Source organism: Hevea brasiliensis, chromosome 6, assembly GCF_030052815.1.
Source record: "Hevea brasiliensis isolate MT/VB/25A 57/8 chromosome 6, ASM3005281v1, whole genome shotgun sequence".
NCBI classification, from domain to species: Eukaryota; Viridiplantae; Streptophyta; class Magnoliopsida; order Malpighiales; family Euphorbiaceae; genus Hevea; species Hevea brasiliensis.
The window spans coordinates 104,372,702-104,443,337 of NC_079498.1; the positions used below are offsets into that span (position 1 = coordinate 104,372,702).

Sequence of the window (70,636 nt, forward strand, 5' to 3'; positions counted from 1 at the left end):
TTGGTCCGAAGGAAACTTGACTGTTAAACTTGACTTTATTTTTGGCCTCACCATCTTTATCCTCTGCCTCTTTATCCTCAATGACTGTGACACGAGTAAGAGAGAGAGAGATTGTTACTTTTCTTTTGGTAAGGTAAAATCATGAGAAGGGTCCTTAATATGACGAGGGAAAATGACAGGAGTTGGATTATGTGCCAACGCAATACTGTATTCCAGTGACTCCTTTACAATTGGAAAAGAGAGAGAAAGTGGTTTGGCAACTTGGGTTGTTCCTATTAGGCCTTGTGTTTCTAGCACATTGGTTCTTGCACATTGGAAAACTGAAAACAGTGAGATACCAAAGATTCTTTTCTTCTGGGGTTCTTGCTACTTTCTTTTTCAGATAAGAGAAACAGATAGGCTTGATTGTGCATATCTATCTCAACTTGGTTTTCATTTTTCTTTGAGAGAGAGAGAGAGAGAGAGAGAGCAGTGGTAAGGATGTTGGAAGGAAAAGCTATAATAGAGGACACAGACATGCCTGTGAAGATGCAATTCCAAGCTATGGCTTCTGCTTCTCAGGCTTTGGATCTCTATGATGTCTTGGACTGCAAATCCATTGCTGCCCACATAAAAAAGGTAACTTTTTTTTTCTCAGAAATACTCAGAAAGCAAAAGTATTATTTTTGTTTAAACATTTTAATCTCTTTATTGGCCATAGTTAAGATAATTCTTATTCCTTGTATGCAGAAGATTTATTAAATGGCTAGTCTAATTTTCTTATTTGATTCAAATATAGTAAATAGGTAAAATAACAGATAAAAGAAAATGGAAAATGGAAAACCTTATGCAGTTTTTTTATTCATTTTCCTGTTGTACAATTTGGCAGGAGTTTGATATGAAATATGGAGGAGGGTGGCAATGTGTGGTAGGTTCCAATTTTGGTTGTTTCTTCACTCATTCTAAAGGGACTTTCATCTATTTCACATTGGAGACTCTCAATTTCCTTATCTTCAAAGGGGCTTCTTCTGCTTCGGCTGCCTGAGGAGAAATTACTTGTTCTATTAACTAATTACTACTTCTCAAGAGACTGAGGTTATGTTTGGTTGCTAAGAAAGTCCAGAGAAAGGCAAGCATAGTGGGAAAAAGTAATTTGACGTGGAGAAGGAGGAGGAGAACTAGAAGCAGAAAAGAACACAAGAACAAACATGGCCACATGGAGGGTCGTTTGGATTTTCCTATGTGATAGGAACCTTGTGAATGTAGTGCTTTTCAAGCAATGCCCCTTCTTGTATAAAAATACTTACGAAGCAGCTTCTGATATGAAAGTAATTACATTTTAATCTTACTAGAAGAATTTGGTTTAACCCAAAATTTTTAATTCTGCAATCAAGTTATTTTTTTCAAATTCACCTTTTCAACTAAAATTATACTAATATTTCTTAAAAAAATATAAAAAATTAAATTTAGGCGACTTTGCTTCTTGAGCGTAGTTCAGATTCAATCGACATTGATTGGGCCTTAAAAACTCTCTTAGACCAAAGAAAGGCCCAAACAGTACAAAACTGAAATGGCCTAATATAGGCCCAATCTCAGCTTCCTTAACAGTTCACGGGAAGTAAGTATAAAAAAACCCTAGCAGAGAGAGACGGGTGACGTTTGGATATTTTACGACCGAATGTGCCATCGTAAATTCGCATATCTCATTTCTCATATAAATATCTTTCTCTAAAGTGCACTTTATTTGTTTGGGGGACAACAGGGCCTGCCTCTTCTTATCTCACTCTCTCGAGTCTCCTTTGTCTTTTTCTTCCTTCAGGTCTGTTCTTCATTTCATTGGATTCTAGTTGCTAAGCTTTACACTGCTTTATTATCCTTGTTTCGTTTTCAGATCTGAATCGATACAGATGATTGTTTTGATTGTGCTTTTGCGTTTGTTGATCGTTATTTATTTTGTAGATCCGATATTTTAAGAATTTGCACAAGTATCGGTTTTTTATTATTATTATTTTTTTAATATGAATTCGAGTTGTTTTTACAAAGATTCGTGTTTAAGCTCTTCTAAAGAATATGAATCAGTTGATAAATCTGATTCAAATCGGATCAGCTGATGAGTATTAGAAATATATGTGTTGCTTTTGCTGGTTTTAACTTGTACTATCCGTTAATTATTATTATTATTTTTTTTATTATCGTGCCTAGTTACTGGTATTTTAGATGTTTTTTTAGTATGTTGATTAACTTAGGGACCTGTGCCTCTCTGAGTATGCCTTTGATTTTGTAGTATTACTTGTGGATTTGGCACGTAGATTTGAGCTTGACTTGAATTTCATGTGGTGTACAGGTTTTATTTTGATTGTTCTGGTGACATTTAAGGACTAGCAAAAATGGTAAGTTTGTTTTGTATCCATTAGTTACTCTTTTTTTTTTTTTGGTTGGGTGGGGGGGGGCGCGGCTCAGTTAACGAACCTGTTCTTTGGTTTACTTGATGGTTTATTTGGAATTGTTCTTGTTTGTAGGTGAAGTTTACAGCTGAGGAGCTTCGTCGTATTATGGACTTCAAGCACAACATTCGAAACATGTCTGTCATTGCCCATGTCGATCATGGTATAAGTTCTTTTTGTTGTCTTTGTCTTTTATAAGTTGCCCTAATAATAATAATGACAATAATAATTTTAGTTGGTCAAATTTCATGCATTCCCACCATTTTTCTGCTCAGGGTTTGGTTTTAGAATCATAATAGTGGTTTACTTTTATATGGTTTTGTGAATTTTAATATTGATGATGTGGATTTCAAGCCTAATGTTTGTCTCCATGTGCCAGGTGTATTTACCAGGCTTCTTTAGCTTTTTAAAACTGTTTAATGTTTATTTTGTGGTATTGAACATGTTTTGTGGTGCAGATGCAATTCCTTTTTCAGATTTTTTAATCTCTTTACTGATTTATACTTTGCAGGGAAGTCAACACTTACAGACTCTCTTGTGGCTGCTGCTGGTATCATAGCACAAGAAGTTGCTGGTGATGTCCGAATGACTGATACTCGTCAGGATGAAGCAGAGCGTGGTATTACAATTAAATCTACTGGTATCTCACTCTACTATGAAATGAGTGATGAAGCCCTTAAAAGTTACAAGGGAGAGAGGAATGGAAATGAGTATCTTATCAATCTCATTGATTCCCCTGGACATGTTGACTTTTCATCTGAAGTCACAGCTGCTCTTCGCATTACTGATGGTGCACTCGTGGTGGTTGATTGTGTAGAAGGTGTCTGTGTCCAAACTGAAACTGTTCTCCGTCAGGCCTTGGGTGAAAGGATCAGGCCTGTCTTGACTGTCAACAAGATGGACAGGTGCTTCCTTGAGCTCCAGGTTGATGGAGAGGAGGCTTATCAAACATTCCAGAGGGTCATTGAAAATGCTAATGTCATCATGGCAACTTATGAAGATCCTTTACTTGGTGATTGTCAGGTCTACCCTGAGAAAGGAACTGTTGCTTTTTCTGCTGGTTTGCATGGTTGGGCTTTCACCTTGACAAACTTTGCAAAGATGTATGCCTCAAAATTTGGGGTGGATGAGGCTAAGATGATGGAAAGGCTATGGGGTGAGAACTTTTTTGACCCAGCTACCAAGAAGTGGACTACCAAGAACACTGGCTCTCCAACTTGCAAGCGTGGTTTTGTGCAATTCTGTTATGAGCCCATCAAGCAGATTATCAGTACTTGCATGAATGACCAGAAGGATAAATTGTGGCCAATGTTGCAAAAGCTTGGTGTCACCATGAAGTCTGAGGAGAAGGATTTGATGGGCAAGGCTCTGATGAAGCGTGTTATGCAGACCTGGCTTCCTGCAAGTAATGCTCTCTTGGAAATGATGATCTTCCATCTTCCTTCTCCTGCCAAGGCACAGAAATATCGTGTTGAGAACTTGTATGAGGGTCCTCTTGATGATACTTATGCCACAGCTATCAGGAACTGTGATCCTGAGGGCCCTCTTATGCTTTATGTTTCTAAGATGATTCCAGCTTCCGACAAGGGTAGGTTCTTTGCTTTTGGTCGTGTATTCTCTGGAAAGGTCTCAACTGGTCTAAAGGTCAGGATCATGGGTCCAAACTATGTACCTGGTGAGAAGAAAGACTTGTATGTTAAGAGTGTTCAGAGAACTGTTATTTGGATGGGAAAGAAGCAGGAAACTGTTGAGGATGTCCCTTGTGGTAACACTGTTGCACTGGTTGGTTTGGATCAATATATCACTAAGAATGCAACTTTGACCAATGAGAAGGAAGTTGATGCCCATCCCATTCGTGCTATGAAGTTCTCTGTCTCACCAGTCGTGCGTGTGGCTGTTCAATGTAAGGTTGCATCTGACCTCCCCAAGCTTGTTGAAGGTCTAAAGCGTTTGGCCAAGTCAGATCCTATGGTTGTCTGTACCATTGAGGAGTCTGGGGAGCACATCATTGCTGGTGCAGGAGAACTTCACCTGGAGATATGCTTGAAGGATTTGCAGGAAGATTTCATGGGTGGGGCTGAGATCATCAAGTCGGACCCTGTTGTGTCCTTCCGTGAGACCGTCCTTGAGAAATCTTGCCGTGTGGTGATGAGCAAGTCTCCGAATAAGCACAACCGTCTTTATATGGAGGCAAGGCCTATGGAGGATGGGCTTGCTGAGGCCATTGATGAGGGTCGTATTGGTCCGAGGGATGATCCCAAGGCACGGGCAAAGATATTGTCTGAAGAATTTGGTTGGGATAAGGATCTTGCCAAGAAAATTTGGTGTTTTGGTCCTGAGACTACTGGTCCTAACATGGTTGTTGATATGTGCAAGGGAGTACAGTACCTAAATGAAATAAAGGACTCTGTTGTTGCTGGCTTCCAGTGGGCTTCAAAAGAAGGTGCACTGGCTGAAGAAAACATGAGGGGTATCTGTTTTGAAGTCTGTGATGTGGTTCTTCATGCTGATGCTATTCACAGAGGTGGTGGTCAGGTCATTCCGACTGCTAGGAGGGTTATCTATGCATCACAACTCACAGCCAAGCCTAGGCTTCTTGAGCCAGTTTACTTGGTTGAGATCCAAGCCCCAGAGCAGGCTCTTGGTGGTATTTACAGTGTTCTTAATCAGAAACGTGGCCACGTCTTTGAGGAATTGCAGAGGCCTGGTACCCCCTTGTACAACATCAAGGCATATCTCCCTGTTGTCGAGTCTTTTGGATTCTCTAGTACTTTGAGAGCTGCAACGTCTGGACAGGCTTTCCCACAATGTGTGTTTGATCACTGGGACATGATGTCTTCTGACCCACTTGAAGCAGGGTCTCAGGCAGCACAGCTTGTATCAGACATCCGCAAGAGGAAGGGCTTGAAGGAGCAGATGACTCCTTTATCAGAGTACGAGGACAAACTGTAAGCAATTCATCAAGTTGACAAACTACAGGATTTTGAGCTGCAAAATTTGTTTTTGCCTTTTAGTTTTGCTTTCTGTTTCTTATATGGTCAGTTAGTAGATATTGTGGCATGGGATTAGTCGCCCATTTTTGATATTAACGTTTAATTTTTGAAGCTTATGATGCGGACCATTGATTATTGTTATGTGGTTTTCTCAATTGTCATGATTTGAGAAACTTTGATCGAGTTACACTATTTTTGCTTTTCGCATGGTTTGTTTCTCTGCTAAGAATTATTTTTATGAGTAATGTTCTAATTGCTCAATTGTCATGATTTGAGAAACTTTGATGGTTATACTATTTTTGATTTTCACATGGTTTGTTTCTCTGCTAAGAATTATTTTTACGAGTAATGTTCTAATCGGAAGTAATTTCAAGATTAAACTGTAATAGGATGGATGGATTAAGCTACGAATAAATCTCGTTAATGATTATTGTTTTCATCCCGTTTAAATAAAGATTAATGGGTTGTTCAAAACAAAGTACCCCGTTTTAACATCGTACTGACCTTGCTTAGATATTGTGATCCTCTGCGTTAGTGTGGTGCAGAGGCATTGGTAGAATCATGTTGGCATCCTCCTTGGGGAAGGCAGCCCGGGGCAGAAGTAGCATGAAATCACCTAAGCATGCATGCAATGGTAGAAGCATGAAATATGTATACTTCCACTGATTAATCGAACGTGTGAATTTGTATTGATAGTAAATTAAGATGTGCACACCTTTTTCACCTAAGAAAATACAAAAAATTGAGTGTAAAATTCTGCAGATCAAATTCCACAGCCCATTTAATAGGTTCCCTGACCTCTAATACTGAAGGAAACATATTAACAAATTGTTCACAGAAGCTTACGTCAAGCTTGGGATACAAGTAGCGAAATACTAGTTCTAAATAACTACCAAGTTCTTCATCAAAGTAATCATATTCCAAATTTTTTTCATTAAATTAGACATGGTCCTGAAGTTTCAACCTTTTACAACTTCGTGTTTATTTCACTTCATATAACCCTAACTATATTCAGTTCTCCATTTCACATCCATTGGCATGACCCACTGGTATTGAAGCAGTTCTCAAGCACATTGACCATTTCACTTCATAGTTTACAACCATCATTAAAACCCTTCACCACAATCCATCAAAATCCAACTGAACTCAAACACAACGCCACTAATTTCACTGTTTATATACAGAACTAGTTCATATCATACCCATTGCAAAACACTTCAATCCAGTGTTGATTAAAATCAAGTTGCCACTATCACAAATGAGCAACAAGAGATTTACATTGTGTTTAGATCTTGGTTTTGTAATGGTTTCAATTTGTATGGTATGGATAGTCTACATGTTTAAAAAGATTATTCTAAAAAGTGATGATTTTAGGTTGTAAAATGATTTTACCAAAGTTTTTCATACTACTAAATTAGTGGTTCAAGATGGTTTAAAATTTTTGTAATCCCATTTTATTTTTACACAATTTATTCTCTCGTGAAAATGTTATCTATTTATAAGGTATATTTAGTGATTTATTAAAAAAATAAAATAGCCTTTAATTATTATTATAGTAATATTTTTATAAATTGATATTTTATTTAAATAATTTATATATTCAAAATAATAATAAATAATAATTTAATGATCTTTATATTATTTTATCATATAATGTCATCTCTCCAATCATACTAGTTATAAAATCCATAGCATGATGCACTCAATTCAAACGGGTTAATCCACTTTCTGAAATTATAATATTACACATCAAAGTACATCCTAAAAATTTACAAAGATATACGACTACATAACCATATACATCACATTGAGCTTGCTGTTCCTGTTGAAACTCCCAGTGGAATCCCCAGCTCCTAAGATGCCACTCCCTCTTCATTCTGTCTTTTCCTTCTTCTTCCTAGGTGGTACTGGCACAGCAATAATCTGCTCTTTCCAAGCTGGACAAAGTCACCAAACTTGAACTGGTTTTCCGGGTCATCAGCCTGGAACTTCTTCTTCTTCCTGACCCTTCTCTTGTACTCCGGATTACCTCAACTGGTGTTGAATTTTGAGCAGAAAATGAATTCTCAAGAACAAAGAAATAAAAACCAAAGCAAAACAGAAGAAGAGAAAAGAAATCTTCTTCAGCAGAACATCACTCTTACTCTGAGAGCTAAAATTTCATTCATGATATAGGCATGGGAGAGTTGTTTACACTGATTGCAAAAAACTAACTTCTCCAGCAACTAAAAATAAGCAAAACACGGCTGGAAGTATGGTAAAAGTTACCTAACACAGCTGCAAAATTACATCAGTAAAAAAAAAATGCATTTTAAGAACAAGTTTCAGCATAAAATTAAGCAACTAAGTATCTAGGAAAAATCACATTTCAGTCAACACTCCTCCTTGAGATTTTTCCTTGATACTCCAAGCTTTTTCCTCAGCTCTTCAAACCTGTTCTTTGTCAAAGCTTTAGTAAGTATATCAGCAAGTTGTTCTTCAGACCTACAATGCAGCAGCTTAATCTCTGAATTCTTTTCAGCCTCCCTTAGGAAATGAAACTTCACCTTGATGTGCTTAGTTCTTCCATGCTGAACAGGATTATTTGTAATGGCAATTGCAAATTTGTTATCACACCAAATAACCGTAGGCTCACATTGCTCTATTCCCAAATCTTTCAATAGCTTCCTAAGCCAAATTGATTGGTTTGCAGCAGCAGCAGCAGTTGAAATATATTCAACTTCTGCAGTAGATTGAGCCTCCACCTCTTGTTTCTTAGAATTCCAAGAGAAAGGACCTGAACCCAGAAAAAAAACATAGCCTGATGTGCTCTTTGAATCATCAACATACCCAGCCCAATCACTATCCACATAGCCTTCAAGTTTGACAGATCTTCCTTTTAGAAACCATATACCATAATCAGCAGTACCTTTCAAGTATCTCAACACTCTCTTAGCAGCAGCTAAATGCACTTGACTTGGTGAATGCATAAATCTGGATAATAAGCTAGTTGAATACATTAAATCAGGCCTTGATGTAGTCAAGTATAGCAGACTACCAACTAAACTTCTATATATTGAAGCATCTGCTTTCTCAGCTCCATCTTCCCTGCTAAGTTTCTCATTCACAACTAGAGGAATTGCAACAGATTTGCATTTATCCATATTGAACCTTTTCAATATTTCAAGAGCATATTTTCTTTGAGAGACAAAGATTCCTTTAGTACCTTTCTCAATTTCTAGACCAAGAAAGTAACTCATACTCCTCAAATCAGACATTTCAAACTCAGTTTGCATTTTCAGTTTAAAATCATTCAATAACTAAAAATTTCCACTTGTCACTAACATATCATCAACATATAGTGACACTATCAGCTGAAAGTCATCTCCATCACCACTCACATACAAGGTTGGTTCATTCTCACTCCTCCTGAATCCATTTAGATCAGATGTGAGTCAATCCTTGCGTACCAAGCTTTAGGAGCTTGCTTCAGGCCATAAGAGCCTTTTTCAGCTTATACACTTTGTCTTCTTGACCTTGCGCCTCAAATCCTTCAGGTTGCTGCACATAAATTTCTTCAGTTAACAAACCATTCAAAAATGCAAATTTGACATCCAAGTGAAACACTTGCCATTCTTTTTGAGCTGCCAAAGACAACAATAATTTAATGGTATCATGCCTAGCAACTGGAGCAAATGTATCTCCATAATCCACCCCTGGTTGTTGAGCATAACTCTTAACAACAAGTCTAGCTTTATATCTAAAAATAGAACCATCAAGATTAACTTTAGTTCTGTAAACCCATTTTACACCAATTACATTTTTCCCTTTTGGTTTGGAAGTCAATTCCCAAGTTCCATTCTTCTCAATTGCTGCAATTTCTTCCTTCATAGCATGTTGCCATTCTTCAACTTTGTGAAGCTTCTTCATAGCTGCTAGGTTTTGACACAACTAAATTACAACTTTAATAAATCTCTGAAAGAGACTTAAACTTAGGATCATGTGCTTCACCATCAGAGTTGTACTCTTTTTCAGACTCAACACATTCATTGCTAGAACTTTCTAAATCAACTCTTTGCTGAACTGAATTTGTTACTCTAACAACCTGCTCTTTTTCAAAGTCCCAGTAGGCTCCTTCATCAAATTTAACATCTCTACTAACAACCACCTTCTTTGTTTTCACATTGTAAATTCTGTAACCCTTGGATGTGGCTGCATAACCCAGAAAGATGCCCAATTTTGCTTTATCATCCAGCTTGATTCTCTTGATATCAGGAACAAGCATGTAGCATATTGATCCAAAGACCTTTAAGTGACTTGCAGAAGGCTTTGATCCAAGCCATACTTTAACTGGAGTTTTTCTTTCCACTGCTCTAGTAGGAAGTCTATTCAACAAGTACACGGATGTGTAAACAGCCTCAGCCCAAAACATCTTTGGTAGCTCTTTCTCTTTCAGCATACACCTAGCCATCTCAATAACTGTTCTGTTCTTCCTCTCAGAAACTCTATTCTGTTGAGGTGAGTAAGGCACTGATAATTGATGTTGTAGTCCAGCTTCCTCACAAAATTTATCAAATTCATTTGAGGCATACTCCTTCCCATTATCAGACCTCAAATTTTTAATAACATAGCCACATTGATTCTCAACCAAAGCTTTAAATTTCTTAAAAACACTGAAAACTTAGCCCTTGCTACTTAGAAAATACTCCCAAGTCATTCTAGTCAAGTCATCTATAAACAACACAAAGTACTTATTTTGGCTCAAAGAAAGCACACTCATAAAGCCACATACATCAGTGTGTACAATTTCTAATTTCTCAGTAGCTCTCCTAACTTGATTATTAGGAAATGATTATTTATGCAATTTTCCAAATTGACAACTAGAACATACCTCATCACAATTAGAAATAATAGGCATGTCATTAATCATATCATGAGATTGCATAAACTTCAAAGAATTCAAGTTATAATGCCCATATCTTTTGTGCCATAGCCAAGAATCATCAAATGCAGCCGTAAATACATGATCAGTACCATTGCCAGACATTAGAGGAAAGCTATTATCAACCATTTTAACCTCCATTACTTTAGAATTATTGGAATCATAAATATGACACCAACAATCTTTGAAAGACAAAGAATAACCTTTTTTCATCATCTGAGCAACACTCAATAAATTTTGATCTAAGTTAGGAATGTAGAGAACAACAGAAATATGCTTAGTACCTTTCTTTGTTTGCATAGCAACAGTACCCTTGCCCATAGCCTGAACTATCTCTCCATTTCCCATCTTCACACTTGCCTTCACTAATCTGTCTAAGGAGGTAAATAAGCTTTCATCTCTAGCCATGTGACTTGTATAGCCACTGTCAATGAACCAAATAAACTTGTCAATAGCTCTACATGATTGAGAAACCATGAACAAATGATCTTCTTGCTGCTTTGGTTGATCATCAGTAAAATTTGCTTGCTGGCCCTGTTGTTGTTTTTGAGCTTTACTTTGCTTGATTCTGCAATCTCTTGAAATGTGGTAATATTTTTTGCAATAGTGACATTGTATGGGTTTTACACCATTCTTCTGCCAACAATCCTTCTCCAGATGATTTGTTTTTTTACAAGTTGGACAAGGTGGAAATCTGCTCTTCTTGATAGCCTCACTTCTACTTTCAAGTTGCTTCCCTTTCTTATCTCTCTCTTTTGACAACCTTACTTCTACTTTCAGGTTGCTTCCCTTTCTTATCTCTCTCTTTTGAACCTTTCTTAACCTCCATCGCTTGCTTCCCTTTCTGTTTGGCAACAAATGCCTCCTCATAAGCATCTTCTTGTCTGATAATTCTTCTTTGCTCAATGGCTTGCAAGGAATTTATAAGTTCAGGTAAGGTGATCTTACTCAAATCCTTTGAATTAGGCTCAAATCTATCAGGTTGACTTACAAGAACCTTCTCCACAACCCTTTTATCTGGTAAATCTTCACCCAATAATATGATTTTATTGACCACAGACATTAATCTATCTGTGTACTCCTTAAGAGTTTCAGATTCTTTCATCTTTAAAACCTCAAATTCCCTCCTTAAATTCAGCACTGACATTTGCTTTGAGCTTTCACTTCCATGGAACTCCTCGTTAAGTCTGTCCCAAGCTTGCTTTGCAGTTTCACAAGCCATAATTCTTGTAAAAATGACATCAGAGACAGCAGAATGTATGCAATACAAAGCCTTAAACCCTTTAGCACACTCCTCACTACGTGCTTTCAACTGAGCAAGAGTGGGATCTTCCCTTAAGGGACCTGGTTGCCTTCCAGTTTCAGTGACTTCCCACAGGTCAAAGGCTTTGAGATAAGCCTTCATCTTCACAGACCAAATAGAGTAACCTTCTCCAAAAAATATAGGAGGAGGTGGAGCAGAGTATCCACTTGAAGCCATCTCTCTCAACTTTCTAGTGTTTAGGTTCTTTTGTAAATGGGATTCTCACTTGTTTTCTGTCAATCACAGGCCCTCAAAGATCATGAGAAGCTCTGATACCACTGTTGAATTTTGAGCAAAAAATGAATTCTTAAGAACAGAGAAATAAAAACCAAAGCAAAACAGAAGAAGAGAAAATAAATCTTCTTCAGCAGAACATCACTCTTACTCTAAGAGCTATAATTTTATTCATAATATAGGCATGGAAGAGTTGTTTACATTAATTACAAAAAACTAACTTATCCAGCAACTAAAAATAAGCAAAACATAAGTATGGTAAAAGTTACCTAACACAGCTGCAAAATTACAACAATAAAAAAAAATGCATTTTCAATATAAGTTCCAGCATAAAATTAAGCAACTAAGTATCTAAGAAAAATCACATTTCAGTCAACAACTGGCACCGTCTTGTCATTTGTTGCACAACACAAACCACTCTCCCTTGCATTGACCTCATGGCCCTGACCAGAGGGACAAAAGTGAAGGGTTTAGGGGGTTAGAGGGATAGAGAAGATGTGGGTTTCGAGAAGTTAGAGAGTGGGGTTGTGCCATGGAGGAAACGGGTGGAGACAGCGAGAGAGTTTAGTGAGGATTTGAGGGACATTGTTAGTGACATTGTTTACTGAATGTTTGGGAGTTGGGGGTGGGGATAAGAGGGTAAGAGAGTTTTGTTGGTTGGAATTGGCGTAAGAAGCAACGCATCACGCAAGGCTTTTAAAAAACAGACATATTTGCTTTGGGTTTAGCCTACAAAATAATCATTGTCTTGGACTGTAGAAGCTTGAGCATGGAGATTGGCATTTTGGACTGTAAATGATCATTGTCTTTTCAGTTCCAACGTAGCCCATCTAGATCTAGTATTATGGATCTTGGGGGATCATTTTTCCTGGATCTAAGCTTCAAAATTTGTTTGATGCTATAATTCAGTTGAAGATCATAAAATGGATAGGCTAATCCAGCTAAAATCCACATGGCACCACGTAAATGACAATCCAAATCTGTCTCAAGAAAACCATTGTGCCACGTGTCCAACTGAGATCCATGCAAAAGATAAAAAGAAAAAACTCCCGAGTCTCAACTTCTTTTTCTACTGTATGTTGCCTGCTGAAACACAGAGAAAGACTTCAGCTAGCTGCGAACCAAAACCAGGGCAATGGCATCTCTAGCAACCTTTGCGTCCGTGCAAACTGCCACCGTCAAGGGCCTTGGTGGTAGCTCCCTCACTGGAACAAAGCTCTGCATCAAGCCATCTCGCCAGAGCTTGAGACCCAAAAACATGAGGTACCAAGTGCCAGTATATTTCATTTTATTCTATTTTGCTTACTTTACATAATGACTTTGGTTATTTGGCGTCTGATTTTGTTATGGTTTTTGGATAGGAGTGGCGCTGTGGTAGCAAAGTATGGTGATAAGAGTGTGTACTTTGATTTGGACGATCTGGGCAACACTACTGGGCAGTGGGACTTGTACGGATCAGATGCACCTTCTCCCTACAACCCTCTTCAGGTTTCTGGAAATTTTCAGATTGACAATCCGATTTTCTTGTGTGGTATTGTATAGCAGCAATTTTGGATTTAGTGAATCTTGTTAATGTTCATAAATGATTTAGTGATATAGTCCAAGTTAAAGGAAATGCCTAGTGCACGAACAAGTTTGAGAAGAAAATTTGTTGAGTGATCAGAGCGTAGACGATTGGATAAATTTGAAGATTTATCATTATTTAAAGATAACTTTAGACAGCCAAGGAGCTAAATTCTGTGTATAAATGTTACTGCAGAGCAAGTTTTTCGAGACATTTGCAGCGCCATTCACCAAGAGAGGATTGCTGCTCAAGTTCTTGATCTTGGGAGGTGGCTCCACCCTAGCTTACCTGAGTGCTACAGCTTCTGGTGACATTCTGCCAATCAAGAAGGGCCCTCAACTTCCACCAAAGCTCGGGCCACGTGGCAAGATCTAATTTAGCCTTTACATTTTATGTATCTATCTTCTTTTGACTTTGCAAGTTTTTGTAAAGTAACCTTTAAGAATTAAGACCCTGTTATGGATTCAGTATATCCATTTTCAGTTCGATTTGGGGCATTTCGTTAAGTTTTAAATGTTTTCTATATTATCATGTTGCCTGGGAATTCTTTACATTTTGTTAATATTACTGTGTACTGAAATGAACTGCTTTCTGCCAAGCAGTAATTGATTAATTGTATAGGATTAGCTAAGCCTAATAACTCTCTAGCAGGCTTGAAATTGTTGGAGAAAATTCAAGCTGTACAAGAAAAAGAACGAATTTTGTTCATTTTGAAATCAACCAAAAAATGACATTTGAGTCTAACAGACTAAATGTGCATTTCTTTTACGAAAGAAAGAATGTATGAAATGCTTCATATACAATAGTTTTTACACTTATATGCTTTCTTCCCTATTCACAAAAGGAAGGAATGCAAATGAAAATAAGAAACTCTTGACAAAAAGAACTACCAGAATTCATATTCCAATATTAGGCTTTTTTTACTCTTCCTGTATCTCTCTTCTATGTTTGTTGTGTGAAATGGGTATCCCTTTCCTCCCATTATTGTTGCTATCAATGACGAGCTGTAGGGCTTCTTAGACCTCCTAAGTTCTCAAGATAGGAAGGTTTCTTGATGGTTACTATGTTAGCAAGTTTTTCTGTTAACTTTAAATTTGAATTTTCTTCTTTGATTGTTTCATCAGAATTTCCAGTTGAATCTTTCTTTGCCTCAGTGTCATTGGATTCAAAATTCCAACCCATAAAATCTGACAGTGTCATTGAATTGGGTCCCTCTGTGGCTGTCTCGTCCATTGGCAATGTGCTTTCTTGAGGCATCTCTGTTAAAGGGTTCCTCTTCTGTCCAGCATATGATGGATTTCGAGTGACATAATCAGCATAGAGCACATCTTCAATTCGGGACATGACCGTGTAGGCCAAGCTTTCTAGAATTCTTGAGTAACTTTCCAAAATTGCCTGTCCTATATCCTGTTAGCCAAGAAGAAATTCCCAGTTCCAGTTTCACAAACTTGACTAGAATTTAGTAGCAAAATAGATATGACACTGTCACAGTAAAATTCAACCAGGAATAAACACAATTTCATCTCAAAAGTCAAGGTGATCATTCATACTCGAATTGTGAAATGAAAGAGAGCTGAAGGTAAAAGGGAATGTGTTCTTACCCGGTTGTATTGAATTTTGCTAATATCTAGTGCAGATTGAGGAATTCCAGGGAACCTTTGCTTGAGAATGAGTAAGATAGTTTCTGCTCTCTCTTCAAAGAGTTCTCTTTTCTCCAAACTGACAGCAGAGCCCCAAGCAGATTTCCCATCTTTCTGGTTCATCTTTCTCTTCCAAATCACAATAGAAGCCTCAATTCTGTTCTTAAGGTCTAGGATTTTATGCTCTGATGACAAGTCCATGGTGGACAGAAATTGGTCAGGATCAAAGAATTCAACTGTGATACTCCTATAAATTGAGTCCCCGAGGCTTGCCCTCCCGTTCTGCCAAAGCATCAACATAAAAATGGGATCAGTTGGTCAAGGCACTTGTGTGCCACTTTTGCTATTATTTACCTTGGGTAGAGATTCAATGTAGTTTTCAGGAACCTCCATTTCTGATAGAACATTGGCATTTATAGCCATGGCTGCTTTCAGCACCTGGTTAACACAATCCTTCTGATACTGCAGAAATTTTCTTGCCGCATCGGATAAACCATTTGGAGGAACTTTGGCAGTAGGTAGCCACCATTTTTCATCTACTCTCTTGGTGTTACCTTTTTCTGAGTCAGGGGCATCTCTTGAAACATAATAGAACTCATTTTGGTCTTTGAAGTTATCCAGGCAGTCCTGAATATTACAAAATCATTTCAAGGGATATATTAGATCTTTTGTGATCCACATATAACAAAGCTTATATTTAAAGCTTAAACTAATCTGTGACTGGAATTTCTTGTCTTCTTACTATGAGCATTGCATCAAGCTTTCGCAATGCGGGGATGTTCATGTGAAGATCAATTCGCTGTCTTGTCACCATTATCTTTTAAATCAAAGAAACACAATAGCATGATCGGATGAGAGAGAGAAATCAGGAAACACACTCTTAATGAAAAATGAAATCTGAGGGATATTGTTACCTCCATATCTGAACCATCCTTGGATTTCTGCTGAGAGGCAACAAATTCAACAATGTAATCAGTCACACACAAGAGCAAATCAATTTCTTTTCTCCACCTTGCTTTCCTTTCTGCTGACATAGGCTCCAGGCGCCATTGTTCACCAAATACAGAAGCTGCAAGCAGGAGGGAAAAGAAAATTGCAGAAAATCAACATTCATATTCATCTTTCACCCTTAAATTGAGCAAAACAAACTCATCTATTTCCAGTTATTGCTTTAAAAGGGTGAAGAAGAAGAGCAATATTGGACGCTCTGAAAACTATATAAATTTCAATATCTCAATTTGTCAGAGAGCATTACAAAATTGTATGATCTTTTTTATTCTTGATGTTGTTTCCTTCTGTAGCTAGAATCCTCGCAGATCATGAATATTATTAGAACATACAAGGGACAAGACATCGAAATACCAGCAAGATTTGTAATGGCATTTGACAATGCCAGAGCAGAAGAGACGCCCTTTCCTCCTCCTGACATATCCTCTCCCAAAAGCAATTTGGCAAACCTTTCCTTCATCTGTTCCATTTCTGAAGCAAACCCAACAAAGAAATTGAAGATCCAAGTGACGGTTAACCCAAAAAAATCCTATCTAACAACTAAAACCCACGTTTATTTCTGGTATCAGTCTGGTCTTACATTTATAAGCTAAATGAAGAGGAAAAAGACCAAAGGTGGAAAATTGAAGCTATTGCAATTGATTGGAAAGAAATATTGACAAACAATGAAGTTGGAGAACATGCCTGCATTTTGTTTATCTTTGGCATCATCCTTGTTTAATCTTGAATTAGGATCCTTGTCGTTCTTATTATTCACGCTTGCTTTTGATCCTTTGTTTCTAAATGTTATTCTCTCGTCCATGGAAGAGTCGAGGAGACTAGAACTGTCATCAACGCTAAGGCTCTTCACATGACGACCTCCTGAGCTCTCATTCATCCCTTTGAAATGAAACAATCTAGACTTCAAATTCTCTTGTTCTTGCTCAAGAGCACGAACCATTTTAATGGTCACAAAAGGGACAAGAAACTAGCAACAGAAAGAAAAACATGAGATTGTTGAACATGAAAAAGCTTTGCTTGTTGGTTATAGAGAAAAAGAGGAAGAACCCAACTTCAAAAAGATTCTATTTTTGCACAGATTTGTGATTCTTCTGAGGAATTAATGAGTTTGACAAAATTGTGGATGTAATCAGCTAGGTGTTGGTAGAACGTGGGGTGCATGCTTTGAGAATTGAGCTGTATTAAGAGCAATAAACAAGAAAAAGAAAAGATTTTCTTGAATTTCTGTGTTTTCTTTTTAAGTACGTAAGAATTGAGTGTCTGTTTTTAGTTTTCAAAGGTCAAAGCTTGCAAGGAACCCGGAAAGACATACGTATATGGGCAACCACCATTTCTCTCTAAAATGGACGGTTCAGATGGGTTGATGCAACTCTAAATATATACTTCTGCACATAAAGGTAAAACGAGAAAATGGTGTTTTTTTAAGAAAAAAATATTTTCATTAATGGCATTCATATATCTACTCGAAATTGATCAGTCTAATAAAAGAAGTAGATCAAAGAGATTTTTTTTTTTTAAAACTAGAATGAATATATCCGTAAATTGAGCTTATTTTTATTGCAAAAACTTTACGTGGAGAGTAGTTTGATTTTTAGAGTAAAAATATTTCGAATTTGACTCTGTTTATCTATTTATTTTAAAATTTATCATATTTATGTAACTCTTAATAAAAATAAATTAATTATTTACTATTATTTTAGATTTATTCAAATATTAAATTTGACTAGTGCAATTAAAATGTAAAAATGTTATCTTTTTAAAGTTGCTGATAGCATTGTCAAGAGCCGAGGGACAAATCTAGCAAATGAAATAGCATGAGACCAGTAGCGAGCACAATGGCCGGGCCTATGCGCCTATGCGGCCATGACAGGGCCAGACAGTGGCTCCTGTAAAGAGTTGCAGTGTCGCTAGTCAGGGCTATACTTTTGTTGTTTCTCTGCTTGAATTTTGCTGGATTGTGTGTGTTGTCTTTTAAAAATTTTGATGTGTTGGGCTTGCCAGGTCTACAGGTTTTGGTGTTTTTGAATCGTTGATATGTCTTGTACTACCTGCATTTAGACATCATGAGGTCCAAAAATAAAAGCCAACAAATGGAACGACGACGTTTGGCAACTCGTAGTACCTGAAAACTTGAGATCATGGTGGGAAAATTGTTCTCCCGACTCCCCTGCTGCGGCACAAGTGAAAACTTGAGATCATGGTGGGAAAATTGTTCTCCCGACTCCCCTGCTGCGGCACAAGTGAAATCCAAAGAAAACTTACCTCTGAGCTGCAACCAAGCCGCCACCGACCACTGAAAAACAACCAAACTACTATTCCATTATCACTATCACAGAAAAACAAACGTCTCGTGGCAAGTAGGAGCACTGCATTCAAAAACCAATGGAGTCGATCGGTGTTCTCATGACCTACACTCCAATGAACTCGAAAAGCGCTTCACCCTCTACAAGCTCCAAAACGCCCCAGACAAGACCAATTCATTAACTCCAACAAGAACTCGATCCACGCAATCGTGGGTAATGCCGGGTTTGATGCGGACGCCAAACTGATAGACCAATTGCCGAAGCTAGAGATCGTCTCCAGTTACAGCGTGGGGCTCGACAAGGTTGACTTGCCCAAATGTAAGGAGAGCGGGATACGGTCACAAACACGCCTGATGTTCTGACCGATGACGTCGCCGACTTGGCTATTGGTTTGATGCTGGCGGTATTGAGGAGGTTGTGTGAGAGTGATCGGTATGTCAGGGGTGACAAGTGGAAAAAGGGTGACTACAAGTTGACTACTAAGGCTTGCATTTGTGGTCCACGTTGGTGTGAGTTCGCTTTTTAGGCTTCTGGGTCGTTCTGATTTATCGTTTCTGAGATTTGGGTTTCATTGTCTTGAAACTGTGAGAAAATGGGCCCAATTTTTGTAAACAAAATTATAGATTTTAACGAGAATATTGGGATTTATGATGATCGACATCCTGGTGTATAATTGAGCAGAGTGCATGAAAATTAAGAAACTGGAATTAGAGTCGACGCATGAATTAGGGGCTAAAATTATGTTCAGTCTAAAATAGTTTGCGATGTTGATGATATCGTCTTGGTTTTAATGGCTTAGTATCATTTTACTGTTGTTATTGCTCAATTTTATATTCTTGGGTTCAGATTTTACCTTCCCAATCTGTACAGCTTATGATACACAAAAGTTTGAATGAGTGTTGGGCATTTTTGCTGGGGTTTATGTAAATTATGTTATGTTTGCATTTGTCTTAGTTAAACAATACATAAGCATAAAAGGATTTTAAGGGAACATGGCATATGCTCAAAATGCTTAATCTCAAAGTGAAAACTAAACATTTTATCTTGATCATATTCTCATGACAGACGAGTAAGACATGATAAATGGGAATGTTGAATTTTTGCAGCTGTTTAGTCATGTGATATTAGAGCTGCTGAGTATTCAAACAACTAAACTTCTATACTGCCACTTTCAAATATTTCTTTTTATATCGTATGGGTTGATTTAGGGAAGTAAATTCATGCCTGCTGCACAAATCAATCATTAGCAGAGCAATTAGACCCAGATAACCTTATATAATGGAGAGTGAGTAGCTGCTTAATTTTAGTGCTTTGTATGTATCTCCTTTTCTTATGTTTTTGCTGATTCTTGGCTGTATCTCTCACTTGGTTAAGACCTTAAGTCCAAATACGTGAAGATATATTGGAATGCAAAAAACTTTCATATGCTTTCAAGCACCGTACAACAATCTACATGGCATATTTGTCTTGACAGTTGAACATTTCTTGTGGGATCATCAGACTGTTTGCTAAGATCTTGATTCTTCTCTATTCTTTTTTTCAGTTTACTGGGAAGTCAGTTGCATTATTGGGTTGGGCAGGATCGGCATGGCAATTGCCACAAGAGCTGAAGCATTTAGCTGTCCAATTAGTTACTATGCTAGAAAGGAAAGAAGAGATGTAAAATACAAGTACTTTCCAAGCGTTGTTGAATTGGCTGCTAATTGTCAGATCCTTGTCATTGCATGCGCACTAACAGAAGAAACCCGTCACATTGTCAATCTGAAGTCATGAATTCATTAGGTCCAAAGGGTGTCCTCATCAACATTGGTAGAGGTCCTTATGTTGATGAACCTGAGCTGGTGTCTGCATTACTTGAAGGCAGGCTGGGTGGTACTGGGCTTGATGTGTTTGAGGACGAGCCTAATGTACCTGAGCAGCTATTTGGTCTTGAAAATGTAGTCCTCTTGCCTTATGTAGGAAGTGGTACGGTGGAAACCAGGAAAGCCATGGCTGAACTTGTTGTTGGAAAATTGGAAGCACACTTTTTGAACAAGCCTCTGTTAACTCCAGTGGTTTGATGTTGACATAAAAATTTGTGAATCAAGAATGATTGGAGGCTTCTTCATGCTTCTGGGACTTGCAATTAATCTAGAGATCATTTCCTGGATTTGGCAAGAATGCCATGATTTAAGAAAATATTCTCAGAGTCCAAGTTTTATATTTGAAGTTATTTTCTTGCTTCTTAAATACATTATTGTTATCATCTTTGCTGCAACTAGTAAGGACTCTCATTTGAAACCATTTGTTCCAGTGTTGACAAATGACAATGATGATTTTGATGTGTGAAGCCGCATGGACAGGTCTCGGTCTCATTTGGTATTGAGTTTCAGCTCAAAAAATGTTTCTAAGAAAAGTAATATTTCAGATGCTATTAAAAAATAGTTTGAAATTTTTTTTAAAATTTTTTTTAGTGTTCTTATAGTTAAAAAAATTTTATATTTATTTTTAATTAATTTTTAATACTTTCAATATATTTAAAAAAATATTTTTTTCAACTGTAATTCTGGCGGTAATATTAAACAGACTATTAACATGCTAATGGTTGAATCGCCATTTGGAAAGCAAATGTTATGACGATTTATTCATAGCACTTTGAATTTTCAGGGATCACTTTCAAACCATTCTTTTTGATTTACTGTGCCTGCTTTAGGCATTTTTCAGATGGTGAAATAGCAACTGAAACAACCACAAAATGGCACTGATAAATATTCTTTCTATACATGAGAATATTTCACTCTTCCAAATCCTCCAGAATGCTGAACTAGGGAAATGCATATATCTCCAAGCCCTTCACTCCAACCACAAGCAATAAGGCAAACCCATATAAAAGCATCCCTCTATAAAAAAAATTGTAAACTCTAGAGGGGAAAAAAAATAAAATAAATAAATAAGAAAATAAAACCAACCTAGTAACGTATAAATTTTACAATTAATCAGTTGTCTGCCTAACTAACAAAGCTAAGGGTGATCAACTATCTTCACATTGCAAGCTTGTCCTAATATTTTGCAATGTGCAGGATATAAGTGTGTTAACAGACTCCACAGATTCCGTGGTTAGTTTGGCTGTGGGGGAGGTACTAGTTATGATTTGGACAGCCATTGTCAACAGAGATCCTCCTTCTGTGCCCTTCTCCTCTTGCCTAGAAGTGATCACTAAGGGCCTTGATTCGAGTCCATCAGGAAGAATTGAAAATCCTGAAGGTAATACTGCTATGTTGCTTGAATCACATCCAGTAATCACAGATTGCATTCCATTAATATCCACAGGAGCATAGACTACCAAGGATTCATAAGCATTTGTGCAGCAATCTTGGAGTACCCACATAGGATTCTCTTTTGATTTCATTGTCTGCATTTGAAAAATTCATAGCTATTCAGAGTCATTAATACAGAAAGATAGAAATCTATTTTTGAGCTCTAGAAGAAGAAACTCACTTGTATAGTTACTGCATTGCCTCTATCTTGTCCTTTGGCTAAGTTTGCAATGGATTGTACTGGACTTCCATTTGACATGATATCCCACTAAAATTTAAGGAGAAAAACATCATCAGGATCAGAAATTCTGCTTTGCTGTATAATTTAGCTGCAGAATTCATATATACCTCATTTCTATGTGTTTCATCTCGCAAGAAATCGAAGAGGACAGGAGGAGACACTGGCAACCAAGCAGAAGAAACTACACACAAGATCACTCCAATGGGTTCACTGGGGTCATTTAAGTTCTTCCTGGAGGAAAACCTTATGTCATCTCCTGTTTTGCTTGTGACTTTGTTCCATGTATGGTAGCTTGATGCTCCAATGGCACGGCAAAAGCTCCACGTCATTCTATGTGCCAGTTTCAGAATGCTTTTCCTCCCAGCCAGGGTTGTAACACCTATTCTCCAACAACAAATCTAGTTGGAAAACATGCCTTATAGATGGATATTCAGAAGTGAGAAATGGAAAGATAGGGTTTTTACCAGTAGAATCCTTTGTTGGAACATTGGTTGCCATGTAGAAAACAATCCGTTCACACTGGAGCTGCAACGTTGCTGTCCAATGCCTTGCACCAAAAGCTAGACCACTATTCACAATGGTTCTGTACATAGAATGAACTGGGCTTTTCTGGCATTCCAAGTGCTCTACCCATGTCACCTGCAAAGATTGCCATGAAATTGTACAATTTTTACGAGCAGAACAATTTTTTTCAAGGAATAAAAAAAAGAATTAGTTGCACCAAATGCTATGTGGACAATTTGAATAATCTAAAAGCATGATTGTTGTTCTCTACAAAGAAAAAAATGTATCTAGATTAAAAACAAATGGCCTACCACCTAATAATTCCAACAAAAACTAGTAATTTTCATGTACAAATGTACCTTGCAATGACCATTTGATTTGTCCTCAATTATGCAGCCAGAGGGGCGTTTTCTGCATTTGACAAGTGAGGCATCAATATTATCTTCTACTTTGTCAATAGAAACATCAACAATTGCCCATTTCTCTGCACTAAGTTGCTTGCAATATCGGACAAAATATATTTCCCTGGTGGGCACCATAGGTGTGAGCATTTGCACCTCTGCAAACATCTGCAACAAATTTTAAACAACACATTACTACATTAAATGATTATTATAATATACCTTGGCCATTTAAAAATTTTTTTTTCTCTCCTTGTCAATTTCTTTAGATGAGCCTGGGGCCACATACTGGTAGCAGTGGCGTCAAAATTTCAAAGATTCTTGAACATTAGCTAAGGCAGGTAAAAATTTAAAGGTGGTCCATGCAACAGACACAAGGCCCCTTATCTTCTTGCCGAAAGAAATTTGTTTATATCTAATGTGAAGGGAACTGGGTCATATATTAAGTGCGGTGGATTTTTTTTTTTTTTTTTTTTTTTTTTTGTGGTGCCTTTTCACGTGAATAAAAATCTCACTTCCTTCCAGTACTAATGATTTTGTCTTCACTAAAATTGATGTTGATTTTGTCTTCAATAATTAAAAATAAAAAAGAACTGTTGCATTAAACACCCAAATATGCAACTCACCAACTGTACTGCTCCATTTTTATTAGGACCTTCTCCATTGGAGATGACATCAACTGTAGCTGCCTTTGAGATCAAGCAAGGAAACATCTCTTTCCATTGATTCTACAAGAAACAGGTCATTTAAGGCAATTAATTAAGGAGATCAATGTAATGGGCATTAATCTAAAAATGCTGATTAATTAATTAATTACCGCATCATTGAAAATCTGAACTAGTCTTGGAAGATCCACGAAAGCAACTCCAGTCTCTCTGGATGCTTCAATAGACCTTTTTGGTCTCCCACTGCTTGGATTTTCAACTCCAAACTCCTTCATGTACTCATCGTAGTTAAGAATTTCACGACCTGTCTCAACGCTTCTAATCCAAAGCGGCTCCCCTGCAGTAGCCATTTTCATCAGCTCTTCCATTGCTTGATTAACAATCTCCATAATTCTCGATTTCTCCAGCCCAAAAATTCCAGTGTAAAAATCTAATGAACTTCTGTTCTCTTGCTCATTTCCTGCCGAGCAAGAGGGTGCTGCACCTGAAGGAGAATTTCCTAGAGCTGCTCGAAGTTTTTCTACCTATAAATAATCGTTATAATTAAGTATACGTGATTTCCATTAATTAACTATTGAAAAGCAATTAATTCTAACCTCAGCTTTGAGTTTGGCATTCTCAATACGTAATTGCTGTTCCTCAGTTGTTAAGGAAGAGTCTCTGCTGGTAGTAGCCATGCCACAGTTGGGGCAGCAAGCTTTATTAATGGTCTCTCTCATGGCCTTATTTTCCTCTCGCAGCTTCTCCATTTCTGTTTTCAATAAGGAGTTCTCATGCCTCTCTTGTATAGCCTGCAATATACACATAGCCATTTCATTGTTATTGTACACACGGACTAATATCTTTTTGGTATTATAGAAAATTAAGAATTGAAAATTAAAGATATTTACCTTAATTTGAGTCCTGCGATTTTGGAACCAAAACTTGACTTGTCTAGGGGCAAGTCCTAATTGCTTGCTTAATTGTTGTCTTTGTTTCTCATCAGGATGTGGGGACTCTTTAAATAAACTGTAAATTAAGCATTAATAAATGATTAATCGAAGAAAGAGAGAGAAAGAGGCCACATTTTAATCAACTTTAGAGAGAAACATGAAAAGAATGCTTTTTGGTTTCTGGGTTATTACTTAATATAATAATGATAATCTTATTTACTAATTTTTTAATATATAATTATGACTATGCATATTATTTTGTATGCATACCTAGACAATAAAGTATATTCTAAAGTTCATTTTGCCAAGCAAAACACAGAAATTAGCAAACCCCATGCACATATAAATATTAAATACATGTCTATATTTGGCCAAACTGGCTAATACTCACTGCATCTACAGTTCATAACTACAAGTATTATTCATATGCATAGTAGATAAATAAATATTAATTAATCATATAAAAATACAAGGAAATTTGGAAAATGAGAGAGCACTCACGCTTCCATTTCTCTGATTTGCTCGGCGGTGTGTCTGTGATATTTCTTTCTCTTCTTCTTCTTGTTCTTGTCATCACCTGCAGCAGCATCATCATCATCATCATGTTCTCCTTCTCCTTCAAACTCATCATCTGATCTTGATCTCATGGGCCCTGAGTTCTCGCTGCTAATCTCAACAGTACCTTCTCTTCTTCCTCTTTCTCCTCCACTCCCCTCTTCCCCTTCCTCGACCTCCATCTCTGAAGCCTCGGCCACCCCGTCTGCATTGGCGCTGCGGAATATTCCAGCCTGCAATTGCAAGAATTATCACTTGCGATTTCCATATATAAATATTTGCATACAGATACATGCATAAAACTACATGCACAGACATTCATTGGAGTACATATTGGTGGGTCTTGAAGATTGTAGCCATAAAACCAAAAAAAATAAAAAAAAAATAGAAGCAAGATATGAGTATAGTGCAAGCGAGAGAAAACAGAGGGAAAAACATGAAAAAAAGAGATGGAAAAAAGGGAAATTACAAGACTGAGAGAGAGAGCAGGAGAGGCGAAGAAGTCTTTGGTACGAGAAGTGGGTGGGTTAGACATGTCGACAAGGCCCATGGCAGAGAGAAGTTCCTCTCTGGGTGACGAAATGGCTATTTTAAGGAGGAAGGCAACAATGGAGGCAGAGAGAGAGAGAGAGAGAGAGAGATAGGGGGGTGGGGTCTTGTTGATTTAAGGATATAAAACAAAAAATGAAGTAGTGATAGAGAGAAATGTTGCAGAAAAGGGCTGGTAGGAGTTGACTGTTAGATATTGTTTGGGTGGAAATATAAACATCCAACTAACTTTAAAGCAGTTGAATCTACTCTTTCCAACGGTATTTCCAGCTTCTTTCTTTTGTGGCTCCAGCCACACTCCTTAATCAATTAATTCATTTTTCTGAAATTTCTTCTCACCAATGGTTTCCATGCTCTAAGATTGTGCCAATGTGGGCTACAGCGCAAGTTCCTTTAGATCTCATAGGCATAGCGCCATAATAATAACAATTTTTTTTTATATATATAATTTAGGCTTGTAAATATATTTTAATTATATCAATCACAACTTTTCTAATCTGTCTTGAAAAGCTTTGATTCAATTCCCATTTTTAGATTAAATCCTTCCAAGCATTTCCTTGTTTCATTAGTTAAATTGAATTCTATTTGCTTAATTTTACATCTAAAGGGCAACAATCTTTTATTTACCAATTGATGCTACCATGAGCTCTTTTGATCAATTGGGAGTGAATGTAAGTTCACTAGTAAACACAGGAATGAAGTTGGTGGCTTACAACTAGTCATTTCAATACTCAAATCAATAACTTATTTAAGAGAGAGAAAAAGTTATGAATATAAGTGTAATGTAGCAAATTAAGTAAAGTAAGCATACTTGACTTGTAATGTTGCTTTAATATGTATAGGCTAATGTCTAGTGATCATTTTAGGCGGTTATGAAACTCGTGTTGTTTAGTTATAATCTCGAGATTTTCGATGAGTATATCTCTTGTTAAGCATATGATCTTCATTAGTCGATTATTCGAACTATCTTGTCAGACTTTCAAATGATATGAATCATTATCCTATTCTCAGCTATTGCTCAATTATAATGATTGAATCATCTCCGGTGTTGACAATGAAAAATTTATAATCTTAAAATTTTAAATTAAATATAATATTAAATTTATAAATAAAATTCTTTCACAAAATCCATAAAAAATTATTTTCAAACATTTTGAACTCAACATCATCAAATGCACCCAAGTGCATATAGCAGCCTTAAGGACCCATTTTCTTCTTCTCATTTTCTTTGGTAAATGACCCATTTTCTTTTATTTTATTCAACTTTTCTACTAGACCACAGTTAATTATTCTTTATATTAATTACAAATCAACTTGCCCTAATTTTCCATATAATCACGTGCTTAATTAAAGCCAGTTTTTTACCCATTGGTTGGATTTAAAAATCATCCATCAAAACTACTTTTCCTTGTTATTGTAATAATCAAACCTAATGGTCTTAAGTGTTTATTGATCATATCAAATTGAATTCATGAATTTCAAAGAATTATGAGAATAGTACCTTAAAATTTTTAAATATACGCAACTATCTCCATGATCATAATTCTTATTATTTTTAGAGTGAGAGGAGTATTCCTAACTCAGGGTCATGAGACTTTATAAATATAATAATAAAAGATCTACCACATTAAAAGAGGAGTCAATTAACTCTTATTTTTATAATTATTTATATATTTTTTTCAATTAATCTTTCTTAAATTTAACTATTAAATATTTTTTTAATAAATAATATATTTTTATTAATAAAAAATTAATTTATTTTTATATATTAATTTTAAAATTTTTTATTTTATATCCTTAATTGTAATATATAGCTTACGTATAGTCTATCCATAAGAAACTCTAATAATAATATCGTTGAGCATGATAATCTGATTATTAATTTAATGAGATAATCTTATTACATCTTAATTTGAATTTTTGGATTAACATGATAATTAAATATAATTTCTACTTAAAAATATAATAAAAAATAATGACGAATTGTCTAATAATTTATTTTATTAAATATTATCTTAAATTTAATAATAAATTTTTTTATAAAATTAAATTAAATCATAAAATCAATCAATAACATTAAATTTCTAATTTAAAACGTCATGATTATCATATAAAATTTTTTTTTTATATTAAAAAAAAAACTCTAATAACTATCAATAAAAATTCAAATTTAATATGGGGTGCATTAATTACAGCACTAAATGGGCTCTTTTCTTTTCTTTTAATATCAAATCATACTTTTTGTTTATTTATTAAAAAAAATAACTTTTAAAAGAAGGATATCAATTTTCTCCATATATACATGATCAAGGATATCTTTTCTTTTCTTTTCTTTTAATATCAAATCATACTTTTATTATTGTTGGGTGGGATGAGCCGAGCCGTATTAGAAGAAGCAGCCAAGTAACAGTGGGCCAAAGTCAAACTGATAGAGTCACAGCTAACCTGGAAGGCAATAAATGAAAGTCGGTTGTTGTTACATCAGAGTTATGTGAGAGTGTGTCCTCATGTCATTTAAAACGCAGAATTAATGAATTTGGCTCCAAGATATTTTCATTTGGTTCAATAAATTTTTGTCCAACATGTGTATAAAGTCAATTTTCTTCTTCTTCTTCTCTTGTTACTGAAAATTACACTTACCATATCCCACTTAGCTTAATCAAGGCCAGGCATTCTTTTTCTTCTCCTAATAATTTTCTTACTAACAAACAAATTTTCCATAATTATTATTCAATCACAGTTAATTTCAAATTACCAAACCCCTGAATTGGTCCTTAAGATTTATACATTTGAAAGTGACACCTACATGCCCAAATTAGGTAACCAATTAAATGCATCCATTATCTTATCTAACTTCTCATTTATTAAACTAAAATGAATAATCACCCAAATTGGGTTCAGCTCTTAACACACTTTATCTCAAGTTTGAAATTCACTTATTACTATTAAAGTTCCTCATGGGTAGGTGATCTATAAGCTCTATATTAAATTTTTAGTGGTTTGTAGGTTCTCTCTAATTTTAAAATAGAAATACTATTTACTCTTAAACTTTTTCCTAAAAAAAAATGCATAGGATTATATTTTTTCAATACAAATAGGAAAAAAAAAAAAAAAGAAAGAAAAAAGTGCATGGTATTCTTTAAACTTCATTATTGTTGTGAATTTGGGGCAATTGAAAATGAAAAGGAAGGAAATTATTTGTGTAAAAATATTTTAATTTAATTTTTTTTTTAAAATCAACTTATTTATAATGGGGAAAATTGCAATACCTATATCACCTATTAATTGCTTTATAAGTTTATAGGCATTTGTTTTTCACTCTATAGCTGAAAATTATACAAAGTTGAAGGAGAAAATTAATTTATACCTTAAAAGAAACTTAGGCATACTTAGCCACCCTATAATGTTGCTAATTAAGAGGAGTGGGTCCCAAAATCTTAATTAGGGTGTAATTAACGATGACCCCACTTGTCCACTAGTGGCTTTTAGGTGCACTGAGATAAGATGCCATGTCTAACACAGGAAAGTTGACTGGTATTTTTCTGGCCTAAGACTTTGATTTGAGGAGCTTTTCATAGGACTTTGGCAGACATAATTTTCAAGGTTTGACAGGCACGTGTTACAGTTCCAAAGCTCAACTTACAACATTGTAACACAAACTCAAGCAGAGTGTTGGGTGGCAGTGGAAAGCATAGTGACAATGGTGGTTACCCTTTTTTCCTCGTTCCCTCTCCTCTCCTCTCTCTCTCTCTCTCTCTCTCTCTCTCTCTCTCCTAACATTTTAGTTTTTTTCCCTGTATTTTATCATTTTTTCCATCAACTAACCATTAACTTGCTGACAAGGTCATTAGAATCTTGATTATAGTTAATGCTGCAGACAAGAGGGAGAAAAAATATATATATTCGTGAATGCCATTATTAGCCATGAGCTTTTATAATTAAAGTTTTGGTGCTATATAGGTTATGATTGAGGGCTGATCCGCAATTCAAACCATCTCACAATAATTTCTCTCTCTCTCTCTCTCTCCCATTTACAGTTTTGTGCGTTGTTAGTTATGAATGGTAGCTAACATGAAGCAATCACATGATGCAGAACAAACCTAAATACCAAATAAAAAAATGATTTGGAATTCCTTTTGGATTTCTCTCTCTACTTTTTTTTCCCTTTTGTTTGTTCCTTTTCTTTTCCTATATCCTCTCCTTTTTCTATATATATATATATATATATTATTTTTGTGGCTTTGAAATTTGAATATATTTTTTCATGGACCCGAATTGTGATCCGATCCGAAAATTTCACGCTGCAACCCGATTAGGAGAAAAAGTAAGATCTGTAGTGGTAGCATAGGACATGGGCCCAAAGCCCATCACTGATATTGCCCTCACGGTATGGACCAGTATAAATATTGTAATATTCTACCCTTTGCGTTAGAGTTGTGAGATATTCTGGAAACACACTGGGATTAGAGTTTGAGAATTCTGAGTGATTGTATCTTACTCTTTTCATCATAATAAAACTTTTTTCTCTTGTCTTACCCATGGATGTAGACCTTACGATTGAACTATGTTAAATCCTGTGTTATTCTTCTTCTCTTTTTTATACTGTGTGATTGTGCGATTTGTGTGTGTGCCCTAGATCTGTGTGCTTGTTATAACAAACTGGTATCATAACTTTATGCGCAAAACCTAGGGTTTACAGATGGCGTTGTCTTCAATAAAGTATGAGATGGAGAAGTTTGATGGTGGATCGAGTTTCAGTCTGTGGAAGATTAAAATCAAATCTTTCTTGATCCTACAAGGTCTATGGAAGGCAATCGATGATAACTTTCCAGAAGGTATGAAAGAGGCGGAGAAGGCTGATCTGAAGGAGAGAGCCTTGAGTGTGATTTTCATGAGCGTAACTGATAATGTCCTACGCGAGATTGCTGGTGAAAGCTTAGCATCTACGACATGGAAGAAATTGGAAGAGTTATACTCTGCTAAATCGCTAACCAACCACTTGTATCTGAAGAAAAGACTTTACAATCTGAGAATGAGGGAAGGTACGCCCATTAAAGAACATATGCATGAATTTACTTCAATCATTATGGACCTGAAAAATATTGATATTGATATAGATAGTGAGGATCAAGCCCTTATTGTGTTATGTTCTTTGCCACCCTCCTATGAGACTTTTGTTGATACTCTGTTATATCGAAAAGATAGTATTTCACTAGACGATATTAGTGATTCTCTAAAATCAAAGGAGTTAAAAAAGAATTTTCTAAATAATAGAGAAAGATTTGAGGGAAAAGGTTTGGTGAGCAAGGGAAGAATACATTCAAGGGAGAGTTCTTTTAGCAGGAAGAAATCTAAGGCCAGATCTAAGTCAAAAATGAAAAAGGCCAACTGTTTTGAGTGCGAGGGGCAAGGTCACTGCAAGAGAGACTGTCCCAAGTTCAAAAAAAAAAGGGAAAGCAACCAGAAAGTTCTGTGAATGTGGTTGACAGTTTTATCAATTTTGATGATGATGACAGTGCTGGAAAAATTTTATCTGTGAGTTCAGATCATGGACAAAATTTCTGAATTCTTAAACTGGTGCTACTTATAACATGTTTCCACACAGAAACTGATTTGTCACTTACAAACAGATGAGTGGTAAGGTATTTCTGGGCAATGATTGTGCATTATCTATGGAAGAAATTGATAACATCAGATTGAGGATGTTTGATGGCGTTGTCAGAATTATAGAGTGTTGGCATGTTCTAGGACTAAATAGGAACCTGATTTCTCTTGGGACACTTGACTCTCATGGATTCAGATACCATGCAGAGAATGGAGTTCTAAAAGTGTGCAAAGGCTCTGTGGTACTCATGAAGAACAGTTTGGTTTCATGATTGTATTTTCTTTAGGGTAGTACAGTTTCAGGGGAAGTTGCAGTAACATCCGGAAGCAATAATCAGAATCAGACTCAATTATGGCATCTGCATCTTGGTCATATGAGTGAAAGAAGATTATTTGTGTTAAGCAAGTGGAATTTGTTAGACGGGCAGAAAACAAAATCTGTAGACTTTTGTGAATACTGTGTGTTTTGCAAACAGACCAGGATGAAGTTTGATAAAAAGGAAATGTGCAAGACCAGAGGAACAGTGGATTATATCCACTCAGATCTATGGAGTCCTAACAGAATCCCTTCCAAGAGCGGTGCTAGGTACTTTATGACTTTGATTGATGATTACTCTCAGATGGTGTGGATGTATTTTCTGAAAACAAAGATGAGACATTTTTAACCTTTGTAAAGTGGAAAACGATGATTGAGAAGCAGACAGAAAAGAAGGTCAAGCATCTTAGAATTGATAACGGGTTGGAATTTTGCAATGGTGAGTTTAATGCATTCTGCAGTAATGAAGGTATAGTGAGACACCGCACTTGTACAAGGACACCACAACAGAATGGTATTGCAGAACGCATGAACAAAACGCTTTATGACGAAGCACGAAGTATGCTCTTAAATTCAGGATTAGGAAAGGATTTCTTGACTGAAGCAATTAATATAGCCTATTTCTTGGTTAATAGATCTCCATCTATAGCTATTAAGTGCAAAACTCCATTTGAGATCTAGTCCGATTCACCTGTTGATTACTCTCAGTTGAGAGTGTTTGGTTGCCCTACTTATGCTCATGTGAGAGATGGTAAGCTTGAGCCGAGGGTAAAAAAATGCATATTTCTAGGGTATGCATCTAGAGTGAAAGGCTACAGGTTATGGTGCAATGATCCAAAGTCTCTAGGATTAATTATCAGCAGAGATGTGACATTTAATGAGTTTGCTTCATTGGATAATCAAAGGGAGAAGTCAATAGCAGAATCATATCACAATATCAGAGAACAAGCGAAGCTTGATATTGATATTTCAGCAGTTCAGTCCAGCGATTCAGAGGATGAGGTGCAAGATCCTGATCAATAAGAAGATGCACCTGAGCAACAGCAACAGGAACCATATAGCATTGCAACTGGTAGAGAGAGAAGACATATTAGACCACTTTAGAGATATGCATATGCAGATCTAGTTGCGTTTGCCTTATTAGTTGTTGAGACAGTTGATGTGCATAAACCTAGCAATTATAGAGAAATTATTTCTTGTTCAGATGTAGATCAGTAGATCGGTGCTATGAGTGAAGAAATTGAATCTCTTCACAAGAATCAGACTTGAGAGCTTGTAACATTGCCTAAGGGACAAAAAGTGGTAGGTTGCAAATGTGTGTCAAGAAAAAGAAAGGCACTCTAGGGGTTGAAGCACCTCGATATAAGACATGGTTGGTAGCAAAAGGCTTTACTCAGAGGGAGGGGATTGACTTTAATGAAGTTTTTTTTCTAGTTGTGAAGCACAATTCTATCAGAGTCTTACTTGCTATGGTTGCTCTTCATGATCTAAAGCTTGAGCAACTAGATGTGAAGACAATATTCTTGCATGGTGAGTTAGATATGAGTCAGCTTAAGAAATTTGTCATTCCATGAATGGAAAACCATGTTTGCTTGCTTAAGAAATCTTTATATGGTCTGAAACAATCTCCTAGGCAGTGGTACAAAAGATTTGATACATTCATGGTTTGTAATGGCTTTAATCGTAGTTCATATAATAGTTGTATGTATCATAAGAAGCTTTCAGATGATTCATTTGTTTATTTACTGTTGTATGTGGATGACATGCTTATCTCTGCTAAAAGCATGTCATAAATTAACATTCTAAAAAAGCAGTTGAGTGATGAGTTTGAGATGAAGGATTTGTGTGCTGCAAAGAAGATATTGGGAATGGAAATTACCAGGGATAGAAGTGTTGGGAAGCTTTTCTTGTCTCAATAGGCCTATGTTAAGAAAGTGCTCAAGCGTTTCAACATAAATAATGCTAAGCCTGTGATTGGTCCGTTTGCTGCCCATTTCAAGTCATCTGCAGACATGTCACCAAAAACAGATGAGTAGATGGAGCACATATCTAGTGTTCCATATTTGAGTGCTGTTGGTAGAATCATGTATGCTATGGTATGCACCCGACCTGACATTTCACATGTAGTTAGTGTTGTGAGTAGATACATGACGTATCTTGGGAAAGAGCATTGGTAGGCAGTGAAATAGATTTTGAGATATTTGAAGGGTACTACAGATGTTGGTCTGACATTTGACAGGCCAAGATAAGTTTTTCAGTTGTTGGCTATGTGAATTCAGATTTTGCAGGGGACTTAGACAAAAGAAGATCTTTGACAGGTTATTTGTTTACTCTTTCTGGAAGTGTTATCAGTTGGAAGGCAACATTGCAAGCTACAGTTGCTTTGTCTACCACAGAGGCTGAATATATGGCCTTAGCAGAGGCAGTAAAGAAAGCTTTATAGTTACAAGGTTTAGTGGGTGATCTTGGGTTGATACACAATAAGGCAACAGTGTTTTATGACAGCCAGAGTGCAATACATCTCACAAAGAATCAGATGTACCATGAATGAACTAAGCACATTGATGTTAGTTATCACTTCATTTGGGACATTGTATCTCAAGTGACTATAGTTGTGCAAAAAGTCTCTGCACATGATAATCTATCAGATATGATGACCAAGAGAGTCCCAGTCAGCAAGTTCTGAGTGATTGTGTCTTGTTATTTTCATCATAGTGAAACTTTTTTCTTTTATCTTGCCCGTGGACATAGACCTTACGGTTAAACCACATTAAATCCTATATTATTTTCTTTCTCTTTTCTATACTGTATGATTATGCGATTTGTGTGTGTGTCTTAGATTTGCGTGCTTGTTATAACAATATATATCTAAAAAAATCTTCCATTGAGAAAATCACAAATAAGAAAACAAGAATTCTTGCAAGAGCAAAGGATTGCTTTCTTTACTTTCAAGACACGTGAAGTTTCTTGTGGAGGAAGTCTGAGAGAAGAATCTTGAAAATTTTAAGGGTATGCAGGAAGATATAGAAAAATTTTGAGGAAGATGAATTTAGAATATGATGAAGTGATCAGAAAGTTACAAAAGAAGGGAGGTAAAAAAGTTCACCGAAAAAAGAAAGATAAAAAGGCCAGTCCAACAGAGGTTACTACTTCAGCTACTTTAATAAAAAATAGTCTTCATACAAAATAAAGTGCAGACATGTCTAATTGATACTTTGCTGGATTAGAAAGTTAAAGAAAGTGAAGAAATGTGTAATCAATAACCTGGTGGAAAATTCCCAACAAGTCCTGCGTAGAAAAGAAAAATAAATCCTTCTCTTTGAAGGATTGAAGATTTATGCATCAAACATACACAATTTAAGACTAACTCAGCCATATTTGAGGATATCAATTGCTTTTCCAAAGTAGTTTATTCTGATTATTTTCCAGTTTTTTTTAGTTCAGTTCTCTCCATTCATTCTTATTCTTTTCATCTCTTTTCTAGTAGAAGTATATCCTAATTCTATCTTCAGTTCAAACAATTTTAATTGTTTACTTTTAAAAGTAAACAAATGTAAAAATCAGTTTTCATATATAAAAATTTCAAGATATAAAAATCAAAATTTGGTTGCGTACTCCTGAAATATGATATGGGTGCAGACATATATACATTTCACAGGTATGAACAGCACATATTATGGGCCCTGGCATTGAGTTTCAAGGGCCAAAAAAGCACTTTTTACAAAAAAAAAAAACAACATTTTCAATGATATTAAAAAAAAAAAAAACAGTTTGAAAGAAATTATTTTGTTATTTTTCTATTCTTATAACAAACATGTCAAATTTAATTTTAAATCAATTTTAATACTCTATAACTAATACATTAAAGAAAGTACTTGTATCTACAGCAGCTTTAACAGCAATATCAGACAAACCCTATATATGCAATTAGTTATCATACTAGTATAATACATGTTGTGAAGGCACCACATATTTCACAACTCTGCACAGATTAAATTCTGATTCAATTTTCCTGATCACTAGCAATGGAACCTGATAAAAAGCCAGGCCACACAAATAGGAGTATTCTAGCAAATTTCTCTATCACCATCATCGCATTCTAGCAAAATGCAAGCAATATAGCTTATTTGTATTTCTTTCTCTCTCCCCCTCTCTCATTATCTTTCACCTTTTAAAGCTATCATATGTCAAACAAGAATCAGGATACTATACATAAACAAAATATAAATAAAAGCCTTCCAGTATAGTAGTTTGCATCAGCTAAGACTAATAAAATGACATTTAAATAGAAATTTCCAATGACTAAGCTAGACAGAAATTCGAACACGACACGATATCTGCATGAAACCACTGCTGTAGCATATAATTTTCCCAGAACCAATTGGCCAATCAAATGCAGAATATGGATACTGTCGTATTGGGAAACGAGTCAAATAAGGATGCCTCAACAGGCTGTTAGAACACCATTAACATGAATTATGAAAGATCCTGCATTATCAAAGGGCTTCTAGTCTTCATCCAACTTAGCGAGACAGTTAGATGTTGAAGAGTAGATATAACATGGTGGTTTTGGAAGTCAGGTAAATAACTACCACCATATAATGCCATCCAATATTGAATGCATTATAACAAAATGGAATGAATGCTTATGAAATTTTATAGAATAGATTTCTTAAAAAGAGACTTGATGTGCATCTGTACAATTTTAGGTCATGGAATTAATTGGTGGAAAGTTATTTGCATTTTATGTTTGAACTCTTCAAGTCTCTTTATAATCCCCTTCAATTAATTTTTTTCAGAAAGTCATAAATTACAATCACAGCAAGAGATTTGAAAGCAAGCTACCTACACTTGGATTTCTTCAAATTCAAGATAATCAAGTGAAACTGGAGCTCCATAATTCTATTATGGTTAGATATTTGGCCAAAACTCTTTTATATTATATAGACAATGGCAACAACACATATAATAGAGTTCATCAATATTAAATTCAATCATCTCCATTGCATAGTTCAATTTTGAAAAAAAATAATAAGGCAGGAACAAATAACTACCAGTCCACAACTAACACAAGAATGCCCGCCCTAGATGTCCAATTTATACCGCCCCTTTTAGTATTCGTAAAAGCAAAGCATCTGAATTCTTACAAGATAAAGTTATTATAATAACATAGATACACGTTTGTGGATATTTACACTGACTAATCCTCTCTATAATCATATCCAGTGATCTTATCCACACAAAGGAATGACCCATGGTTTTCAATTGTGGAATACTGTATCAAAAACAATTTGGACATGATTTATCATTAAAAAAAAAATTTGGACATGATTTGGCGTAGCAGAGTATGAACACAGAAATTCAGGAATGCATCCTTTGGTTCATTAAATTGATACCATATATAAGGCATTACAAAACATACAATTTATGCTATTAAGGGATCACATAGTACAAAATTCAAGTAAGAAAAACTGCACTAAGCAGAAGTAATATTTCACACGGGTATGGATATGTATCAAAGCAATAAAAATGACTTTTTTACTGTTGGATACTGCATGTCAACAATCTTTCACATATCTGTGTTATTTTCTAAACCTTGATAAAGAAGTGTCACAAAATTTCAATAAGCAGAACAGTAACATTTGAGCAATGCACTTTTAAGTAATGAGCTCTGAACAAAAACTAATGAAATACAAACCATTAGTGTTGATAAGTTTCTCTAACGAAAATGTTTGAAATGGTTTCCTACTGCTAGAGCTTTCTGAACTACAAGCTCTGGGGAAGATCAAATGTATGAAGACCCCCTGCATTCAAGGGTTTCCTTCTTAAAAATATTTCTCTTTAGGTTTAATCCCACTGCCCATAGGATCAAAAATGACAAAACCCAGGTCACTGATTTGGTGCTTCCCCAATGTCTCAAGAAGTTATGACAAGAAAAGGCATCAATACCTCACAAATAAATCCCTTATTTTTCTGATAGAATGTAAATTAGGAAGCAAGGTACAAAATTCTAACTACAAAATCAGTAATCTTCAAAAATAATGACCAACGGACTAAGGAAAGAGTAACCTTCCAAGAAAGCAATGCCAAAGTAAGAGAAAGATGTAAATTGCCTACTTTGTTATTAGTTAATAAAAGCAAAAGTCAAGGATGCAAGTAAAAGACTGACATAATCCTTCTTCCAGTGTAAAATATAAGTTCAACAAAACTATTCTCAATGTTTCAATATGGTTAGCTTCCACTCCTCATTTTTGATACAGATCAATTCACGGCAATATTAACTCTAATCAGCAATCTTTGACTACTTTTTTTGAACTCTAACTCTCTCTCTCTCTCTCTCTCTCTCTCTCTCTCTCTCTCTCTCTCTCTCTCTATATATATATATATATATATATATATATATATAGACACATGCACACGCACATAGGCTCAACCTATGTTCATGGGAGGTATCAAGAAGAAACCTTCAGGATTCAGAATATATTTCCAGCAACATACTTGGGGATGCCATTGCTGCTTTGGTGAGATGCAGCACACAATGGCAACAAAATGCAGTTAAATGTGCTTCTTCATTTCTTTGTCTCCATCTATACTTTACTTGCTATAAGAAAAGGTAACAGACAATGGAAACGATCAGATAGAAAGGAAGTTTGATGGAATGGCAAGAAAATTGAGCCAAAGCACCACATAATTAAGGGAGCAGTATGTCTCTTCAGGAGAATGCATCTTGATAGACGGCATGTAGTGGAAGCCATGGTCTCTCCCATTCTTGCTAGTCAGCGTGAGACAGTTAAATTGCATAGTTTTGGTACATGGAAAGAACTGTCTTTCTGGAGGAGTCAAATCATGAAATTATAGATAAACAATCACTGAGATAGTAGTTTCCTCTCCTTTTTCTCCCTCCAAAGGAGAGGGTTGCACAGCAAATTGGAGTTGATTTTTCTAAATTCTCTTTCTGGTGATGATTGACAGCATTGTCTAGTAGTGACATTATACTCAGGTATTTGTTTGTTGTTTGACAATAGATGTCAATCAAAACATTATCATTCAAATCCCCTAGAGCAATTCTTGCCTATGTAGTATGAATGTGCAGTGTGACATGATACTTTATGCAAGCAAGCTTAGGAAGAAATCAATTTGATTCGCTGTGCAGCATTGAGGTTTGTAAGTTGTAATTAAACATGTTACAGGCACAATAAATAAATGTACTTCTGTCCCTTAAGAATAACAGGTTTCTCAAAATAGATTCTAAAGAATAGTTTATTTCACAAGAAAATTTTAAAGTTATGGAAAGAATAACATAAAAACTACTCTGTTATCAACTTTCTGTGACCTCATTAATTCTTTTTCCTGCTTCAGTTAATGATTTTAAGCCATAATTAGTTAGATAAGTCCAATGGATAGCACCAAAACAAACATTCAATCCTAATGGATTCAGTTAAAAAAATAATAATAATAGCAGAGTATTCAAAAAAGTTATATTAACAACACAAATTTTCTCCATCAAACTTTCAACAATCAAAATTAGATACAAGCATTACCTACGAGATAAAATCATTCTCATTGAGATGATTTAATCCGAACACTGTTGTTGTCTAGAACCACACTGATACCTTGATCTGAAATCCCAAAAATCATCATGCTCGCTTATTCTGACAGACGCTATGATTGAATGACCAATCGAGGACTCATAAATTAGTTCAAATGCCTCTCCAATAGAGTCACTTAATCCTTCAGCGATGATGCGTCCTGCATTTCAGCTGAACTCTATGAGAGACCCTCAAGAACAATGACCAACTTGATCATAAGAAAACAAAAGTTTATATTAATGAAATCGACTAAAAAAGACATCTTCATTTTCTCGGATCAATCACATACAAAAAGCATGAGCGAAGCCTAAAAAAGTTTCCTCCTTTCATTATCCTGAGAACAGAATTGGTATGTCTTACCTGATTGATACAAAGCTCTTTAGCCCATAAATACTAACTTCACAGGAACATCAAAACAAGAATCCGACTAAATTACATAGAAATCCGAGGCCAATCCAAGGCTTGCGCGATGTACTGATGTTATTCTGAGCTTTTTAAGTATTTAACTATAATAGGATCTGTTTGGTTGCTAAGAAAATTTTACAAAGAGAAAACGCATTTGGAAGTGGAAATCCATCATTGTTTAGGAGCGAAAAATGAGAATTTCAAAAATTGCCATCTAGGGTTGACCAGAAGTGCCAGTTACCAGTCACGAATCCCTAGTTTCTCTTGCTGTCGGGTGGCTCGACCGCCCCAGTGGGGTGGGATGGATGGCCAGGGATCAGGGGCATGCAAATTCGGATGTTGATAAGACAGAGTTCGGTTTGGTTCGATTTTTAATAATTTTAAAAATTTTCGTTTTCTATTAAAAATTAAAAAATTTGCAGTTATCAAGTGAATTATTTTTGATTTTGATTTGATAAATAAACTAACCGAAATAACTGAACGATTATCACTATCCTTTCTGACAGAAGAGCCGCAACTTCCTCCATTTGAGCAGATAACATAGTTTCCACAAGTTATCCTTCTAAAGACAAAGAAAAATGAATGCAGGGTCAAATTTGATGAGATGCTTGATGTTAGCCTTGATTGTAATATTTGCCCTATGAGCCAAATGTCTCTCATATTTTTGTGCTGCAAAGATATGGACTCCAAATATTGATCGCCTATTTACTTTTGTTGATTCATCTTGGCCTTGACAATATTGATGCCAATTGTGGTTCTGAATATCATAACCAGTTCAGCTGGCACTTCCTCCATTGCAGATGTCCAAAAGCCATAGTCAGAAGAAACAGGTTTTATAGTCTTCGCTAGGGGTGGGCATTCGATTCGAATCGAACTGAACCGAATTAAATTATAAAAGTCAAATTTTAAATTTTAGAAACTGAACCGAACCAAGATGAGTGAAAAATTAAATCAAATCAAATCGATTTGGCTCGGTTTAAACCGATCAATTTTGATTTTTGATTGATTTTTTAATTTAGACTTGATTTTCAAGTTATTTTATCTAATTTTGACTTTGATTTGAACCTAATAACCATTAATCAATAAAATAAAACAATTAATATATATATAATTAAATATAATTCATAAATTTCTCATAAAAATAAATCAATTCAAAAATAAATTAAATTCGATTTAGTTCGATTTGAATATTTAAATTACTATTTCGTTCAATTTTATTTAACCGATTTTTTCTCTTCAAAACCGAACCGAACTAAAATAACTGAAATTTTTATAATTTAAAATCGAACTGAACCAAACCGAATAAATTCTAAAACTAAACTAATTAAACTAAATTAACTCGATTCAATTTAATTTTTCAATTTAAACTGAATTCTGTTCAGCCTTAACCTTAGTCTTCACACTCTCTAAAGGTAATTATCACAAACGTCTGCTCATCTTTACAGGTGTTTTTGTAAAAATTATTAAATTTTAATTTTTTTATAAAATTTATAAATTTTAATTTAATTTTATAAAAATTATTATAATAAAAAAATTAAAAATTTTATATTAATTAATTAATTTATAAATAAAACTATTTAATTAATAGTTATTATTTAAAAAAAATAAAAAAAGGAGAGTTTAAAAATTAAGGATAATTAAATGCGTTTTGTACATTATATTTTTTAAAAAAATTAATAAATAAATTAAAATAATTATGAGTCAATTGATTAATTTAAAATTTTTTAATTTTTTATTATTAATAACTTTTATAAAATTAAATTAAAATTTAATAAAATTTATAAAAAAAAATAAAATTTAATAATTTTTATAAAAGTACATATAAAATTGAATAATCACGTGTATTTTTACCTAAACTTTCATCATGATAAACATTGAAGGCCTTGTAGTGGAATCATTATGTAAGCACCGAATGGCAATTTTTATCATCTCCCCTTCTCCAGATCGAGACATATCATCAATCTCAAGAATTACAGAGTTTGTTTCAAATTTTTTTTTTTAAATTTTTTGAACATTTTTCATGTAATTTGTCTTTTATAATTTCATCAATTATGTGCAATATATATTTATTTAATCTAAATAAAAATTAATAAATAGAGAAATTAATAGTGCTACTAGTTATTGGATCCAATTCAAATCTTGATTTAATTAAACAACTGAATAAACAAATCACTAATCTAATCAATAAATTATAAAAATAATTAAATATGCATTCATTAACATAATAAATAAATTTAATTAGTTAAATTTTTTTAATTTTCTAAAATTATATTTTAATATCTAATAAATTATATTTATTTATTAAATGGTAATTTTAAATTTTATAAGTAATTTATTAAATAATATTTAAAAAATTAAATAAAATTTATTTATTTTTATAACTTATTAACATTATTAATATTATATAATATAAGAAATATTTTTTGATAAATACAGAGTATATCAGAAACCATTAACAAGGATAGCCAACCCCTATTAAATCATGAGAAAGCTAAGAAACACATGTCCGGGAGATCCTGACCTCAAGGTTAGTTGTTACTCTACACACAGCCACACCTGAACAAACCTCCAGCGAGGTTAGTACTCCCACCCCACGCTCCTGGCCACAAAGCTGGAACATTTGTGGCGTTCATTGCTTAGTGCCTCTCGTTCTCTCTCTCTCTCTCTCTCTCCCTGCAATCAAAGAGGTAAAATTCACTGAACCCAGTGTTGTTTTGAAAACTAAGTTTTTCAGCACTTATCAAATTTTGTTCTTTTATGCTTTCTTGTTCTTTCTTCAATATGTTTTCTTTCAGGTAGACATGGCTTCCATTGTTGCAAGCTTGCCTCCTCCAGCACTGGTGGTCCCTGTTAGAAGCACCCTTTTAAGGACTCTTCTAAAACTTCCAATTTCTCCCATTAGAGGTGAGCTATATAGATTCTAAAGGATATAATTTGGCTATTTTTCCACCAAATTCATAAACTTTATGGTTCAGTTCAACTGTACTTGTTTATTTGAATAAGTTAATTGCTTTAGAGATTGATTATTTAAATGGGGATATACTTTTTTGCTTTCTGTTCTTCTTGGTGGATACTGGCATTAATACTGATTTGAATGGGGCGCCATATTCAATTTGAGTGTTAAGATTCCTTGATCTTTGCAAACGGGGAAAATAATAATCGGGTTTGGGCTTATGAACACTACCCTGTGAAATTTAGGCTGAATTAATTGAGCATACTTTTTTTAGCTGTAAGTGCTTTTGAGGAAAGTCCACAATGATGAGCAGGTCAAAAAACAAAAATCTGCTATTGCCTTTTGAAGTAAAAATGACGAATAACTTTTTATTTCCAGAAATTAAGTTAATGGTATTTATCAATGAGTTCTAGATTTCAGCTTTATGTGAAATTAAGGAAATTTCTAGAAATTTGGAAATCATAAATCTATTAATGTGGTGTTGAAGCTGCACAGTTGTTATTGATGATTCTAGCAATGGAATAAATTTTCAGAAGTGAAATAGAGCAGCAAGGCACCTGGATTAAATTCCCTCTTTATCCATGCTTTTCCTCTTTTATTATTTTGTTTCGTCAACCCTTGATAATTATGCATTGTAGAGAGACAGAATCGTGTGGCTCTTGTTGTGAAGGCTGCTGGAGAAAGCTCTGAGTCATCAACCTCCCTCAGCATTGTTAAGTCTGTGCAGAATGTTGTAAGTCTCTCCTCTCTCTCTCTCTCTCTCTCTCTCTCTCTCTCTGAGTGTGTGTGTGTGTGGGTATATGTGTATGATTTTATGCTCTATGGTATTCCTAGGTCAATTCATCTGTTTCCGGCTTCTTTTATCATCATTCCTTCCAGTATTTGTAGTGTCTACCATCCTAAACAATTGAAATCTTCTTTCATTTTGTTGACCGTGAATACTGAACAATATGTTTGCTTTAAGATTCATGGATGCTTGATTTTAATTGTTTAAATTATGCATCATTTAGCTATACTGTCCATGTAAACATTGTATGTATTTCTGATGCATCCTTGATTGATCTGAAACAGTGGGATAAATCTGAAGACCGGCTGGCTCTTTTTGGTTTGGGGTTTGCAGCTATAGTAGCTCTATGGGCATCAACAAATCTTATATCAGTAATTACTAGAACTTATTCCTTTATATATAATAATATTAGCAAAAGTGATTAGGTAGAGAGATCTTGAAACATTGATTAATCATGTAATTAGATGAGTATGATGGAAATTAGTAAGAACAAGAGTTTAAATGAAGCAGTCAATAGAAACAGCCACATAAAATGTTACATCTACCGGTCTTTTATTTTCTTTTATTTATTTTTTCTTGTCGGACAATGATCAAATACTAGGTTAGCATCAATCTTTTTACAGCTTACATAAAAGAACCCCAGTTTCAGATATGTCCTCCAAATTGAGTCTAGAAAGGTGATAACATCTCATGAAGAACTGTTTTCCACATTTAGAGGCGAAACTAGGATATAAGTTTAAACCATAAGTGGAATAGTTTTACTTATTATAGTTATATTTCTGGCAGAGATCTTTAAATATAGATTCCCATCTCTTAATCCTTGCTCAATGCATATGCTTATGCACACACAACTTATCATTCTACTGCTTTTACCATAATGACAATTCTGATAGTTTTAATTTTGTAATTTACTTGGTATTTATAGGCCATTGACAAGTTGCCGCTTATACCAAGTGCATTTGAACTTATTGGCATACTATACTCTTCGGTGAGTTTATACACTCAGAATTTCAGAGGAAAAGAAGAAAACTTGCAGCAATATTTATTGGTCTAATGGGTTATTAAAATTTAAGCTCTCTCTGTCTCTGTTGGTTACTCTGCAAATTTTTTCGTTTTCTCGATGTAAAATTACTGCATTTGTATTTTTCTTATTTTTTGAAGTACTAACATAAACTTCTTTATCCATTTCAGTGGTTTGTATATCGATACCTCCTATTCAAACCTGATCGGCAAGTAAAATTCCAGTTTTTTTTTTTTTTGCTTTGGTTACCATGTTATTAGAATGTTCTGTAGTGCTTGACTTCATATATTTAATTGGCCCTCGAATACCTATTATGGAATCCTGATTTTGGAGTAACATAATGTTTAATTTGTTCCCATTTTTGCTTGCAGGGAAGAGCTATTCCAGATTATCAGCAAGTCAGTATCTGATATCTTGGGCCAGTAAATCATGTGTATAATTTTAGATCATGAAGTTTTCCTTTATTAAAACTTAATTTGCTTATAGTTTCATTCTGTGCGGATGCCGATTGTCAAAGAATATGGCATCTTGTTTTGAGCTGCACTTGTTTGCTGAAGATGTTTGAACTTGCTCTTCATGGGTGAGGCATGTGTGAATTGGTTAATGCAATGGTTAAGCCTTCCATAAGCTATTTTTATAATTTATCGAAATAATTATATTTGTTTAAATTATTTTTCTTATTTGATGGATTTTAATTTTTTACATTACCACCTTTTAATGCGCAATATTAGCTGTTTTAGTAGTTGTAAATTGTTTTACTTATTAAATATTAATTTTTAGTGGTTAGCTGTTTATAACCGTTGAATTAACTGTTAAATGTAAAAATAGTGATATCATCTTATTGATCCTGGTAAAAACGTTTTCTCAACCTCTAAAAACTAGAAGAGTAGTTTTTTATGAATTGTTCAACCTCTAAATACTACTATAAACACTATCATTGAACAATATAATTAAGAATATTAAATGCTACCTTAAACGTTGTTGCCAAACATGACCTAAAAAAATGGGTGGATTTTATTTTTATTTTTGGTTTAATGATTAATGAAAATTCTAAACTTTAATTTTTTTTTTCATATTGATACTATCATTTTAATTTTAACACAAACCATTAATATTGATAATATTTTTTAAATGTTTTTTTTTAATTGGAATTGAAAATATGCATGTCAATCCTATAAAATTACTTTTAATAAGAAAAATAAATATAATTATACAGAATTTATATTTATATTTTTTTTATTTTAGTAATTAAGTAATAAAATATTAAATTTCATTTTTTATTTTTGTAAATTTAGGTCAAAATTAATTAACCAACTATAATTAATATATATCTTTTAAATTAGATTAAAATTAAAAAAATGTAAAAAAAAATATCTATATATATATATTTAAATTTACTATTATGATATATTACATTCCCTGTGTAGCTATTCGCCATACTCCTAGCAGTCTATTGGTGGAATGTGAAAAACATGATAGTAAAGGACGCATAATCCATTTTATCTATAAACTATTTGTATCAGAAATATCTCAATTTTCATTTTTTTTTTCATTGGTATTAATTGTTAAAAAAAATATAATTATATAATGATTTTATCATAATAAATTTCAGATAAATTTTATTATAATTAATGATTAAAATTAAATTTTTATATGTATAATGATTATATCTAATAATATATATATATATATATATATATTTGTCATTTTATTTGAAACTTATTTATTTCTCCGATGGTGGAATGCGGAAAACATAGGAGTAAAGAACACATGCAATTAATTGTAGTGAATTTATTATGATTGACAGAAATTACTTAAAATTAAATATAAAATTTAATATTTTATAAAATTACATGTAAGCCCTTTCTAACTATGTCTATTAACAAAAGAGAATATTTCTTTACTTATTTGGATCTTGATAAGTATAAAAAGTTTGTCTTAAAAATATATTTTTATTATTTTTTTATAATAATTGGAAATTAAGTTTTTAGAAAGGAAAAATATTAAAAAATGTAGTTTTTATTATCGTATTTAATAAATAATGAAAATTATAATTGCTTAAATTAAATTTTTTTTTATTTAATGGGTTGGATTTTTTTTTTTTTTTTTTTACAAAACTACCTTTAAAGAGAAAATTTTGGATGGATTTTATTTCAGAGTTAGGTTTAGGCTCTATTCGACGATAATTGTTAAGATAGTATTTAATATTTTAATCATAATCAAAGTACTACTTATCTTATTTATATTGTTCGATAACATAGTGTTTATAATAATATTTAAAAGTTTAGAGAGTAATTCATGAAAAATTATCATTTCTAAACTTTTAGAAGTTGAGAGGGCATTTTGACCCGAGTTAATAAGATAATATAATTATTTTTATATTTAACGGCTAATACAATAATTATTTTTAATGAACGGTATCACTATATAAATAACTAACTACTAGCGGCTAATATTTAATAACTAACTACTAATAAAATAACTGATAGCTATTAAAATAACTAACGACTAGTATAATAATTAATATTATCAAACATGGCCTTCATGAAAATTCTTAACTTTAAATATTTTTTAAATTAATTTATTTATTAATTTTAACCCACACTGTTAATATTATAATAATTCTAACATATTTACTGATTTAAAATTGATATATGCATGTGTATCTCACAAAATTATTTCAATAATAAATATAGTTATATAAAAATTATATGTACATTTTTATTATAATAAGTAATAAAATATTTAATTATAATTATAATTATAATTAATTTAGATCAAAATTGATAAATACATACATTAAAAATTAGGCTAACGTTATAAAAAGCAAAAAATAAAACTATTTTCTTGCAAAAAATTAAAACTATTTTCATGCAAGAAATTAACATGTGTAAATTACGTGTAAATAATAATATTTTTGTTTCGTAAAATGTCACGTTAATAGATCCAATTTCAAATTTTCCCGGGAGCTGTAATTGGAATAAATCTCAGAAAATAAGATAAAATTAAAAGATAATATAATCACAAAAAGGAAAAAAAAATTGAATTTTTTACAATTAAAACTTTTTTTTATTGTATTATTCTATTGAAGTTGAATTTTTTTAAATTCTTTAATTTTTTTTAAACTCTTAAATACTAACTTAAAATAAAAAGGATATATATAATGTGTCTACTTATACACAAATTACATAACTCATCATCTTTAATTGGAGGACTCAATAGCAAAAAAATAAGAAAAAAAAATAATATATATGAAATAATTAATATATATATATATATATATATATATATATAATTAAAAAAATGTGAAAGATAAAAATTAATAAAAAAATATGAAATAATTAATAAAAAATTTAAAACATTATTTAATTATTATATATTAAAATTATATATATATATATATTAAAATTATTTGTAGCCAATTTCCTAGCGTGTAAATATATAAAACAATGGATCTTTGACAAAAGGAAAGGAAATCAATAGTTGATAACATTGGCAAGAAAGTGTTGAAGAATCCAATGGTTCCAACTGTTTCAAGAAGTAACAAAAACTATTAAAAGCTCATATCTAAAGCACAGTACTGCAATATCATAGAAATGAAGAAATGTACAGGAAGAGGAAATGAATCTCCACAGTCTACACAGGTACAAACTATTAGTCTCTCACCTACCTCAGAAAAGAAACCCATTCAATTGGGTGTATAAATTATGGGTGAGGTCCCTAAAAATTTATGGTTAACATATATATATTTATTTCTTTTAGGTACATGGCTTAATATTTACCTCTTAAAAATTAATGTATGTTTAGGTGGCTAGGCATTTGCTCTAAAATAATAAAGATAACTTTTATATTAGACTGAAATATTAGTTACAAGACTTGGGTGGGATCTAATTGAGAGTTTGGTGGGATCATTGTCTTCCCTAAAATTTTAATTTTTTATTTTTTTTTTAAATTTAGTTTTTAATTGAAAACAGTTTAAATGTGTGCATGTTTTAATAAACTCTCACATTTAATTAAAAAAAAATTAACATTGAATTTTTTTATTAACTAAAATTTAATTAATATATATTCTAAAAATTGAAAAAGTTATTTTTTATTAACTCAATTAAGGCACATATTTTTTTTAATTTTCATTTAAATAATAAAAAAATTTAAATTTAAATTATGAGTGAAACATATAAAAAATATTTAAATCTAAGGCCCCGTTGAATTTACGGAAAATATTTTTCGTATTTTTTAGTATTTGGAGATTCAAAAAAATTAGTAAACGAAAAATATTTTTTTGGTCAAAGAAAATTAAGTTATTTTTTAAAAAAAATAACTTTCATTTTTCAAAAGAAAAAGTCATTTTTCGTTTTCTAAACTTCAATAATCTTATTAAAATATAAACATATTTATACATACATGAAATAAATACATATCATTAATTTAATGTTACAATCAAACAAGGAAAATTTTTCCATAGTTGAAAAATATTTTTTGTAAAAAATATTTTTTATGGATAAATTATTTTCTGTGAAATAAATGAAGTCTAAATATTATATGTATCACTGACCCTAAATTTAATTATTACTTTGATCACTAAATTCGAATTCAAGATTTTAGTAAACTGAATTATAGCTCATCAATTAATAAATTATTTTGTTAGGATGCTTTAATGAGCCATGGATTATATAATATGGATTTTTTTTTTAAAGGTTTCTAATATAACAAATATGAAGTAATTGAATTGAATACCCCATCTTCCACGCATTTAATTTAATTTACTTTAAATTAAATCCATGGCATGCACCTATTGCTATCTTTCTTCAATAATATAATTATTGTCACATTTATATGCAATCTATTTTAAAATTTGCCTCCTGTTTTAGTGCAAAAGGTACACTTACAAGCTCCGACGGCATTAATACCTTTATCATCTAATTAATATCTTACTCATTATTAGGTAGGATTGAACCTTTTATTTTTATTTTTATTTATTGAGAGTCCTTTTTTTTTTTTAATTTCAAAAAGTTGAAAATTTATTAATAAAATACTTTTCAGAATTTTAAAGATTTAGTAGCAACAATGTAAATCACATAAAAAAAAATTACACTATTGTTTTTTAACGATACAAATTATTAAAAATTTAAGAAAAAAACATATTTTAATTTTAAAATTAAAGAGATGAAAAATTATTAGGTATACTCGGTGCATATGCATCATTTCTCATAATTATGTGAGACTCATTCTTCATATTATAAGAATGATCTACTTTTTTATGTGAGAGAAATCACTATTTTTTTATAGTAAGAATGACATACTTGTTATATTATACTGAAAATATTAATTTTTTTAATATCAAAAGTATTCAATAATTTTTCCAAAATTAATGCATATATTTGCTTCATCAATATTCAATTACACGAGCAGTCATAAGCCTAGAAAAATTAATCTTTTGTGGATCGTAAAATGCACATAAAAAATATCTTCTCTTTAATAAGTAATTATTTAATAAAAGAAATAACAATTAATATCAAATTAATGTTGGTAGAACTAATAACAATATATCGACTCTCACTTTTAAAATGTATTATTTTTATTATGTTATTCTTGTAATGATATTGAATTTATTATATATATATATATATATAAAAGAAATGCTTATATAAAAGGAACAAAGCTCCGCATAAAAAAAAAAATCAACTCTCCATAAATTACTTGCCATTTTATCAGTAACCTATTTATTTATCTGAGATCTAGATGAGAGCTGAAAAAGCAGTGGAAAAATCGAATTGGTACCCTACTCCTAGGCTGTGTGGTGGACATTGACGTAAGGGACAAACTGCATAACTCATCTTTACTTAAGGACTCCATAGTAAAAAAGCCTCAAAGAAATTTAATGATTTGGTACATATTTTGCATATATATTTCAGAGAAATTTATAAACTATTTAAGATGAGTTATATATAAGGACAACAAGTGGAGTGAACTCAACGTATAGTTCAAAACTCAACTGTCACATTTTGAAACCTTAGTAGGAAAGTATAGAAGCATCCAATGGTTTGAAAATCGGGAGCAGATGCCCAACTGCTGCAAGCTAGAAGTGACAAAAGCTATTAATAAATCTCATATCTAAAGCAATGTCCTGCAATGTCTTTAGAAATAAATAAAGAGGGAATGAATGAATCTCCACACAAGTTTTAAGTATTAGCCTCTCACCAATCTGAAACCCATTCAATTGGGCATATAAATTATGGGTGAGGTCCTCAAAAATTCAATGATCAGCATATATATTTATTTCTTTTAGGTGGTTTATTTACCTCTTATAACCCACCAGTTTGTACTTCATCACCATTGTAACAATTAGAATTGGAGATGATTCACGATGATACACATCCCAATCTTTTAACATAATTAATGATTTCTGAGATGGGCAATTAATATGGAGTTGAAATGAGAAAAAATTAAATTAAATAAATATTAATTGCAGCCTACTTTTCTCTTACAGAACAAGTTTTGATATCAACCCATTCCTTTAGGCTATATATCTATATATAATATTGCAGGCAAACTGACTTCATCAATCATCAGCTACCAATTACCATACCTGGCCTCAACAAGTTTGGCCTAAGCTTCAATCTGTCGTTCCAATTTAGGTTTCCTAGTTTCCCTTTGGAGTGATTTTAATTTACGTCAATATAACATTATTTTGGACCTCCAGAGAAAATGGTGAAGTCTAGTTCGTACTGTGACAAGGTGGAGTTGAAGAAAGGACAATGGACTCTTGAAGAAGACCAGAAGCTCTCGTCTTATATTGAAGGACACGGAATTGGAAGCTGGAAAACCCTGCCGACCAGAGCTGGTAAATAATTTTCTAACTCTCAGTTGTCCTAGCTACACAGTCTCTCCATATGTTTTTTTTTTTTTTTTTTTTTTTTTAATTCCTTTACTTTTCTTTACGTATTGTGTCAAACTTAACCCTTGATGATGCTCGACTTCCTGAATATTAACGAGACAAGCAGTGCTATTAATAACACAGTCGCTTCATAAGCATATTTTTTTCAATGACTAGCTCAAAGACGACTGTAATACGATTGAGGTAAAGCTAGGTACGTGGTTGATATGCATTCTTAACACAAGACTTTCTGTTGTGTGTAACATTTAGGACTTCAAAGATGTGGAAAGAGCTGCAGACTTAGGTGGATTAACTACCTCAGACCAGATATTAAGAGAGGAAAGTTCAGTTTGCATGAAGAGCAGACCATAATTCAACTTCATGCCCTTCTTGGAAACAGGTAAACTAAGTGTTGTTGCAGCTTTATATTTTCATATAAATTAGTGCACTAATCTTTTCCCAATGATTTTAAATTTTCAATTAAATGAAGTGTATGCTCAATCATCATCACCTTCAATTATATCCAAGAAGCTCAATAAATATTTCTTGTTCTGCTGGTCAGGCATTACTGCTCCCGCAAGGTCATCAATTCAAATCCTAGTTAATTTAGCCTACACTTGGCTGAAAAGTCGTAGTCATAAGCAGCTAGAGTATTATAGCTACTTCCTACGTAGCCTTTGAAATAAATGACTGCATAACCCACCCATTTATATTGTCTTAAATGTGTCTCACACAAATTCAACGGATTCATAAATTATAAATATATATACAAATATTTTTTTTATAATTATTTTTAATAATTATAAAAAATATTTTGAATTTTAACTAAATTACTTTGTATTCTAATGATATATAATTTAGAAATCTTTAATTATATTGATTCATTCAGGTGGTCGGCCATAGCAACTTACTTGCCCAAAAGAACGGATAATGAGATCAAGAACCATTGGAACTCACATCTAAAGAAAAGGTTACACCAAATGGGCATTGACCCAATGACCCACAAACCAAAAGCCGATGCCTTTGGCAATGGCGCTACCTACTCTAAGGACAGTGCAAATTTAAGACACATTGCTCAATGGGAGAGCGCCCGTCTCCAAGCCGAAGCAAGATTGGTCCGCGAGTCACAGCAGCTCATCATGCCATCTAACTCGCCTAATGCTAGACCAAAATGCCTCGACGTCCTCAAAGCTTGGCAACAAATAGTTTCCGGCATGTTCTCCATTGCCGACAATGACTGCCTCACTAAGACAACGCCGTCCACATCCAAGTTCTCCGAATTTCATGAGAATTCAACCAATAAAGTACTTGATGGTGATTGCAGAGGAGAAATGGCACAAGAATTTATAAACGGCGGGAATAATGAATGGCTAGAAGGGGAAGAAAGAATGGATAGTTCTAAGGCATTACATGAAACGAGTACGCACTGCTTCAGTGATAATGAGTGGTTTATGGACAGTTTTAGGACAGCAGAAAATATTATGGAGGGATTGGCTTGTGATCAGAACTCAATACTCATGGCGGGAGAGAATAGTCATACTAATGAAAGCTCATCATGTGGTTGGATTATTGAGGAGAGCAGGAACTGCTGGAATAGCTTGCTGAATTTGGTTGATGCTTCCACTTCTGGTTCTCTGCTGTATTGAATTAATGTGACTATTGTTTCTTTAATTTGTGGGTTAAAAATGGATGCATAAATTAATAGCCGAGTGATTTATAGGATTAGAAAACTGCAACCGAAATTTAGGATGGATAAATATTGCCAGATTGTAGCACTAATTAGATTGTTAGATTGTGTTTGGTAATTTCAAAATATTATACTTAGTATTAACGAGTTTTAGTTAAGTGGTACTGCATGTAATATTTTTTAAAATTATGAAATTTCAAGTTTAAAATTTCAATAAGTTTTAATTATAAAAAAAAATAATAATAATAAAGAAGAGAATGAACAACTATATATAGATGATGAGAGGATTAATTCTATCTTTAAAAAAGAGAGGTCAGTAAATTTAAGACTCTAAACACAATTCAAAATCCAATCATTCAAAATATTTTTAATTATTTTTTTAATTTATTTAGTTCTGATTAATATTCAAAATTAAGTTTGAAGATGCATGATTCAAAGTTAACTATTAAAAGCTCATATCTAAAGCTTGTCCTGCAACATCATAGAAATAAAGCCATGCACAGGAAGAGGAAATTAATTTCCACATTCCAAACAAGTACAAACTATTAGTCTCTCACCCATATCAGAAAGAAACCCATTCAATTGGGTATATAAATTATGGGAGGTCCTTGAAAATTTATGATCAACATATACAAATTTTCTTTTAGGTGGTTTATTTACCTCTTATACCCCACCAGTTAATACATTTGCTTGACAAAGGCCAGACAGCCATGATTCCTTCAACTTTCTTTTTCATTTCTTGGCATACCAATTGTTTGCCTTAATTGCATGCATGTGTGTTGTTATTCTGAATCACATATATCCAATCTTATCATTTTCAAGGAGACAGAGTTAGAAAATTTTTCTTGAAAAGTTAATGTTATATATAAAATTAATTTAAAAATAATTATTTATAATTATTGTTTATATATTTTAACAGGTTAATATTATATATTAAAAATATAATATAATATAATATAATTAAATTAAAATTTTTTGAATGTGCTAATAATATAAAAATTTATTTTAGGGGATCATTAATTAAAATAAAATAAAATTATCATGATTGCATATATATATATATATATCGAAATCTTTTTGAATTCATTCCTTGATACAATTAAGGTCAACACATGTATCAAAGAGAGCAATAGTATCTAATCGAAAATCATCAGAAATTTTTAAAGTTATTTTCACCAAATATTTTTGGAAAGTGACTTGCTTTAAAATCGAAAGAAAATTGTCCGGAATATCTTGAAAATTGTAGTTGTGGTGTTTCGATTTCCGATTCGAGTTCATTCTCTTCTTCTTTAGAAAATTTCTTAAGAAGAAGTTGGATGACAGCAAAGTCTTCCTTCTGTTTGGTTTGGAGTTGCTTGAGTTCAGAGTTGATGGTTTTAATTTCAGTCTGGAGTTCTTGAATGGTGGAAGTAGAGGTTTTTGTCTTGGAAGTTTTGGCTTTTTGTAAGATGGCTGTGAGGTTATATGGGTTATTGGCTTTGGATGGCAGAGAGGTAGAAGGGGTTGCAGAAGATAATGCTTCAAAAGAGTGTTGAAGCTTAGTGAAATATTCTTCCTCCGACTTAGCTTGGGCAAGTAGGGCGCTTGCATGAGATTTCTGTGCAAGGAAAGTTGAAGTTGAAGTAGAGAGAAGTTGCTTTTGATGGTCCAAACTGATGCATACATTTTGAACAACGGTTTGCAAATTAAAACTTCATTTTTACTTGTATATAACATTTATCATACTGTCATACTTGGCACTCCATTCATAAATCTCATTACTCCTTATGCTGTTAATTATGATCATATTTCTGCTAAACTCAAAAAGAAAAAAATTATTTTCCCTTTCATTGAAAAGCCCCAAACTCATAACTTACACATTATCAAAGCTTGTTCTATTTATGAAAATCAACTCAATTGCTTGATTTTGTCAAAAGAAAAGGAACTTCAAAACTTAAAGCAAGCTGTTTCAATTCAAAGGATTTAAAATCAACTTCAACTTCCTGCCTTAAAGAAAAAGATTTCTCTTCTTCATCAACAGATTGAGAATACTATTTGTTTTGATCTTCTAAATGCTTTTTGGGAAAGAAAACAACATGTTGTTGACCTCCTATATGAAACTGGTTTTCATGAGTCCCAAATTCCAACGAAAGCTCGCCCCATCCAAATGAACAAAGATCTTGAACTTCACTGTAGACAAGAAATTGATGATTTGCTTTAAAAAGGTTTAATCTCTCCTTCCAGGTTCCCTTGGAGTTGTGCTGCTTTTTATGTTAATAAATCTTCTGAAATTGAAAGAGGTGTTCCTTGACTAGTTATTAATTACAAGCCTCTTAATCAAGCTTTAAAATAGATTAGGTACCCTATTCCAAATAAAAAAGATCTTCTCCAAAAACTTTTTGCTGGAAATATCTTTTCAAAATTTGATATGAAATCTAGTTTTTGACAAATTCAAATAGCTCCGAAAGATCGTTACAAAACTGCTTTCACTGTTCCTTTTCGCCAATTTGAATGGAAAATTATGCCATTTGGTTTGAAAAATGCTCCAACTGAATTCCAAAGAATTATAAATGATATCTTTAATCCTTATTCTGCTTTCTGTATTGTTTATATTGATGATGTCTTAATTTTTTCATCCTCTGTTGAACATAATTTCAAGCATCTGAACACTTTTTTGCTTGTTGCCAAAAGAAATGGTCTAGTTGTCTCTAAATATAAGATAAGTCTTTTTCAGGCCATAATTAGGTTTTTAGGACACTATATTTCGAATGGCACCATCTCTCTTATAGAAAGGTCTCTTGCTTTTGTTGACAAATTTTCTGATAAAATTCTTGAGAAAACCTAGTTTCAGAAGATTTCTAGGATGTCTAAACTATGTTCTAGATTTCCATCCAAACCTTAATAGAATCCTCCAACCTCTCCATGACAGACTCAAGAAAAACCCAAAGCCTTGGAAGTAAGAACATACCCTTGTTATTCAGAAAATCAAAGCCTAGATTAGAAAAATTCCTTGCTTACATTTAGCCAACTCCAATGCTTTCAAAATTGTTGAAACTGATGCTTCTGAAGTCGGATATAGAGGAATATTAAAATAAAAGAAAAAAAGATAAAGAAGTTATAGTTCAATATGTTTCTGGACATTGGGATAGTACTCAGAAAAATTATTCCACTATTAAAAAGGAAGTTTTATCTATAGTCATATGTATTCAAAAATTTCAAAGTGATTTACTCAATCAGAAATTCTTTTTGAGAATAGATTGCAAATCTGCAAAAGAAATTTTGAAAAAGATGTTCAAAATATTGCTTCAAAACAAATTTTTGCTCGATGGTAAGCTATTTTGAGTATTTTTTATTTTGATATTGAATATATTAAGGGAGATAAGAATTTTGTCCTTGACTTCTTGACTCGTAAATTCTTGCAGACCCCTCACCATGATTCCTAGAAAACCACTGAGAGATTCACCAAAGGAGAAAAAAGAATCAAAAGCAAAGTCAACTTTTTCAATTAAACAAAGGCCTTCAAGCTAATCCCAAGCTCTTGCTTTAACCCAACCAAAAGCCACTCCTCAAAAACCTATTGTTTCATGGAATTCCTTATTCCAAAAGGAGATAGACCAACTGCAAAACCATTCCACTTCACAAGCTTCTAAAGCCACAGAAAAACTTCAAAAGTCACAAGAAAGCCAGCTACAAGAATGGTTAGCAAATCTTATTAACCATCTAGAGCTTTGTTACGTTCTGAAAGAGTTCCTTCCTGAAGGACCACATAAAGATGCTATCACTGATATCTACTTAAAAAATACAAAGAAAGAGATTGTTTTACATAAACCAAAACCTCTTTCTCAAACTATTTCCCAAACTGTTTTAACTCAACAAACTACTTCTAAAATTGATTTAACTCCAAAGCTTGTTTTTCTAATGAATTTAACTTTAAAGCCTGAGGAACCAATTGTTTCTAAAAATTTTTCACAAAATTCTGGTCCCTCTTCGCAATAGTTTGTCAAAGAATCTTTCCAAAATATTTTAACTATTGAAGATGATTTTTATGATTCTAACCCAAGTTTGTGTACTGCAAAGTTCTTCGGCTCTTGGCATTACAAACCCTGGGAATAATCTAAAGACCAAGCATATCATCAAAGTATTTTGATTGAAATTGGCTCAGTCAAAATAAAACACTTTTGGAAAACTCTCCCTCTCCAAATTACTCAACTTGCATCATCATTAAAGTTATCCACCCAATGGACTGAGGACAAAATCTTTCACTTCCCAAAAAATTTCAAGTCAGATACGGAAAAAGCCTTCCTACCAACCAAACTTTCACTTACTGGGATTACCACCAAGCCTGGATTAATGCCTTTTTAATCCAAAACTCTAATTTAACTCATACCTAGCTCTTCTTCTTCAACACTGTTTCTACTTTTCACTTTCCCAGATGGTTTGCTCAATGGTGGGCATGGATGGGAGCCACACCTGAAATCTTACCTTCTGAAATTTATCAAGGGTATACCACCTTTAAAGCCAAATATGTCCTGCCACCAGAAGAAAACTTATTTCATCCATTAACTTTTTTAGCTTCAAAGTTCTTTGTTCCTTGGGTTCTCGCTTGGGAATATAACTTTAAACCTAGACAACTTGTCCAAGGCCCTATTCTGATCCGAAGATTCAAGGTCAAATGGTGGTCTAAGTTCCAGAAAACTGAAAAGGCCTCCTTAGCAACTGTGGAAAAATGGCTTCTAAAGCAGCCTGAGGATCGTCAAAAGCAACTTCCCTCTACTTTAACTTCAACTTTCCTTGCATAGAAATCTCATGCAAGCACCCTACTTGCCCAAGCTAAGACGGAGGAAGAATATTTCACTATAATGAAGTAACTATTATTAAGCAAGACAAATTCTTCTGCCACTTCCAGCAAAGCCAATATCTCATCAGAAGCAGTCAGCCTTGGAAATGATAATGAAGATGACTGTTTTGGCATTTTCTCCACTTAAAAGCGCTCCTGAATCATCACATGAATATGGGAGTTTTCACTTCTGGTAGACTTCACTTATTTTCACTTTGACAAGGCTGCAGAAAAGACATTTTTCAGCAGACTTTATTTAACCTTCACTTCACATGGCTACAGGAAACTCCACTTTCACTTCACATGGCTATAGGAAACTCCACTTTCGGCCAACTCCACCAACTTTTTCACATGTGTAATAGTAACTTTCAATTATTGTACAAGACCCTCCTTCATCTATAAAAGGAGAGGTTCTACCCAAGCCTTAGACAAAATTTTTTCTATAAGAGTTTTCCTTTACCAAGTTTTAGTTTTTCCCCTCTCTCATCTGATATCCCTTCCCTTGTATTCCTACCCTTTTAACTTTAAATTCTATCTCCATATGTAAGTAACTTTCAAGTTTTAATCAAAGTCTATTTTCAAAAATTTTTTGTTCTTACTTGTTTATCTATCAGTGGCTGGTTCTACTGCCCATATTTTATGTTTTAATCTTACACTTTAATTTATTTGTTTTGTTACATATTAGTTATGCTTTAACTATTATTTGTGCTTTAATCGTTATTTTACTTATCAATATTTTGTATATCATATTATCTTTTGGCCTTCCTTTGTCTTCTCTGATTAATTCTTTGGTCTATTTGTTATCCCTTCGATCCCGGTGTCTACTAGTATCAGAGCCAAGGGGGAGAAGGATTACTGCTCATTATCTCTGTGATTTCTTCTATTTGATTCTTACATTCTTGAGCCCTTTTGAGGATTTGAGTTGCTGGTTATAAGTCCAAGTGGTTTGGCTGTAAATCCAAATGTCCTACTGTAGGGAATGTATTAATTAAACTGTTTAAATCATTGATATATTTTACAGAAATCAGTCTGTTTCCAGCTCTTCTACTTCTGGAACTAGAGAGAAGATAGTCAATAGTGAAGAATTAAGTATTGAAGACTTTGAAAAAGCAATAGATAATTGGGAACTTTCTAAAGTCTAGAAAGATCATATCTATAAATAAAGCAAGTTTAACTTCCTCATCAAAACTGATTATAGCATCAAAATCGAAGAAAGAGATAGCCCAATCACAAAGCCCTTTGAGATCATTAAGCTTTTAACTTCTGCCTCTTTAAACAAACATAAAGCCAATGGTTACAACTATGTCCATATAGGGTTAGTTCAGGTAGGAATTAAGCCCTTAACTAAAGAAGGTCTAAACCATTTTAGCTGTCCTTAGGGATGCTCGCTTCTATGACTTCTAAGATTCTCTGCTTAGTTCTGTCGAGTCTAGTCTCTGCACCGGTCCAATTTCTTTTGAATGCTATCCAAACTTAACTGTTTCTTTAAATGAAAGAAATTTGCTTGATAATCTTGTTTTACAAATTAAAACTCATAATTATAAAATGCTTCCTGAATCCATTCCTGTTGCTTTGATTTTTAAAGTTCATTACAAAGCCATGATGACTGCTTTCGCTTCTAAAGTTCTTATTCACAGTCAGAAAGGAGAAACCCTCCTCCTCCAAACTGACCTTACACGAGCCAATGCTATCATTCCTAAAGCCATCAAATGGAATGAAGTCTCACTCCCTGAAGACTAGATCCTAGAAAGAGCCACAAGACCTCAACCACTGCCTCCACCTAGCCCAAATACCCAGCTCAAAGAAATCGCCCAATACCCTGATGGGAAAGTAAAGCTTTCTTTTGCCAGAAAACCCTCAAATTCCATACGCTCTTTTGATACTACCTCTTCCTTTGAAATTATAGACCTTGGAAGAATTTCACAACTACCTACTGTAATCGACCTACCACTAACCAGAACACCCTCTGTAGTAAATTATCTAACAACCACAGAACATTTTACTCAGATCCCAAACTTGCCTAGACATTCAACTTCTGACATACCAAGAACAACTTAGATGCAAACTGCTGACTTTTCTATTACCATACCGAGACCTGTCTATTCCACTCCTGAAGAACAACCCAGACCCACATCTCAGACTTTCTCCTCTGTGACTGAAAATGTAGAAGCTGAATTAAACGTTTTTCAAAAGGATTTTCAGGTTGATAAAGCTTATCTTCAAAAAGATTTTTATGCTCCTCATAATCATGAGAAAAGGCTTTGATTTTTCAAACACTTCATAAATCAAAGGCAGGAAATCCAAGAAAGATTTTATGCATTCATTCATGAGCATCAAATGCATATTTTCTTTTTTGATTGGTTTGAAATTTATACTTTTGAAAATAATCTGGAATGTCCTTTTACTTCTAAAACCTTAAACCCACTCTTTGAATCAAGTTCCTGGCAAACTTCAAGAGGTTAATGGATTCACTCTGTCCACCCACCTCTCCGAGAACTCCAGATTAAACACCACAAAACTACCCTCACAGCCTCCCCTTTCAAACTTAAAAATGAGAAAAATACTGAGAGGGATCTTAAGAATATCATCCAGCAGAACAACTGGACCAATAGTCATCTTCATACTATTAGAAACCAGTTAAATGATTTTCAAAAACAGATTCAGCACCCAACTACCATCACTCCCTGTGTGGAAACAAGGATGAAAGCTCCAGCCTTCAAGCCCTTTGCAGTTTCAAGGAATTCTCTGTCTAACCTCCAACAAAAGAACATGGAAGAATTTCTTCAAGCTATTCAGGATCGCCTGAATCAATTTTTTTTTTTAATTCCTTTACTTTTCTTTACTTATTGTGTCAAACTTAACCCTTGATGATGCTCGACTTCCTGAATATTAACGAGACAAGCAGTGCTACTAATAACACAGTCGCTTCACACTACAAGAAAATATCGGAACAGAAATCGAATTTAGAAACGGATCTATGTCGGTTTATAATTTAAAACTGCTTTTGAAACCGAAATTTGAAACGGAACCTAATCGGTTTCTAAATTTTGCACAACAAATTTAGCATCGATTTAAAAAGCAATTACAAACTGATTTCTAAAGTCAAATTAAAAACCGATTCTCATCGGTTTCTAATTTGTGTTAAATTTAGAAACCGATTGCTTTCAGTTTCAAAATGAAGTTGTTTTCTATTTATTTAGAAACCGATTTATGTCAGTTTCAAAATTAATATAATTTATATTTTATTTATTAAATTTAAAATTAAAAAATAGAAACCGATACCTGTCTATTTCTAATTGCTATTACACTTAGAAACCGATAGCTTTCGGTTTCAAAATTTATTTATTGTATATTTTATTTTAAAAATTTTAAAGTTAATTTAGAAACCGATTCTAATCGGTTTCAAATTTCTTTTTGTTTAATTTAAAAACCGATTGCTTTCGGTTTCAAAATGATGTTGTTTTCTATTTATATTTTGAAACCGATTTATATCGGTTTCAAAATGATTATAATTTCTATTTTATTTATTAATTTTTAAAGTATAAAATAGAAACTGATACGTGTCGGTTTCTAATTTCTATTTACACTTAGAAACCGATATTTTCGGTTTCAAAATTTATTTATTTTATATTCTATTTCATAAATTTAAAGTCAATTTAGAAATCGATTCTTGTCGGTTTCTAATTTCTTTTTAATTTAGAACCGATTTCTTTCAGTTTCAAAATAAAATTATTTTCTTTTTATATTTAAAAACCAATTTATTTCGATTTCAAAAATTAATATATTTATAATTATATTTAGAAATCAAATTTTTTTATTTCAAAATTATTCTACTTCAAATTAAAAACTAATTTTGATCGATTTGTAATTACAATTTTTTTAAATAAAATAAAAATACCTCCTCTTTTTAATTTCACAGCCACTTTTGTTCTCTTCCTCTTAAATCCAAAATCTACTATCTAATTTGGTTCAATCCTGCATGGTTTTAAATTGAATTGAACCAAAGAACTTACTAAATCCATCAAAGAAGCCCCTCCCCTGATCTTAACCGTCCAAGCTATCCAAACCAGATCTTGACCCTCTAATCTCTAGTATAAATTGTTCTTTTTTTTTTTTTTTTATTTTAGCAAACCCTAATACTTTCTCCTACAGTGTTGTGCCGCCTCATATCTCCCATGTGCTCTCCCCTTTCCTAACCAGAGAAAAAAACGTGAGTTCGTGTTCTCCAACACCAGTTTGATCTTCTCCGGGTCACGCTTGGGGAACCCGACTACCATGAAGACAAAGTTGAGGTGGTCGAGATTAAGGTTGGAGATGGTGCGACGGAGGAGGAAGCCTCGGGACTTGAGGTCCTCTTCAGAGATGGAGTATTTGTTAGTAATGGTGGTGGCGGTGGGGGCATAGCTGTGAAGCCGAAGGGGGGTTTTGAGGCGAAGAGAGGGAAGAGGATGAGAAATTGTGCCATTATAGAAGCATTTTCTTGTTCCTACTTTGCTATGTCCCAAGGAGGGTGTTGAGGGCAGTTGAGACTATGGTTGTGTTATTTTCTCCCAGAGGTGATAATGGTAATACCCAGAAATCTTCTGTATCTAAGAAGGAGGTTGTTGGTGTTATTACTCAATCTTCAAAGCCAGTTCAAGAGAAGGGAAGTCAAGTATCTGGTGCAAATGAGAACAATAATGCTCCTGCCGCAAAGTAAGTTCAACTAACCAACAGTTAGGAGTTGGTTTCTTTGTGCATTTGTTTTGCTTTGTAACTCTGTTTGTTCCTTCATCAATCTTTAATCAGAATGAGAATTGTGGGAAAGGGTAGAAAACAAAATTATATGTCCCAAGAAAAATGAAACTGTGAGCAAATCAAACCATTTACGTTGTGTTTCTCGCTGCTCTGGTTTGTGGGAAGATAAATGGAATGACTAATCTCAGGTTTAGGCACGAGTATTCTACTCAGAGCAGTAGAGTGTTATTAAAGGTGGTTTGGGACCTATAAACTAGAAATTGGAAAAACATCCTCTTCCTCTTCTTATCATGTTTTCATTTTATTTAATTTGGTCATAAGTTTCTGCTTTCTCTTTATTGTATTTGGTTTAATTAATCTCTAGTCGGTCTCTTTGCCCTGGTCCTTATGATTGTTTTCTGCTGCACATTTAACTTTCTATTTAGTTGTCACTTCTTTTTGTGATTCTTGCCATGGTAGCATCTAAATTTTTATGTTTTTCACTTCTGTAATCTCCAGACTATGTCAAGTGATTTGCTTTGAAGAATCTACAGAATTCCTATATAGTCACTTGAAAATTAATAATACATGCTTTTCTAGATTTATGAAGGTTTTCGTGTGCAATTTATGACTTACTTCTTTTAGTTTGTTATTTTTCTTCTCTTTAGTACCTTTCATCCTTAGCTGTTTTCCTTCCTTAGACCAGTCAATTCCATTTCAATATTATAGTAAATTTGGTGAGTTCTGATCCAAAAGTTTCTGCAACAGGGCACAAGTGGTAGGATGGCCACCTATTCGTTCTTTCCGTAAGAACACTATGGCCTCTAATTTTTACTATCATTTGTACTCTCTTTCTGCTCTATATTTTTTTTTCCTTCGTTCAATTTCCTGATTACTGTGATAGGCCCCTAATAAATTTCTTGATTGCATCTTTGTCACAGGTTCTTGAAAGCAATTGACAAGTTTAATGATCTGGTAGTATCTGTTTATGTTACAGCTGGTCATAGCCTTTTTTTTTTTTTTTGGTGATTTCCCTAATACAATAAATCACTCACTGATGTATGAAACAACAATATTGGATTAAGGACACCAATCTAATAAGTCTAATCCTGGGAATCATTTAATTCTTTGTTAGCTTATGTTAATGGATAGTTCTTTTTTATTCTAATTGATTTAAAATTTGGCATGAAAACTAAATTAATTAAAATTTTTAATTAATATTTTGATTTGAAAGAATTTATAACTTATAAATTAACTAAAAGTTAATTTGTAATTCTTTTTATATGATGACCCAATAAATAATTTAAATCAATTTATAATTTAAATTCTTTCAAAAATTAATAAAATTTAAAACAAATTGAATTCAAATCTAATTTCTTGAACTGCTATTGTCAATTGTTTTATGAATAGAGGGAGAAATTATATAGCTATAAAATGTTCAGATTTGATGCTTGATCATTTAGTTATCGTCGTGTTTTGATTCTTTGATTTCTCATATTAAATGTTTTTTTGTTTAGAATAGCATCATATGGTAAATGTGAATTGATTCATAGCTTATTGAATCAAAATGATTTATTGTTGTGATCTAAGCTATAATGGAACATAGGATTCATTTCTTAAATTGCTATATCTAACCTATAATTGTCTTTGAGAAAAGCCATTTGCTTTTTTGCAGTTAGTTTCTTTATATTTTTGGATATATATATTGATTTTCGTCCTTGAATTGGGGGCATTGTTCATTTTGGGATGCCAAAGCTGCAATTGGACGAGTTGATAGTGTTTCTTTGATTTACATTGGTTCATTAGTTGAATATACATGTATAATCTGAGTTGTTAGTTGAATATGTATGTAAAATCTAAGTAGTGGAAACTAACTGGTTTATGGTCATTATTGGAAATGTCTTCAACACTAGCACCATAATATTCAGATGTATGCTTATCTGTGAGCTTAGTTTCCAATCAACACATTAATGCTTGAAGTCCTTTATATTGAACTAATATTTGCTACTACTGACACTTGTAAATTTTCAGATTTAAGTCCTTTATATTGAACAAATGGAAAGGGAATTGTTCTGCTTTCTATTTGCTTAAGAGTAATGTTGCATTCACTTTTACTCATTGAGGTGCTTTTCCTTGATGCAGATTATGGCTTTCTCCTTGATTTGACTAGGGGGCATAATTAATGTTTGAAGGGATATTGTTATGGGACCAGAACATTCATGAACAAATATGGAGTGGAATGGTCTAGATCTTCTTGCTAGCATGGGTATTTAATATGGCTAGACATGATTTGGTTCACTTTTGTGATATTTTAGTCTATATTTATTGTGATATAATTATCGCCCAATACTGAGTTTGTAGATTGGAGTCTATATTGGATTTCTTATTGTTTCAATTACAATGCAAGAGTATACTTTTCTTTGCATGTATTAAATTTATGAACTTTATAATTTAACAAGGATATCCTTTTCTCCAATGTTTTATTTATTTTATCTATAATAGAATCTTTAATTTTCTTGTATTATTGAGATTTGATAATATATTATATGCTTAAATATAAGAAATAATGCATTAAATAAATAAAAATAAAAATTTTTACAGGAATTTAAAATGGATTAGAAACTAAATTTTCATTTCTAATTTGAAATAGAAAAGCATTTGGTTTCAAAATAAAATGATTTTATTTTATTTTATTATACTTACAAACAGATTGGCAATAGAAATTTTGTTTTTATTTAAAAATCGAATATATTCGGTTTTAAAAAGTGTTTTCATGTTTGTTCCGATTAGAAACTGATTGAAAACGGAAATCCGTTTCAGATTGCTAGAAACTGATATATTTTAGTTTTTAACTCGAAACAGATTTAGAAACCGAAGTTATTCGGTTTCTAATTTTAAAACGAAAATATCTGTTTCAAATTGGTTTTAGATTTAGAAACGGATGTCATATTCCGTTTTTAATTTATTAGAAACCTACAGATTGTAAACCGACTATTTCGGTTTCAAATCGGTTTCTAATTAAAATTAAAAACCGATTTTCAATGTTTTGAAACCGAATTTTCGGTTTCTAATTTTCTTTTTTCTTGTAGTGTCATAAGCATATATTTTTCAATGACTAGCTCAAAGATGATTGTAATATGATTGAGGTAAAGCTAGGTACGTCCTTGATATGCATTCTTAACACAAGACTTTCTGTTGTGTGTAACATTTAGGACTTCAAAGATGTGGAAAGAGCTGCAAACTTAGGTGGATTAACTACCTCAGACCAGATATTAAGAGAGGAAAGTTCAGTTTGCATGAAGAGCAGACCATAATTCAACTTCATGCCCTTCTTGGAAACAGGTAAACTAAGTGTTGTTGCAGCTTTATATTTTCATATAAATTAGTGCACTAATCTTTTCCCAATGATTTTAAATTTTCAATTTAGTTTAAATTTTTTTATTTGAAAACCAATGATCGAAAATGAAGTGTATGCTCAATCATCATCACCTTCAATTATATCCAAGAAGCTCAATAAATATTTCTTGTTCTGCTGGTCAGGCATTACTGCCCCCACAAGGTCATCAATTCAATTCCTAGTTAATTTAGCCTACATTTGGCTGAAAAGTCGTAGTCATAAGCAGCTAGAGTATTATAGCTACTTCCTACGTAGCCTTTGACGTAAATGACTGCATAACCCACCCATTTATATTGTCTAAATGTGTCTCACTCAAATTCAACGGATTCATAAATTATAAATATATATACAAATATTTTTTTTATATAATTATTTTTAATAATTATAAAAAATATTTTGAATTTTAACTAAATTACTTTGTATTCTAATGATATATAAATTAGAAATCTTTAATTCTATATATTGTTTCATTCAGGTGGTCGGCCATAGCAACTTACTTGCCCAAAAGAACGGATAATGAGATCAAGAACTATTGGAACTCACATCTAAAGAAAAGGTTACACCAAATGGGCGTTGACCCAATGACCCACAAACCAAAAGCCGACGCCTTTTGGCAATGGCGCTAAGGACACTGCAAATTTAAGACACATTGCTCAATGGGAGAGCGCCCGTCTCCAAGCCGAAGCAAGATTGGTCCGCGAGTCAAAGCAGCGCATCATGCCATCTAACTCTCCTAATGCTAGACCAAAATGCCTCGACGTCCTTAAAGCTTGGCATCAAATAGTTTCCGGCATGTTCTCCATTGCCGACGATGACTACCTCACTAAGACAACGCCATCCACATCCAAGTTCTCCGAATTTCATGAGAATTCAACCAATAAAGTACTTGATGGTGATTGCAGAGGAGAAATGGCCCAGGAATTTATAAACGGCGGGAATAATGAATGGCTAGAAGGGGAAGAAAGAATGGATAGTTCTAAGGCATTACATGAAACAAGTACGTACTGCTTCAGTGATAATGAATGGTTTATGGACAGTTTTAGGACAGCCGAAAATATTATGGAGGGTTGGGCTTGTGATCAGAACTCAATACTCATTGCGGGAGAGAATAGTCATACTAATGGAAGCTCATCATGTGGTTGGATTATTGAGGAGAGCAGGAACTGCTGGAATAGCTTGCTGAATTTGGTTGATGCTTCCACTTCTGGTTCTCTGCTGTATTGAATTAATGTGACTACTGTTTCTTTAATTTGTGGGTTAAAAATGGATGCATGGATTAATAGCCGAGAGATTTATAGGATTAGAAAACTGTAACTGAAATTTAGGATGGATAAATATTACCAGATTGTAGCACTAATTAGATTATGTTTCGTAATTTCAAATTATTATACTTAGTATTAATGAGTTTTAGTTTAGTGGTACTGCATGTAATGTTTCCTAAAATTATGAAATTTTAAATTTAAATTTCAATAAGATCCAAATATAAAATAATAATAATAATAATAATAAAGAAAATAAACAATTATATATCTATGATGAGAGGATTAATTCCATCTTTAAGAAGAGAGGTCGGTAAATTTAATACCCTAAACACAATTCAAAATTCAATCACTCAAATTTTTTTAATTTATTTAGTTCTGATTAATATTCAAAATTAAGTTTGAAGATGCATGATTCAAAGTTAACTATTAAAAGCTCATATCTAAAGCTTGTCCTGCAATATCATTGAAATAAAGCCAAGCACAGAAAGAGGAAATGAATTTCCACTTTCCACACAAGTACAAACTATTAGTCTCTCACCCATATCAGAAAGAAACCCATTCAATTGGGTATACAAATTATGGGAGGTCCTTGAAAATTTATGATCAACATATACAAATTTATTTCTTTTAGGTGGTTTATTTACCTCTTATACCCCACCAGTTAATACATTTGCTTGACAAAGGCCAGACAGCCATGATTCCTTCAACTTTCTTTTTCATTTCTTGGCATACCAATTGTTTGCCTTAGTTGCATGTGTGTTCTTCTTCTAAATCACATATATCCAATCTTATCCTTTTCGAGGAGAGAGAGATAGAAAATTTTTCTTGAAAAGTTAATGTTATGTATAAAATTAATTTTAAAATAATTATTTATAATTATTATTTATACATTTTAACAGATCAATATTATACATTAAAAACATAATATAATATAATTAAATTAAGAAAATTTTTGAATGTGCCAATAATATAAAAATTTATATTAGGGGTCATTAGTTAAAATAAAATAAAATTTTATGAGTTTATATATATATATATATATATATATATATATATATATATATATATATATATAATTTCACCCACTGCTCATGTTGCCACACGTACGAGAGTCCATCCTTAGAGGTCGTCGCAGAGTGAGGGCGCGGCCATCACAACAGTACCAATTCCTCCACTCAAAATCTCAGCACGCTTATTTGTCACAATTGCTTAGGCCAAGGTCAGTATGCCCGTCAATGTCCTTCCACGAAACAGTCATCCTCCACTAACACCAATCGCCAACCAGTGTGGAACTTTGCCTCAACAGGCAAATTCCACCAGTGCAAGCTCGGACTGTAGATTCCGGAGCCAACTACTATCTCTTTGCCAATCAGAACAACATGTCTCAGACCTCCCAATACAAGAAAACATGCTAATTATCAAAGGCATAATGCAACTACAATCGGAAATGGTACAAACCTTCCTATAAAAATTTATTAAAATAAATAAAAATAACTAATAACATGTATATTTTATATAACTATATATTAAAATTATGCACAAATTTTATACATTTTTCCACTATATCACTTATCTTTCAGCAAACTGCTGTCCGAGATGCGACATTCCCTGATCGCAATAATAAGTGCTTGGGTTGCACTCCATGCGCGAGAGTTTTAGTTTCTGTGCCCGTAGGCCCTCCACAGTCTTATCATAAACAACTGAATATTATCCTGTCATGTGAAAGTGGAAATAAACTGTATGATCGATCCTCCATATATTATATTGCATAGGACAAAGTCCTGAGTCTATGAAGTAAAACATTTTATTAAATTGTTGAATTGTTGACGGTGATAGAGCGATGAAACTTTCAGATGCAATGAAGTTACCGATGTGAGATAAATTTTTCTGTTGTTGGATGTCCTACGTTGATAACAAATAAGAAAAAGCAAGGAAGCCAAGCCAAATCCCTTGCTATATATTTTCTTCTTCAATTTCGACCCAACAATGGCCACAGTGATCACCGTTCTTATTTGTGCTTGCTTCTTCATAGGAATTTTCTCCATTTTCATTCTGAGAACACAGTTGTTGCTAAACCTCCCAAACCGTCAGGAATAGATCACGGTGTACTGGCCTCGATCTTGCCATGATTGAGAAGTTCTTAGTCTTCGTCTACTCTTGAGGTGAAGGATACCAAAAATGACACAGAAACGCTAGAATGCACAGTTTTCTTGAGAGGATTCGAAGATGATGAAACGCTATGTTTGTTACCCAAAAACAAAGAAAGAAAGAGCCAGTGAACTGAGGCAGCTAGCGAGAGAAAGTAAAACGCTATGCACAATACATGTGCAAGGCAAATTATTATGGGACTGATTCACATTAGCGCAATTTTCACATATAAGAGTGCTTGTTTTACACGCTCTGTAATGGAAATATCACAAGGATTTATTAATTCTACTTTTTGAAAATTCATGTATGATCATGTATAATGACAGGTTTTAAAAGTTAAAAAATAACACTAAACAATTTTTATATAGATTTAAAATAAATTTATATATTTATCTTATTTTTTTTATGTCCTATCAATAATATATAATGATTCAAATAATTAATATGTATTGTATTAATAATTTATTCAGTATAATTTTTATATTAATAAACTATATCAATGATTATAATATAACTGTTCTACAACTATTGCATTTTAAAATTTCGCTTTATCATGGCAATGTAATAATATTATACTTAAAAATATAATAAAATAAGATTTGGAAATGGAAAAGTGAATAATTGAACACATTTTTCTGTTTTGTACTTTTTCAATTACAAAGTGAAAAATGGAAAAAAATAAAAACAAAAAGTATACTCCATAGCTAAATAATGCCTAACATCTCCTAATTAATACTAAATATTAAAAATATAATGCTAAGCAATCATATTCCAAATATTTGATCAATGTTCTGTTTTGTTTAGGCTTATGTCCTATCTTGGTCTATTTGGTCTGTATTGTGATTCAGTGGCCTGTGTTGTGCTGTTCAGGTTTTGTTTTGTTTTGTATTTTTGTCATTGGAAGAGTGTATTAGTTTATATATATAAAAAAAAAAAATCATAAAGAACAATCTAACACATTTTGTGTGTGTTTGACATTGCATTTGAAGGTCTAAGACTGTTTTTCTGAATAAAAACACTATTTTAAATACTATTGAAAAAAGTAATTTGAAAAAAATTATTTTCTTATTTTAGTGTTTTTATGAATAAAATTAATTAAATTTAATTTTAAATTATTTTTTAATATTTTCTAATTAGTATATCTAAAAAAGTGATAGTTCTAACGGCAATAACAAAAGGCCTGGGTGAAGTTGGAGGAAGTATTTATTGAGAAGATGAAATGTAAGTAAAATTTATCTTAATTTTATTTGAGATTTATTTTAAAGTGTAAGTGGAAATTAAATCTTTAGAATCATTAATTTCCAAATTAGTTCCATTTATGTTTACCCCAAATTTAATTTAAAGATTTTGGCTAAAGTTATAATTAATTAGGCTAAATAAAAAGGGAAAATAATTAAAAAACGAAAACAAACCATTAGGAAAAAGAATCTGTAAGGTAAACATAAAGATTTAATATTCATAATGAAGCAAATATTTAGGGGGGAAAAACCAGAAAGTAAACGAGAAACTAAGGATATATGAGGGAA

The 70,636-nt window shown here is 33.2% G+C and overlaps 7 protein-coding genes, 1 long non-coding RNA gene and 3 pseudogenes across 10 annotated transcripts; 7 read left to right on the forward strand and 4 right to left on the reverse strand.

Moving 5' to 3' along the window:
• The first annotated feature begins 251 nt into the window (after window positions 1-251).
• On the forward strand, window positions 252-1,327 carry LOC110644354 (dynein light chain 1, cytoplasmic). Its single transcript, XM_021797074.2, has 2 exons — window positions 252-618; window positions 869-1,327. The coding sequence occupies exons 1-2, from the start codon at window positions 481-483 to the stop codon at window positions 1,022-1,024; spliced, it is 294 nt and encodes a 97-aa protein (XP_021652766.1). The 5' UTR covers window positions 252-480; the 3' UTR covers window positions 1,025-1,327.
• A 302-nt stretch (window positions 1,328-1,629) lies between these two features.
• LOC110644353 (elongation factor 2) lies at window positions 1,630-5,623 on the forward strand. Its single transcript, XM_021797073.2, has 4 exons — window positions 1,630-1,798; window positions 2,324-2,369; window positions 2,499-2,586; window positions 2,935-5,623. The coding sequence occupies exons 2-4, from the start codon at window positions 2,367-2,369 to the stop codon at window positions 5,373-5,375; spliced, it is 2,532 nt and encodes an 843-aa protein (XP_021652765.1). The 5' UTR covers window positions 1,630-1,798; window positions 2,324-2,366; the 3' UTR covers window positions 5,376-5,623.
• A 1,495-nt stretch (window positions 5,624-7,118) lies between these two features.
• On the reverse strand, window positions 7,119-12,534 carry LOC131180706 (uncharacterized; annotated as a pseudogene).
• A 399-nt stretch (window positions 12,535-12,933) lies between these two features.
• On the forward strand, window positions 12,934-13,935 carry LOC110644345 (photosystem I reaction center subunit VI, chloroplastic). Of its 2 annotated transcripts, none has more exons than XM_058148995.1 (3): window positions 12,934-13,137; window positions 13,239-13,362; window positions 13,634-13,935. In XM_058148995.1, the coding sequence occupies exons 1-3, from the start codon at window positions 13,010-13,012 to the stop codon at window positions 13,811-13,813; spliced, it is 432 nt and encodes a 143-aa protein (XP_058004978.1). In that variant the 5' UTR covers window positions 12,934-13,009; the 3' UTR covers window positions 13,814-13,935. The 2 variants fall into 2 exon arrangements, with proteins under 2 accessions (XP_058004978.1, XP_058004977.1); XM_058148994.1 differs by having other exon boundaries at window positions 12,936-13,137; window positions 13,236-13,362.
• A 189-nt stretch (window positions 13,936-14,124) lies between these two features.
• LOC131180892 (rop guanine nucleotide exchange factor 12-like) lies at window positions 14,125-18,267 on the reverse strand. Of its 2 annotated transcripts, XM_058148992.1 has the most exons (8): window positions 18,209-18,267; window positions 16,771-17,053; window positions 16,441-16,557; window positions 15,993-16,147; window positions 15,821-15,895; window positions 15,433-15,705; window positions 15,040-15,360; window positions 14,125-14,845 (listed from the first exon to the last, which is right to left on the reverse strand). In XM_058148992.1, exons 1-8 carry the CDS (start codon window positions 18,224-18,226, stop codon window positions 14,432-14,434), a joined length of 1,656 nt encoding a protein of 551 aa, XP_058004975.1. In that variant the 5' UTR covers window positions 18,227-18,267; the 3' UTR covers window positions 14,125-14,431. The 2 variants fall into 2 exon arrangements, with proteins under 2 accessions (XP_058004975.1, XP_058004976.1); XM_058148993.1 differs by lacking the exon at window positions 15,821-15,895.
• A 4-nt stretch (window positions 18,268-18,271) lies between these two features.
• LOC110644344 (glyoxylate/hydroxypyruvate/pyruvate reductase 2KGR-like) lies at window positions 18,272-20,718 on the forward strand (annotated as a pseudogene).
• A 390-nt stretch (window positions 20,719-21,108) lies between these two features.
• Window positions 21,109-25,623, reverse strand: LOC110644347 (homeobox-leucine zipper protein GLABRA 2). The gene is given in 12 exon segments (XM_021797063.2): window positions 21,109-21,428; window positions 21,430-21,780; window positions 21,867-21,953; window positions 22,034-22,305; window positions 22,391-22,565; window positions 22,790-22,999; window positions 23,458-23,559; window positions 23,649-24,020; window positions 24,093-24,287; window positions 24,387-24,504; window positions 24,930-25,216; window positions 25,453-25,623. Coding segments are annotated over 12 exon segments (2,289 nt in total). The 5' UTR covers window positions 25,534-25,623; the 3' UTR covers window positions 21,109-21,389.
• Window positions 25,624-38,853: 13,230 nt separating this feature from the next.
• Window positions 38,854-39,908, reverse strand: LOC110644352 (uncharacterized). The gene is made up of 2 exons (XR_009149557.1): window positions 39,402-39,908; window positions 38,854-39,201 (listed from the first exon to the last, which is right to left on the reverse strand). It is a non-coding gene; the product is annotated as an uncharacterized LOC110644352 (long non-coding RNA).
• Window positions 39,909-41,983: 2,075 nt separating this feature from the next.
• Window positions 41,984-44,875, forward strand: LOC110644351 (protein CURVATURE THYLAKOID 1C, chloroplastic). The gene is made up of 7 exons (XM_021797071.2): window positions 41,984-42,133; window positions 42,242-42,350; window positions 43,038-43,132; window positions 43,471-43,557; window positions 44,112-44,174; window positions 44,378-44,415; window positions 44,579-44,875. The coding sequence occupies exons 2-7, from the start codon at window positions 42,248-42,250 to the stop codon at window positions 44,631-44,633; spliced, it is 441 nt and encodes a 146-aa protein (XP_021652763.2). The 5' UTR covers window positions 41,984-42,133; window positions 42,242-42,247; the 3' UTR covers window positions 44,634-44,875.
• Window positions 44,876-50,756: 5,881 nt separating this feature from the next.
• On the forward strand, window positions 50,757-52,786 carry LOC131169049 (transcription factor MYB16-like). Its single transcript, XM_058149317.1, has 3 exons — window positions 50,757-51,051; window positions 51,355-51,484; window positions 51,974-52,786. Exons 1-3 carry the CDS (start codon window positions 50,916-50,918, stop codon window positions 52,728-52,730), a joined length of 1,023 nt encoding a protein of 340 aa, XP_058005300.1. The 5' UTR covers window positions 50,757-50,915; the 3' UTR covers window positions 52,731-52,786.
• Window positions 52,787-65,440: 12,654 nt separating this feature from the next.
• LOC110644335 (transcription factor MYB106-like) lies at window positions 65,441-67,073 on the forward strand (annotated as a pseudogene).
• Window positions 67,074-70,636: the final 3,563 nt, after the last annotated feature.

Excerpts from the sequence above, each read along its gene's own strand:
- LOC110644354 (XM_021797074.2), top strand. The coding sequence starts at position 481 with ATGTTGGAAGGAAAAGCTATAATAGAGGACACAGACATGCCTGTGAAG. Across the intron at positions 619-868 it reads TTGCTGCCCACATAAAAAAG|GAGTTTGATATGAAATATGG; the intron begins GTAACTTTTTTT and ends ACAATTTGGCAG.
- LOC110644353 (XM_021797073.2), top strand. Across the intron at positions 2,587-2,934 it reads CATTGCCCATGTCGATCATG|GGAAGTCAACACTTACAGAC; the intron begins GTATAAGTTCTT and ends TATACTTTGCAG.
- LOC110644345 (XM_058148994.1), top strand. The coding sequence starts at position 13,010 with ATGGCATCTCTAGCAACCTTTGCGTCCGTGCAAACTGCCACCGTCAAG. Across the intron at positions 13,138-13,235 it reads TTGAGACCCAAAAACATGAG|GAGTGGCGCTGTGGTAGCAA; the intron begins GTACCAAGTGCC and ends GTTTTTGGATAG. Across the intron at positions 13,363-13,633 it reads CTCCCTACAACCCTCTTCAG|AGCAAGTTTTTCGAGACATT; the intron begins GTTTCTGGAAAT and ends ATGTTACTGCAG.
- LOC131180892 (XM_058148992.1), bottom strand. Across the intron at positions 16,558-16,770 it reads CAAAGATAAACAAAATGCAG|AAATGGAACAGATGAAGGAA; the intron begins GCATGTTCTCCA and ends GGTTTGCTTCAG. Across the intron at positions 16,148-16,440 it reads TGCCATTACAAATCTTGCTG|CTTCTGTATTTGGTGAACAA; the intron begins GTATTTCGATGT and ends TCCTGCTTGCAG.
- LOC110644351 (XM_021797071.2), top strand. The coding sequence starts at position 42,248 with ATGGCTTCCATTGTTGCAAGCTTGCCTCCTCCAGCACTGGTGGTCCCT. Across the intron at positions 43,133-43,470 it reads TTAAGTCTGTGCAGAATGTT|TGGGATAAATCTGAAGACCG; the intron begins GTAAGTCTCTCC and ends GATCTGAAACAG. Across the intron at positions 44,416-44,578 it reads CTCCTATTCAAACCTGATCG|GGAAGAGCTATTCCAGATTA; the intron begins GCAAGTAAAATT and ends TTTTGCTTGCAG.
- LOC131169049 (XM_058149317.1), top strand. The coding sequence starts at position 50,916 with ATGGTGAAGTCTAGTTCGTACTGTGACAAGGTGGAGTTGAAGAAAGGA. Across the intron at positions 51,052-51,354 it reads AACCCTGCCGACCAGAGCTG|GACTTCAAAGATGTGGAAAG; the intron begins GTAAATAATTTT and ends TGTAACATTTAG. Across the intron at positions 51,485-51,973 it reads CATGCCCTTCTTGGAAACAG|GTGGTCGGCCATAGCAACTT; the intron begins GTAAACTAAGTG and ends TGATTCATTCAG.